At 33.8% G+C, this 72,089-nt stretch overlaps 5 protein-coding genes across 5 annotated transcripts; 4 read left to right on the top strand and 1 right to left on the bottom strand.

Annotated features, from left to right (window-relative positions):
• The first annotated feature begins 12,301 nt into the window (after positions 1–12,301).
• On the top strand, positions 12,302–20,209 carry LOC107935690 (disease resistance protein RUN1). The gene is made up of 8 exons (XM_041104433.1): positions 12,302–12,947; positions 14,979–14,986; positions 15,098–16,199; positions 16,625–16,665; positions 17,258–17,515; positions 17,626–18,715; positions 18,813–19,518; positions 19,620–20,209. The coding sequence occupies exons 1-7, from the start codon at positions 12,432–12,434 to the stop codon at positions 19,512–19,514; spliced, it is 3,717 nt and encodes a 1,238-aa protein (XP_040960367.1). The 5' UTR covers positions 12,302–12,431; the 3' UTR covers positions 19,515–19,518; positions 19,620–20,209.
• A 12,793-nt stretch (positions 20,210–33,002) lies between these two features.
• LOC107935691 (TMV resistance protein N) lies at positions 33,003–37,610 on the top strand. The gene is made up of 6 exons (XM_041104432.1): positions 33,003–33,481; positions 33,771–34,872; positions 35,186–35,226; positions 35,506–35,746; positions 35,859–36,800; positions 36,891–37,610. Exons 1-6 carry the CDS (start codon positions 33,003–33,005, stop codon positions 37,608–37,610), a joined length of 3,525 nt encoding a protein of 1,174 aa, XP_040960366.1.
• Positions 37,611–49,699: 12,089 nt separating this feature from the next.
• On the top strand, positions 49,700–50,557 carry LOC121223279 (disease resistance protein RPV1-like). Its single transcript, XM_041104431.1, has 2 exons — positions 49,700–50,262; positions 50,524–50,557. Exons 1-2 carry the CDS (start codon positions 49,775–49,777, stop codon positions 50,555–50,557), a joined length of 522 nt encoding a protein of 173 aa, XP_040960365.1. The 5' UTR covers positions 49,700–49,774.
• A 136-nt stretch (positions 50,558–50,693) lies between these two features.
• LOC107935692 (TMV resistance protein N-like) lies at positions 50,694–60,066 on the top strand. Its single transcript, XM_041104430.1, has 7 exons — positions 50,694–50,760; positions 50,900–51,642; positions 52,674–52,778; positions 52,913–53,015; positions 58,263–58,600; positions 58,669–59,241; positions 59,332–60,066. The coding sequence occupies exons 1-7, from the start codon at positions 50,694–50,696 to the stop codon at positions 60,064–60,066; spliced, it is 2,664 nt and encodes an 887-aa protein (XP_040960364.1).
• A 10,879-nt stretch (positions 60,067–70,945) lies between these two features.
• Positions 70,946–71,799, bottom strand: LOC107935712 (T-complex protein 1 subunit theta). Its single transcript, XM_016868333.2, has 3 exons — positions 71,648–71,799; positions 71,485–71,542; positions 70,946–71,310 (listed from the first exon to the last, which is right to left on the bottom strand). Exons 1-3 carry the CDS (start codon positions 71,785–71,787, stop codon positions 71,242–71,244), a joined length of 267 nt encoding a protein of 88 aa, XP_016723822.2. The 5' UTR covers positions 71,788–71,799; the 3' UTR covers positions 70,946–71,241.
• Between the last annotated feature and the right edge of the window lie 290 nt (positions 71,800–72,089).

The following is a 72,089-nucleotide window of genomic DNA, read 5'->3' as shown; positions in this document are numbered from 1 at the left end:
TGGACAAGACCGACAATTGCAAATGCAAGATTGGCCGTGGAGATCTTTGATGGCACGGGCCATTTTGGTATGTGGCAAAGTGAGGTTCTAGATGCCCTTTTTCAGCAGGGTCTAGACATTGCCATTGATGAAGAGAAACCAGATGATGTACAGGAGAAAGATTGGAAGGCGATCAATCGGTTGGCATGTGGCACAATTCGATCATGCCTTTCTTGAGAGCAGAGGTATGCTTTTTCAAAGGAGACTTCTGCAAATAAGTTGTGGGTGGCACTTGAAGAAAATTTTTTGAAGAAAAACAGTCAAAATAAGCTCCACTTGAAGAAAAGACTGTTTCGCTTCACATACGTCCCAAGTACCATAATGAATGATCACATCACCAAATTTAATCAGTTAGTCACTGATTTGCTGAATATGGATGAGACATTCAAAGATGAAGATTTGGCTTTGATGCTGTTGGGGTCACTTCCTGAGGAGTTTGAGTTCCTAGAAACTACTCTACTTCATGGCAGGAGTGATATATCTCTGAGCGAAGTCTGTGCAGCCTTATACAGTTATGAACAGAGAAAGAAGGACAAATAGAAAAACTCAATCAGAGATACAGAAGCTTTAGTAGTTCGATGTCGTTCATACACTCGGAAGAAAACTCAAAAGGGGAGATCAAAGTCAAAGTCTAGACTCGGGAAAGATGAATGTGCTTTTTGTCATGAGAAAGGCCACTGGAAGAAAAATTGTCCAAAGCTGAAGAATAAGGGAAAAGCTGCTGTCGATGCTTGTGTTGCAAAGCATGATACCAGTGACTCTGAACTATCACTGGTTGCATCATCATCGTCGTTCCATTCAGATGAGTGGATATTGGATTCGGGTTGTACCTATCATATGTCCCCTAACCGGGAGTGGTTCTTTGATTTAGTAGAACTAAATGGAGGAGTTGTTTATATGGGCAATGACAATGCCTGTAAAACTGTTGGGATAGGTTCAATCCAATTAAAGAATAAAGATGGATCAACCAGAGTTCTGACTGATGTTCGATACGTGCCCAGTTTGAAGAAAAATCTCATCTCATTGGGAGCCCTGGAATCCAATGGTTCAGTTGTTACTATGAGAGATGGGGTTTTGAAAGTGACATCTGGCGCACTTGTGATATTGAAGGGCATCAGGAAAAATAACTTGTATTACTACGAAGGTAGTACAGTTATTGGAGCAGTCGCTGCAGCTTCCGGCAACAAAGAATTGGACTCAATACAGTTGTGGCATATGAAGTTGGGACATGCCAGCGAAAAATCCTTGCAAATTCTGGCAAAGCAAGGATTGTTGAAAGGTGCAAAGGCTTGCAAATTAAAATTTTGCGAGCATCGTGTTCTGGGAAAGCAAAAGAGAGTGAAATTCGGTACTGCTATCCATAATACAAAAGGTATTTTGGAATATGTTCACTCAGATGTGTGGGGGCCTTCCAAGACACCTTCATTGGGAGGAAAACACTACTTTGTTACTTTTGTTGATGACTTTTCCAGAAGAGTTTGGGTGTATACCATGAGAACTAAGGATGAAGTGCTTAGAGTTTTTCTTAAATGCAAAACTATGATCGAAAACCAGACTGGCAAGAAAATCAAGCGGCTTAGGACGGACAACGGAGGGGAATATAAAAGTGATCCGTTCTTCGATGTGTGCCAAGAGTATGGTATTGTTCGACACTTCACAGTTAGGGATACACCACAACAGAATGGAGTGGCAGAGCGTATGAATCGAACATTGCTGGAGAAAGTTCGATGTATGTTGTCCAATGCTGGGTTGGGCAAGCAATTTTGGGCTGAGGCTGTGACATACGCTGGCCATCTTGTTAATCGTTTGTCATCATCTGCATTAGAAAGAAAAACTCCTATGGAGGTATGGTCTGGAAAACCGGCTACAGATTATGATTCCTTACATGTGTTTGGATCCACTGCATATTACCATGTGCAGGAGTCAAAGTTAGATCCGAGGGCAAAGAAAGCTCTCTTTATGGGAATCACTTCTGGAGTGAAGGGATTTCGTCTTTGGTGCTTAAGCACAAAGAAAATGATCTGTAGTAGAGATGTTACCTTTGATGAATCTGCCACATTGAAAAAGGTAGCAGATAAAGATATTCAGACGAGCAATACTCCACAGCAGGTGGAGTGTACTCCAAAACAGGTGGAGTTTGAGCAGATGGGGATTTGCCCAGTTAATAAGTCTAATTCTCCAGCCACAATGGAGGAGTTAGAGGTTGAAGAGGTTCTGACCCAAGAACCACTAAGTACACCAGAACCAGTTGCAGTTGCAAGGCCACGGAGAGAAATTCGTGAACCTGCTCGATTTACTGATATGGTGGCCTACGCCCTTCCCGTTGTTGATGATATTCCTATCACTTATCAAGAAGCAATGCAAAGCTTAGAAAGTGATAAATGGAAAAGCGCCATGGATGAAGAAATGCAGTCTCTCCTGAAGAATAATACTTGGGAGTTGGCGCAATTACCGAAAGGTAAAAGGGCAATCGGATGCAAGTGGGTATTCGCAAAGAAAGATGGATCTCCTAGCAAGAAGGATATTCGCTACAAGGCAAGATTGGTAGCTAAAGGCTACGCTCAGAAGGAGGGAATTGACTACAATGATGTATTTTCCCCTGTTGTGAAGCATTCCTCCATTAGAATTTTGTTGGCCTTGGTAGCACAGTTGAATTTGGAGCTAGCTCAACTTGATGTTAAGACGGCTTTCTTGCATGGTGAATTAGAAGAGGAGATCTATATGACTCAGCCCGAAGGATACACAGATGCTGGTGGTAGAAATTGGGTTTGTAAGCTGAACAAATCGCTATATGGATTGAAGCAATCCCCGAGGCAGTGGTACAAGCGATTTGATAGCTTTATGAGAAGGCAGAAGTACACAAGAAGCAAATATGACAATTGTGTGTATTTGTAGAAGCTGCATGACGGATCTTTCATTTATCTACTCTTGTATGTTGATGATATGTTAATCGCTTCGAGGAGCCAAAAAGAGATTGATAAGCTGAAGGCTCAGTTGAATCAAGAGTTCGAGATGAAAGATCTAGGTGAGGCCAAGAAGATTCTCGGCATGGAGATAAGTAGAGATAGACAGAGAGGCAAGCTTTGTTTGAATCAGAAGCAATATCTGAAAAAGGTATTACAATGTTTTGGTGTAAATGAAAACACAAAACATGTAAGTACCCCACTTGCTTCTCATTTGAAACTTAGTTCTCAATTATCTCCGAAAACTGAAGAAGAAAGAGAATATATGGCGAAAGTCCCATATGCTAATGCAGTTGGGAGTTTGATGTATGCGATGGTGTGTACGAGGCCTGACATTTCACAAGCTGTTGGAGTTGTGAGCAGGTATATGCATGATCCTGGAAAAGGACATTGGCAAGCTGTGAAATGGATTCTACGGTATCTTCGAAAAACCGTAGATGTTGGTTTAATTTTTGAACAGGATGAAGCACTTGGTCAGTTTGTAGTTGGATATGTTGATTCCGACTTTGCTGGTGATTTAGATAAACGTCGTTCAACTACGGGGTATTTGTTTACTCTTGCGAAAGCCCCAGTGAGTTGGAAGTCTACCTTACAGTCTACAGTAGCTGTGTCTACTACAGAGGCAGAATATATGGCAGTTACAGAAGCTGTTAAGGAGGCTATTTGGCTTAATGGATTGTTGAAAGACTTAGGAGTTGTTCAAAGTCACATAAGTTTATATTGTGACAGTCAGAGCGCTATTCATTTAGCGAAAAATCAAGTCTATCATTCAAGAACCAAGCATATCGACGTAAGATATCACTTTGTGCGGGAAGTCTTTGAAAAAGGAAAAATTCTACTTCAGAAGATTCCGACAGCAGATAATCCCGCAGATATGATGACCAAGGTGGTAACAACAATCAAGTTTAATCATTGTTTGAACTTGATTAACATCCTGAGAATTTGAGCACCTTCAGGTGTATGGCGCTCGAGAGCGCATTTGTAGGCACTACAAAAGATAGCTTTATCGAATTTGGGGAGTTGAAGGAAGTGTGTGAAGATGTGATTATCCTAATCAAATCTTCAAGGTGGAGATTGTTAACATTAATGGAAGACAATTAATAATGGTTGCCATTAACATTAATGGGAGACAATCAATACAGACAACCACCAACTTTGGAAAAGTGGCAAGGGATAATTTTTTTTGGTCCTTGAGATAATGGGCTATTTATTGTTTGGTCCTTGAACCTCAACTATAAATAGGCCTTCTCATTTCTCATTTCAATTCATCCCAACCAATCTTTCTCTCTTAGTTTTCTCTCTTCTCCCATTTGAGAATTCTTAAGGAATTCTATTTGTTTGTAATATTTTGGAGATAGTAAAGTTATCATCTGGTGTTAGTGCCCGAGGACGTAGGTATAATTTACCGAACCTCGTTAAAACTCTTATGTTCTTTTTGTCCTATTTTTCTTTCAATATTTGAGGGTATAATAGTAGTATTTAATTATGCTATTAAATTACTATAGAAGGGATATTCTGACTAAGGAAAGACTTGGTATTTAAGAGATCCATGTGATCCACCTCTCTTCCCTGGGAATTGAACTTTGTGTGATTTTTTAGTACAATAATTTACACGCTTCCGACCCTATTGGAACAACAACAATTTCATCAGCATACCTGCATCTCTTACTGGAATCCCGAAGCTTGGGTATCTTGACTTGTCAAATTGCAACATGTGCACTCTTGGTGAAGCAGAAATTCATAGTTATATTTCTGGTCTATCCTCTTTGGTACATCTTGGTCTTAGTGGTAACAATTTCATCAGCATACCTGCATCTCTTACTGGACTATCCAAGCTTCAGTTTCTTGGATTGTCATATTGCAAGATGCTTAAATCGTTGCCTGAGATGTCGGCAAGGTTAAGACAAGTTTGGCTAGATGGTTGTTCTTCACTTGAAGTATGCAATTTAGTGGATTCGGCTGCCTTTAGAGCCATTAACTGCTTCAAATTGGCCGAGAATATGAATGCATTAACACTGCTGAAAGAACGGCTTAAGGTCGATTAATCTCTATTTTCTCCCTTACAAAATCTCATACTTGAGAATTTATGGTTTTAGTTACCAAACGACTTGTGTTTTATTTTGCAGGCATTTGCAAATTCAAGATTAATGTTTGATATTATTATGCCCGGAAGTGAAATCCCAGAATGGTTTAGCCAACAAACAAGTGACTCTTCAATTAACATACCCCTGCCTATCAGCCTTCAGAAAGATAGTCAATGGATTGGAGTTGCTTGCTGCTGCATTTTTGTCAATAATGATGCTTCAAGGGATGACGAATATATCGATTGTGGAGCATATATCTATTGTAGAAATTCTGAACATGCCAGCTGTAATGGATCTATTTTTCGAGGTAGAAATTATCGACGGATTGATGAGAGAGGCTGGGGGCTGCGTGAACCAATAATGAAAGATCATCTTTTACTTCGTTATTGGTCGCGTGATAAATTATATCCTTCCTTGGAGTATACATATGACGACTGTGAAACCACTAATTTATGGACAACACATTGCTTAGATAAAAAATGCGGTGTCTTTCATGGGATGTGTTAAGGTGAAGAAGTGTGGTGTTAGAATAGTGTATGAGAAAGATTTGGAAGAGATAAAAGAGTTGCAGTGCCATACCACTCAATATTCTCCAAATTTAGAACACATCCACCAACACTCTGCTCACAACCATGGATCAGTAGGTAGCACTTCTCACACAAAATAGAAACCAAATATCTACGATGAAGCGGAGGAAGAAGGGCCGCAACCAAAACGGATGCAACTTTTTTTCAATTTTTCATAATTGGCCAATCCGGAGAGACGCATTAGCTATGGTAAATTACTTAACCAACCTTGTCCTACTAAATTTTTTTACTCATTTACCTTGTTTACATCTTTTATTTCATTTAAAGTAATCATTCTAGACTTATTTGCATATGAGATATGATCATTTTATTATGTACTATTTTTTTTTTAAAAAAGTACCATTTAAAATTTTATTCACTTAATTCATTTCTTTTTACATAATTGAAATGTGTACATTTTGATTGGTTTTTTTATTAAAATTTTATTCTCATTATATATATTCACTTACATCTATATTTTATTTTTAGGTTGAAGTAAATATAATCAATTGAGATAGAAATTTGGAGAAAAGTAGATAGCTTTGACGATGATACAGGTAATAATAAGGTGAAAATCCTTTAATGAGGATTAGATCATAATTTCGGCTGAGTTAAAAACCATTTTATTTTTATTTGAAACCAATTTATGTGTTTAATTTAATCAGTCAAAATTATTTTTTATACATTTAAAAGATTAAATATAAATCTTTAATAGTACTTAAATAGGTTTAATTCCTTCTAACAAAAGAACCATTTAAATTTCATGGCTTGAAGTATAAATAATATTATTCCAACTCTTCAATTTATATTTTTCACAAAGTTTTTTAAGTTTAGACATTTATTTTTAACATTTGTTTAAATATAAAAATAAAGTACGCTCTTTTAATTATTTGGAAAATCTTTTTCGTGTTAGAGACATTTTCATATCCAATTTTTTTTTCAAAATTCTATAATTTCATTTTTGTTATTGTCTAATGTTGTTGTTTAGAGAAATAAAAATATGATTTTTGGTCGATATGAGTAAGATTTTCAATGATTGTATTTATGTGATATCAACAAAAATTTCTCAATTTGAGGTAAGTTAATATAGATGATCTCAATGCAACAAAAATAGTGATGGTGTTTTATGTTTGTCCCCTAGACCAATGGAAGCATGAAAGTCTGCTCAAAGGATCATGCAAGTGGGGGACCAACAAAAGTCATCAAGTTGGAATGGAAGCGGACACTTTAGCAATTATAGGCTCCGACGAATTTAGGGAATTAGCAAAATATAATTAGTTGTTTTTATCATGTAATGTAATGTAAATTATACATATTGAAATGAATGTTGTTTTTAAAATGCAAATTCAAATAGTAATTTAATTGTAATGTAAATAAAACCTTTAAAATTAGGCAAAATGATAAAAAAAAAAGATTCTTAGTGTTTATAAAATTTGACAAGTTGACCCGTATTCATTTCTTTTTAGTAATATGGCTCTCAACATTTTATTAAGTCAAATTATGAATTTTTTAACGCAAAATGCTGATTGAACCATTAATTTAACAGTGTTGACATGACATAATAGTGAATTCATTTCAATTCATCATTAAACTTTTCAAGTGTATCTCAATTGGACCATCTTTTCCTCCAACTCAAAGACACGATAAAATTGAAGAAAATTGCATTTGATTAGTGCACAATTTTCTTCTGACTTCTTTCATAATTGATGCACAATTATGATTGTTTCAAATGAATGAAGTATTCAACTTAAAAACCAATAGAATGAAATTATCAAATGTTAAACTACTTGTGGTAAACGACTTGACTAGCCTTTTCAAGATTTTTTCTTCTATTTAATTAAGTTTCTCTTTTTCCCTGTTTTTGTTTAATCGTACAAATAGATTCTTATTTACCATAATTAAGTATTCTTAATGTATATTCGTGTCCATAATACGAGCATGAAAGTTCAATACTAGGATATCATTTGGAAGTAAAATAAAATCCTAAATATAATTTCAACTTTTCAAACCTTTGATTGAGATGCAAAAAATCATGTCCATAGAGTTCGGGAATGTGCAAAAAGATTGTCCTCTCAGCAATCAACATTTACCAAAGAGAAAAGAATGGTGGGAATCTGTTTTTTACAAAAACATGGAAAGGAAGACAGGAACAGTGATATGTAATGGATAAAAAGTAAAAATATCCCATTTTCACAAAACAATTATTTAGTATTTAATAACACTGCCTTCCAACTCCACCATTGCTTCATGTCAACCTTGTGTATCTAAACTCCAAATCTCAGTCACTAGATATCATCAAAAGCTCTGTCCTCTCTAATTTACCTATCAAACTTCTTTTAATAATTGTATACAATTCCTTAACACCTCACTATTCATTTAATAACTTTTTTTCTGAAAAGTAGATTTTGAAGGCTAAATTTATTATTAAATTAATAAACTGTAATTAACGGAAAAGTGATCATAATATTTTATTTCAAAAAATTTAGTGATTAAATAAAAAATTAATAATTTAATGATCATTTTATAATTTACTTAATTGATTTGAAATAACAATAGATAATAATTACATGTGAATATAAAATATCAATTACAAAAATAGAGTTAAGAAAGCATGCAAAATTATGTTAGTCTTACATGTCATCCTTCCCCTTATTATATATATCTAAAGTAAAAAGAACTTATCATGTGATAATTTATAATATATATATATATAGATAACAAAATTTAAGACTTTTATATATTGACCTTTTTCCTAAAATTAAAATTTTTTAAGGCTACAAATAAATTAATAGTTGCCTTGCTATGGAGCGAAAAGGAAATAAGATCCTAGAGACTTACACAAGGTTTATTTGGATGAATGGTGAAATTATTTCTAAAGAGATTAAATATACAGTTAAGGTAGTAATAAAATTAAATACTATAGCAGTGAGATAAAATTAATGATGAGATATGTTATTGAAGGTAAACTCACTTATGATGGTTCAATAACTCACTTATGATGGTGAGATGATATGTAATAAAAATGCAAAATGATCATTAAGGACAACAAATTTATATATATTAATAGATATTTTAATTATATATATATATATATATATATACATTAATTTACAACTTCTATTTGCTCATGGGATTTTACAATAGTCGTGAACCTTTGTCATGTCTATAAACCACTAGTGATTTACATGGCAATTGACACTTGAAACACAAAAAATATATATCAGATGTTGACTGATGTGTGGTGGTGGGCTACTGATTTTTATAATTTTAACAATTTTTTATTTTTAAAATTTTGAAGTTTTTTTTTTATATTTTTATGTATCTCTCATCATTTTTTTAATTTTTTATATAATTTTTTTGAATTCTTACTTATTTTTATATATTTTTTTGAATTTTTTATTGTTTTAATTTTTTTATAACTTTTATATATAATCATGTCCAAATTGATAGAATATATCAACATTAAGAGCTAAATTTATTATTATGACAATTAAAAAATGTCATATTATTATTTTGTTACTCAACTATCGGTTGGGTGACAAAAGAAACAAAACAATGTAAAAACCTTGGGGGACCATATGATTAAGGATTTAAAAATAACCATTTACATAATTAATACCATGTTATCATTTTGTTACTTGGGGACAAAATGAAAACTAAAAGTGCAGTTTATCCTTGTTTTAAATATTAAAGATAATATGTTGTTAAAAGAAGAGAATAATTATAAGCTTTTCCCTCGGCGATGAACGAACTGGGATCTTGCAAAGTATCAACTTTCTCTTGCATTTCTTTGATCTCATTCTCAACTTCCCAGCTTGGTGTAGCTCTGATCTGGAAACGTCAGACCATTTATTGTTTAGTTGTTCCTTGATGCGTAATTTTTGGTACTGTACTTTGTCGTTGTGGGGGGATTGAAGGCTGTCTATCACCATCAATCCTTGTTTTTTTTGTTGAATGCAATGGCTGGATGTTTAATGGTGATATTAAACAGTGGTGGCTCCTCTGCTGTGCAGCGGGGTTATGGTCGATATGACTGCCGCGTAACGATTTTACTTTTAATGCGAAACTTGTTCTGGTTGAAGAGACTCTCTTTCTTGCCAAGCTTAGAGCTCTTTTTTGGGTGAGAGCCTTATCAGGTGTTGAAATCCAAGAGGATAATTAGTGGAATTGGCTTTTACAGTGTATCTCATTCTCTGCCAAATAGTAACCTTTGAGGCTATTTTGTCTGTGAATTCACCCAAAATCACCACTGATCAACCTGCCATTCTAGAACTGAATTCTCATATAACTCATGATCCTTACAACCTCTTAATAATCAAATTGGTCTACTTCTACCTCTATTTATAACCGAATTGGTCTCACATACGGATCCAGACACCACAAAATCACCACTCTAAATTTATCAAGCATGAATATCGCAGGCACCATTTCATCTCAATTGGAAAATCTATCTTTCCTTGCGTGGCTCTAAATTCATGAAAACAGTTCCCATAGTTCTTTCCCTATTGCGTTAACAAATTTGTATCGACTGAAATTTTTGAAGTTTGGGGTTAACGACTTCAATGGAGAAATTCCATTGTCGTTTGGTCACATCGCTGAACTTCAAGTCTTATAGTTGCACATTAACAACTTCACTGGTCTTATCCATCTATTTGGGAAATTTGTCAAAACTAGAAAAGTTAAAATTGAGTGAGAATCAAATTTTTAATAGAATTCCAAATAGCTTATTCAAGTGCAAAAAGTTGAAGCTTTTATCCTTGTATATCAACAATTTAGAGGGAAGTATATATACCTACAGAAATCGAAATTTTAACTATGCTCAACACTTGGTATCTCGATGATAACAATCTCAAATGTAAGCAATTCATGGCTATTGTTTTATTCGTTCATTCTTATTCAATTTCTATGAACAATTGTTTAAATATTGAAGCATGACTTTAAAACAATAACCATTAAGTTTAGCTCTAGCAAAGTTAAGAGTAAATATTTTTTTTCTATTTATGACAATTGAGCCATCTACCAATTAATTGATGTCAATTAAGCCAACTTCTTAGATAAGCTAATTGGAATAACCTGCTTTAATAATATTCCTAAAAAATGTAAGATTTTCAATGCAACTCTTAATTGGTGTAAAAAACTCATAGTCACCTCCATAATCCCATAGTTGGCGAATAGTAGAGTTAGATATCTCCTCATCCTTAATTTCTTTGTGAGATGTACGAATGAGCTAAAACTAAAGTGTTGGTTTATATATTTTTTAGTGCCACTGAAATTGTTAATGTGCAACTGTAAGACTCGAAACTCAGCAAAGTGACCAAACCATGATGGAATTTCTCTATTGAAGTTGTTGCCACCAAAGTTGAAAATTTTCAGCCAATGCAAATTTGTTAAGGCAATGGGTAAAGAGCCTTGGAAACTATTTTAATGAATGTTGAACCAATCAAGAAAAGATAGAAACTTTTTTCTGGAGGGCTTTGTCCAATATTTGGGAAGATGTAGTGGATGGTGTCTATTGGGCACTAGGAAATGGGAGAACGGTGAATTTCTCCGAAACTCAAGCTGCTTTTTCTGTGAATGGGGTAATCTTTTTGCTATGGCCCGCTGGAGACTTTTGACCAATAGAAATGCCTTTGTTTTCAATAGTGGCGTCGTGGGAACTATGGTATTAAGGAATGAGTGCTTTTCGTGGTCTCCGCGTATTATGGAGGTAAAGTTAAAGCAGATTTGAACAGCACTAATCAAGCGGAGTTGAATAATTTGGCACTTGTTAATTTATTAGAAAGGAAGATGAGTGCGTAATTTGTATATATATATATAACAAGGAGTTTGAAATAATTTTGAAAATAACCTCTATTTTTTTATATTACTAATTCATATTTAAAAATAAATTATAATTTAATAGGAATTTTGATTTTGAATTGACGAGAATACCATTTGTTTTCGTTCATATTATTAAATTTATATTTAAAAATAATTATAATATTTAATTTAGAATTATTGGTTAAAGAAAGTTGAAACAAAATAAAACTTTTGATAATTATACATTTAAAAAAATTATAATTGCTGACTGAGTTTAACTCGGTTGACATCGATATTATTGCTAATGCAAGAGGATGTATGTTCAAGCATGTTGAAGTGCATTTATAAGGGTTGGGGAAGCGTTATGGATAATTTTAGGCATTTTATCAAAATAAAATAAGTATAATTTAATAGAAGTTGTGATAATTACCCATCTAAAAATAATTACAATTATTAATTTAAAAAACTTGTACTAATGTTAAAATTGAGTTATAACTTCAATAGAACCTTAAGAATAAAATATAGGGAAAAAAATTTGTGATAATTATAATTATAATTTATCATTATTAAATTTTTTTTTTGACATAAACAAAAGTTATGTTAATTTTATTGATATAAAATAGAATTATTTTTTTAATAGAATTTTAAGTATATTAATTATCACTTAATAAATATTAGTTAATTAGTTATTATTTTGAATAATAAAGTAAAACGTCAAATTTACAATAGAATTTCCAACACTTCACTTTATAATAATTGTAGGCTCCACACCTATAACCCCGAATTTCCACACCTACTCCCTTTCATAGCTATTATTATACTGATAGATTCATTTGGCAAAGTACACAGAAATTCCTTACGAAGTCCTCTGTTTTTCCCTCATATACTTACTGTTTCTACTTTGTTTCTGAGGTATTGAGCCATCTGTTTTCTGATTTTGAACATTACATTCACATATATTTTTCTTCTCATACATCCTCATGTCGTCATTACTTTCGACTTCCTCATCCATTTCTAGAAAGAAATACGATGTTTTCTTGAGTTTTAGAGGTGAAGATACTCGCAAGAACTTTACAGATCATCTCTACGATGCTCTAAATAGAAATGGGATTGTCACTTTTAGAGATGATCCAAAGTTGGAAGCTGGTGAAGAGATCGCACCGGAACTCTTCAACGCAATTCAGCAATCATGGTGCTCGGTAATCGTTTTTTCGGAAACCTATGCCTTTTCAGGTTGGTGCTTGGAGGAGCTTGCCGAGATTGTTAAACAAAAAAATGACAAGGGTCATAAAGTATTTCCAATTTTCTACGATGTGGATCCCTCTGATTTAAGAAAACAAAAAGGAAAAGTTGAAGAAGCCTTCTCCAAACACGAAGAAAGATGCAAAGAAAATAAAGACAAGATCCAAAAGTGGCGAAATGCTTTGACTGAAGTGGCTAACATCAAGGGATGGCATTTACATAATAGGTATTTCTTTCTTTTCTTCTCTATTTCCTAGTTTTAATGACTAAAAAAATTATTATTATTATTATTTTGGATTGCATGTTATTTTTTATAACTTTGTTTTTAATTGAGAATTATCATATTTTAGTTGTAACACTCTAAACTTGGTCTAAACGTTATGGTTAGATCCGGAGATATTACTGTAAATTATATAAAAACCCTGAGTACATTAGTTTTACAAAACGTCGTTAACTTTCGTTACATAAAAATCTGATTTGTTTGTAAGCTTATCTTTCTTATCTGATTATTAAAATCGTCGTTTATACATAAGTATATTTTTAAAACATTTGAGTTTGCAGGGGAAAAATCTTATTTAAGTACAGTTTTTAAAACACAGTTTAATATTTTTAAATCAACATTTCGCATAACATATTATAATCCCACCAAAAACAATAAAACAATTAAAATCATAAAGTAAAGTCCAATAATTTAAACAGTCCCAAAATGACCAAAGACAGACCAAATTTTTTAAAACACGTAAATTCCAAATTTTAAGTAAGTTAGAAGAAATCAAAATATTATAACCAAGCTTCAATCGCACTAGTCCGCCTAAGTCTGAGGGTTACTTGAAAGTGACAGTCAAACAGAGAGTGAGTTTTCGAAACCCAATGTGTAACATCACATACAGAAATCATTTAGACATACATATATTAGAAACAGAGCTTATTAGAACATAATAGATGCAAATTTATAGTTCTACCCCCACCCGCTACACATCATCTCCGATCATCCCAAGGCACCATATATGACATTATATACTCATCCATCCCTACACACCATTTAGCGTCGGTATGACACTTTTCAAATTATTTGTAGTTGAGTTGCCAGTTTATTAAGCGATTTATCGCCGTTTACATAAATATGTATGGTTGTGCCACCAAATACGGTAGAAATATATCTGTTCACACTTCCTCCATATACACAATCCCATCCCCAAATGCACAAACATATAGTAATCATAGATGTCGAAAATGTATATGTCATACATGCTTAATATCAAACTCAAGTCATGCTTACCGTATATCAGATCATACATAGCATATTATAGATTTTACTTAATTTATAACATACGTTCGACCCAAATGATGTTTATGGCACTAGGGAAAATTCAAAATATTGGGCCCATACAGTCTCACACACGACCGTGTGGGCAACACGGGTCCAAATGGCCCAGACTTTGTGGCTACATAATTTCTCACAGGGCCATGTGGCGTCGACAGTGCAGTTTTTCAACTTTTGTCATTTGTTGTTTTTCGGGTCATTACACATCCGAATACGATTCCAAAAATGAGTAATCCCCCACCTAAATTGACAATTAACACAACCAATTTTAATAATGATTTGCGAAATCTAACAAAGAATTGACCACAACCGAGCTTATACAACCCTCCAAAAATACATCCACATACTTACCATTAAACGAACAGCTTCTATGCAAATCCTAAGTCGCTGGAGGAACACAAAACGCATCTTGAACTTCTCCTAAAACATAGCGGATTAATTAGATAACACAAAAAAATACAAATTTCGCACCATACAAACAAAATTCCGAAATCCCCAAATGCCCAACGAACAATTTCACAAAAGAACACAGTAAAAGATGATAGAACCTTACCGCTAAGGATTGGGGCCAACCAAATAGAAGCTACACCATAAAGAAGTAACAAAAGAACCGAAACAAGAAGGTAAAGAAGCCAACAACCTAAAATAAAAAGAATAAAAGAATAAAAATAAGAACAAAATCCCTCTCAAATCTAATCCAACAACCTGCTAACTTACCATCGTTTTTTAAGAGTTTAAAACAAAACCCAATCCCACACCACCAACCAAAACAATTAACCTAGGTCTAACAAAAATAATTTAATTCCCCAAAATAAAAACATGACTTAAACCCAAGACCTCACAAACAACACTAAGACACTAAACCACTAATACAAATACTGATTGATGACAAAATTTAACAAATCTGAAGTGGGCGTTAGATCAACTAACGAGCAAGTTGTGTATTTTGATGCTATAACAGATCTTGCTGTCTTATTCTTGTTTTTGTTTGCTTCCAACTACATTATATTTCATGATTCACTTACCTAAAAATGAAAAAGTTCATTTGAAAGATAACATCAGAATTTAATTTCTTTGTAGGCATGAATCAAAGTTTATCGGAGACGTTGTTAAGAAGATTTCAGCAAAACTATGTCAGACATATCTGATTGTTCATGATGAGTTGGTTGGAATTAGTTTACCTTTGGAGGAGTTGCATTCGAAAATAAACATTGGGGAAGACGATGTCCGCATTATAGGAATTTGCGGAATGGGTGGCATCGGTAAAACAACTCTTGCAAAAGTTGCTTACACTCAAATGTTACCTCATTTCGAAGGTAAATGCTTTCTTGCTGATGTTCGAGAAGTTTCAAACAAACATGGACTTGTTTCTTTACAGAAACAACTCCTTTCTCAAATCTTTCCAGACGAATGCTTCAATTTTTTCAATGTTCATGAAGGGAATGCCATAATTAGCCATAGGTTGTCTAGAAATAAGGTTCTTGTTGTTCTTGATGATGTTGATAACGTACAACACTTGAAATGCTTGGTTGGAAGGCGTGATTGGTTCAGTTTAGGGAGTAGGATCATTGTAACAACAAGAGATGAACATTTGCTCAGATCTTATCGAATCGATGATGTGTATAAGCCTACAACACTGAATCCCAACGATGCACTTAGGCTTTTCAATTTGAAAGCTTTTGATAGTGATACAACGCCGAAATATGACTTCATTGAGCTTTCTAAACAAGTTGTACATTATGCTGATGGTCTGCCCTTAGCTCTTGAAGTTTTGGGTTCATTTTTGTGCGGTAGAGATATAATTCAATGGAGAAGTGCAATCGAAAGACTTAATCAAGATTCTAACAAAGAAATTCTTGACACACTAAGAATTAGCTTTGATGGATTGGAAGAAAGGGAGAAGAATATATTTCTAGATATAGCATGCTTTTTCAATGGGGAGGAGAAAGATTTGGTAATGAAAGTATTGGATGGTTGTGAGTGTTTTCCAGATATTGGAATCGATGTTCTCATTAAGAAATCTCTCATAAAAGTCGGTGATGACAACCAATATTTGCGGATGCATGCCTTGTTGCAAGAAATGGGAAGAAAAATTGTTGAAGAAAAATGTGTTGATGAACCTGGAAAACGTTGTAGATTGTGGAAGGAAAGGGATGTCCATCATGTCCTAACAAAAAATACGGTAAATCATTCAACAAAAATTACATATAAAGTTTTCTTTTTATCAATATATGATGTAAATCCAAAGCTTAGTTTAATTGGTTTACATATCAATCCTTAAGTGACATTGAGTAGCTTTAAGATAATTTCCATTTGTTGAATATAAATATTAATAAGGATTTATAAAATAAGTGTTTAATTTGATTGATTTACTCTCATTAGAAAATGTTTTACTTTATTTCTGGAATAAAATGGAGTAAGGCTTAGTACAGTTGATTAATATAGCAGTCCATAAAAAAGTGACGTTCAATAGCATTGAGATGAATTCCTTTTGTTGATGGTAACTGTTAATAAGGATTTGAAAAAATAAGTAATTAATTCCATCCTCTCATTGGAAATGTTTTACTTTAATTAAAATAATTTAGTCTCTATTCTTACTTTTTTTAGGTTACGGAAATAATTGAAGGCATAATCATCGACAATCAAGGGTAAGAAAATATATATATACATTTATGATGTGTATTATTAATATTGTTATTGGTTTTTTTTTAGTAAAAGTATCCAATAAAAATCAATGAAAATACCTTTAATGCTTAATATTTAATATTATTTTTATGAAATTTATCTAGCAACGCATTAATCTTTCAAAAGAAACACGATAGAGATATATCATTGCTAATATTAAGTGCTTATATTTAATGTACGGATAGTATATCACAGAGAGTAAGATTTTAATATGTCATCAAAGTTTTTAAAAATAGAATTACGCATTATCATTGCACTAATATAATTCAAGATTTATTTATAGTTTCTAAAGCTTTAAGTAATTCGAAGTCAAAAGTGAGTGTTTGATATATATATATATGTCTAAATTGGGTATGTATGATTTTTTTAAAAGTCCTTTTCATGTATTTAAAGAGTTCTTGAAGGATCATATATCAATGCTTATATTTGGACACATGTTAGATATAAGTATCGGATAAAAGTCCTTGAAAAATAGTATTGGAGAAACATAGCTTTTAGGTATTGAATGTTTTTGTATATTTTAATGCTCATTTTCTGTTTGCCCGTGGTTTTTAGGGAATCAAGCAGGATGCTCAATTTGAGTGACGATGTCTTCTCGAAGATGAAAAGATTGAGATTGCTCAGAGTGCTTTGCCTCTCAAATTGTGATGATCTCAAATATCTTTCTGATGAGCTACGACTTTTAGATTGGACAAAATATCCTTTAAGATCATTGCCTTCAAGCTTTCAACCGGACAACCTTGTCGCACTTCTCTTACCATATAGTCGCATTGAACAACTGTGGAAGGGAAATAGAGTAAGAATTAAATTCATCTAATCCTTATGTTTTAGCTTATTTTAATATAACCAATTAATTTGTTTAATATTATAAACGATTAAAATCTGAACTAGATAATAATAATAATAATAATAATAATAATGAGGTTAATTATGTTGTTTTCTCTTTTCTCTCTAATCTATTATTGTTTTCCACAGCCCTTGTATAAGTTGAAAATAATCAACCTTAAAGGGTCCCAAAATCTCATCAAGACAACAAACTTCACAACAGCCCCATATCTCGAAGTTTTAATTATGGAAGGTTGTACTAGATTAGTAGATGTTCATCCATCACTTGGAGTGCTTAAGAGACTTAAACTTTTGAATATAAGAGATTGCAAAAGTCTTAGGAGTCTTCCAACCAAAATTGGAATGGAATCCCTTGAAACTTTAATTCTTTCGGGTTGCTCAAATCTTGCAAGGTTTCCAGAGATTGATGGGAAAATGGAACATCTAAAAACTCTTCATCTTTATGATTGTTATAAAGTTGAATATTTGCCGGAGAGTTTGCATCAAGCAGAATCTTTGGAAGGGCTTGACTTGAGTAAAACAGCCATAAAAGAACCACCATCCTTCATTTCTCAATTGAAAAATCTTAAAGTTCTATATTTCGATGGATGCAAGGGTCCGTGCAAGTTAAAAAGAAATCTCCTTTCTCTTTTCAAGGTAAGCCAAAGAGGAAGGATGAATTCCATAGCTTCAATGCTAGCTTCATTATCCGGTTTGAGTTCATTAACAAAGTTGGCAGTAAGGGGCTGCAATCTTGGTGAAGGAGATATTCCTAGTGCTATTTCTTGTCTATCCTCTTTGGCATTTCTTGATCTTAGAGATAACAATTTCAACAGAATACCGGCATCTCTGACCGGACTCTCCAAGCTTGAAGAACTTAGTTTGTCAAGTTGCGGCCTGTGCAATATGGGTGAAGGAGATATTCCTAGTGATATTTCTGGTCTATCCTCATTGAAAGTTCTGTATCTTAATGGTAACAATTTCACCAGCATAGCTGCGTCTCTTGCTCGTCTTTCCAATCTTCAATATCTTGGAGTGTGTAATTGCAGAGAGCTTGAATCGTTGCCTGTGCTTCTAACACGGAAGACAAGTGATTGGAAACATAATTGGTCTTACTTTTTAGCCATTAACAGCAACAGATTGGCTGAGAACATGAGTGCAATAACATTGCTGAAAACACATATTAAGGTTGATTGATTGATCTATTCTTTTTCATGGTTTTAGTTACAAAACCACCGATATTTTATTTTGCAAATTCAAGAACGACTGATGTTTTAATTTGCAGGCATTTGCGAAATCAAGAGAAAGATTTGATGTTATTATACCTGGAAATGAAATCCCAGAATGGTTCAGCCAACAGAGAGGCGGCTCTGTAATCGAAATACCTTTGCCTCTCAATATTCAGAATGACAGTCGATGGATTGGAGTTGCTTTCTGCTGCATTTTCGGCGATGATAAAGGTTCCGAGATAAAGGTTATCGGTGGTCCAACTTATATCCATTCTAGATATTCTGGACAATCTAGTAGTAATGGATCTGTTTTTCAAGTTAAAAATAGTCGAAAGGTCGATTTCAGTTTCCTTAATTTTGTTGGACGATGCATAACGAAGGACCACCTTTATCTTCGTTATTTCTCGGCATTATCCTTAAAGGATAAATGTGAAACCAATAATTTATCGCTTGAGATGTCTTTCCAATCTTCTCCAAAAGGGTATCCTTCTGTTAAGGTGAAGAAGTGTGGTGTTAGAATAATGTATGAGAAAGATTTGGAAGAAATAGAAGAGCTGCAGTGCCATGCCATTCAATCTTCTCCAAACTTGGAACATATCCATCATCACTCTACTGAAAACGATGGATCCGCAGGCAGCACTTCCCTTGTAAAACGAAAACGTGATATCGACGTGGAAACAGAGGAAGAAGGGCCGCACCCTAAAAGGATGCAAAACATTTTCAATTTTATAACGGACCGATCAGGGAAGAAGCAATAATTGTGTAAACTACTTCACTAGCCCTTTCGTACAAATTGATTTTTTCTCCTATTTAGTTAAGTTTCTCTGTTATTGTTTGATTAATGGTTGAAATATTTTATACAGCGACTTTTACAATTGAGGATTCCAACTCCAACAAGAACAGGGGGGCTTCGAGGGCTTATGCGAAACACTCTATGGCGGATATGGCAGGTGATGGTGGAAGATGATAGACCAGAGGAGTCACCAGTCTACGGACCAAGGATGCTTGTGGAGAGAAAGTTAAGGCGTAATTTTAGGGATCCTTGGAAGCCAGGCAACGCTAATTCGGGGGTTTTGATTGGGGATTCCAGATTTAAAGTTCTTGATTCTGTCAATGATATTGGGGAATGATGGGAGGAAATAAGGGAGATAATTCTGGAAGCTAATAAAAAAGGAAAGGGTGTCTTCGTTGAGGCTGGAGGTAGTGGGGAAGGTCGGACCACTGACCCAATTCGTTTGAAGCAGGGGTCTGTAGCTAAAGTGGGCCAAGGGAGTGGTAAAGGGGTTATTGTTTATATTAAAATAATACACCAAAAATATATAAGAATTTAGAATAGCGGTGTTTGCAAATGCACGGGTCAAAGTATAATAAAGTTAGTACAATAAAATATTTGGAAGTATTTTGAGGACCGTACCTAAGAGGATGGAATAAATTTACGGAAACTTTTTTACAATAATAAGTCTAAGTAGTAGTAATTAATCTCTATATTAAGATAAACCATAAAATAGATTAATGGGAGAATTTAAATAAGAAAAATAACAATCCACTAAAATTAATAAACCAATCAGGAAGATTAACTCGCTTCAAGATTTGTAATAAACTTCAGATTAGGGTTTTAGGATAGATTAGCTACTAATTAGTCAATTATTACCTCCCGACCTCTAATTAAGTAATCGATTGGTTTATACTCGCTTATCTCCTGACCTCGTCTAGCCTATGATAACTTCCTAGGGTCGTCAAACCTAGTCGTTTAAGAACACGTGGGTTTGAGTCCTAACTCGATTGGCATCAATATTGTTACTAGTGCAGGAGGACGTGAGTTTGAGTATGCTGAAGCGCGTTATCCTCCTATTTAAGGGTGAGAGAGGGACTACGGATAGTTCTAGGCATTATATAAAAAAGAACGAAGATGATAAGAACGTATAACAATGTTTTAAAATAATAATAATAATAATAATAATAATAATAATAATAATAATTAGAAAACAAATTCCAGATATTAAGACGACATGAAACCGATTTGACATGTAACAAATATTATTATAATATTAAATGAGCCATTTTTTCCTACTCCAAATCTATTATTCAAACTCTTTTTCGAACATGACATGAAACAAAAGAATGGTACAAAATTTCTAAAAATAAAAGTATATTAAAATAATTAAAATGTTACTACCATTAATAATAGCCCCATATCTCGAAGTTCTGATTATGGAAGGTTGTATCAGATTAGTAGATGCTCATCCGTCGCTTGGACTACTTAAGAGACTTAAACTTTTGGATTTAAGAGTCTTCCAACCAAAATTGCAGTGGAATCCCTTGAAACTTTAATTCTTTCCAGTTGCTCAAATCTTGCCAAGGTTCCAGAGATTGATGGGAAAATGGAACATCTAAAAACTCTTAATCTTTTTGGTTGTTATAAAGTTGAACATTTGCCAGAGAATTTGCAGCAGGCAGAATCTTCGAAAGAGCTTGACTTGAGTGAAACAGCCATAAAAGAACCACCACCCTTCATTTCTCAATTGAAAAATCTTAAAGTTTTTTCTTTCGATGGATGCAAGGGTCTGTCTATGTTAAAAAGAAATCACCTTTCTTCTTTCAAGGTAAGCCGAAGAAGAAGGATGAATTCCATAGCTCCAATGCAACCTTCATTATCTAGTTTGAGTTCATTAACGAACTTGAAACTAAAGGACTACAATCTTGGTGAAGCAGATATTCCTAGTACTATTTCTTTTCTATCCTCTTTTGGAAGATCTTGATCTTAGCGGTAATAATTTCAACAGCATATTGGCATCTCTTACTCAACTCTTCAAGCTTAAAGATAGGTTGTCAAATTGCAGCCTCTGCAATATGGGTGAAGGAGATATTCCTAGCGATATTTCTGGTCCATCCTCATTGAGATATCTTGTTCTTAGTGGTAGCAATTTCACCAGCATACTTGCGTCTTTTACTCGTCTTTCCAATCTTCAATATCTTGGAGTGTCAAATCGCAGTGAGCTTGAATTGTTGCCTGTGCTTCTAACAAGGATGACAACAGATTGGAAACATAATTGGGCTTACTTTATGGCCGGTAATAGCTACAGATTGACCAAGAACATTAGTGCAATAACATTGTTGAAAACAATATTAAAGTAGATTGATCTCTCTCTCTTTTTTCATGGTTTTAGTTACAGAACTGCCGATATTGTTGAAAGTTGGCAACGATACAGCAGCATGCAAATGTCCATGGTGTATTTCGGTCATTGAACTTTTGTAACATGTGACTTATGTTTGATTTAATTGTAACTTTTTGTTTTGTTGAGGTTCAGCCATGTACTTAGCAGATTTAGTAGGTTTTAGATTATCATTAAGCTAATTTTACAGCTTGGTTACTTGCACAAGCAATGTTTATTTTCTTCTAATATAATAGAACTATTTATTTATATGTTATGTTACTTATTCAAGTAATGAGATAAGTCATCTTCTTCTCTCAATCCAACATATGATTTTTACTTTTCTTTTTCATCTCTCAAACACGAATTCTTTGTTTTGATTCTTGTTTAATGATTTAAACTCAACAAATGGTATCAAGAGCCTATCATCTTTGAGGGCATTTTGCTATAAGCTATCCCTTGAGTGACTCATGCTTGAAAGAAAAGAAACAAAAGTTGTTTTTGTTGGCTTATTTTAGTTGCTGTAGAAGAATGAGTTTCTCACCACCACCACCACCTATCTTTGCTGGTGAAAACTGCAACATTTAGGCTGTGAAAATGAAGATATATCTGCAGGCTCATGATTTGTGGAGCGTTGTTCTAGCTGACATAGAGCCACCAGCTTTGAGTGCTAATCCAACCATAGCTCAAATTAGGCAGCACAATGAGGACTGTGCCAAAAAGTATAAGGCTATGTCATGCCTTCAAAATGGAGTTTTAGATGTGATCTTCATAAGGATAATGGCTTTTGACACTCCAAAGTAGGCTTGGGACAGACTCAAGGAAGAGTTTCAAGGGTCAGATAAGACCAGGCAGTAGCAGTTGATAAACCTGAGAAGGGACTTCGAGAATCTGAAGATGAAAGAGTCAGAAACCATCAACTAGTATTCTGACAGGATTATGGCTACAGTAAAAAACATAAGGCTTCTTGAGGATTAGTTCAGTGACAAAAGGATAGTTGAAAAAGTCATTACAACTCTTCCAGAGAAGTATGAGTCAAAAATCTCTTCTTTGGAGGACTCTAGGGACCTATCAGCTATACCCTTGACAAAGCTGATAAATGTTCTCTATGCACAAGAGCAAAGAAGAGCAAATAGAATGGAGGAGAATTCTGAAGGAGCCTTTCAAGATAGAAGCAGAGAAAGCTCAAGCTCGAGCTCAAGCAACAAGGGCAAGAGGCCTTGGTCAGAAAAGAAAGAAAAAAGAAAGAAGGATGCTACTAAAAGGAAGTTTCCACCATGCACTCACTGCGAAAAGTCAACTCACTAAGAAAAGTACTGTTGGCACAGGCCTAACATTCAATGTAGAAGTTGCAAGCAACTTGGCCACATTGAAAAAAGTTTGCAGGAACAAAGCAAAAACACAACCACAGCAACAGAATCAAGCTCAAGCTACTGAGGATATTCAAGCTCAAGAGGAGTATGTTTTCACTGCCTCTTGTTTTGCAAGTTCAAGCAAAGTTAGGAAGAATTGGTTAATTGACAGTGGCTACACTCATCACATAGCTTCAGATAAAGGCATTTCAGGGAGCTAGACACCAGTTTTGTGTCCAAAGTCAAAATTAAAAATGGTGAGTTTATCGAGGCCAAAGGTAAAGGCAAGGCTGTGATCTGCACTCAGTCAGGTAACAAAACTATTTTAGAAGTTCTTTTTGTACCTGATATTAACTAGAATCTACTTAATGTTGGTCAGTTGTTAGAGAAGGGTTATTCCCTTATTTTTGAAGAAAAGACTTGTCTGATTAAGGATGCTTTTGATCAAGTGCTAGTGACAGTAGCTATGCATTGTGAATCAGTTAAAAGCAAAGGCACATATAGCTCTAACTGATGAATCATGTTTGTGGCACAAGAGGCCGAGGCATGCGAACTATAATTCACTAAGTTTACTGCACAAGATGAGCCTAGTTGAAGACATGTCCAAGATCGAGCCTAGAAATGATGTGTGTGAAGTCTGCCAGTTTGGCAAGCAGACCAGACTACCTTTTCCTTTTAATAGAGCTTGGGGAGCTTAAGAAAGGCTCTAATTGGTCCATACAGACATTTGTAGACCTATGAAGACCTCCTCTTTGAATAACAGCAGGTATTTTGCATTGTTCATTGATGATTGCATCAAATTTTGTTGGGTAAGCTTTCTAAAACAAAAGTCAAATGTGGTTGATTTCTTTTGCAAGTTCAAGGCATTGGCTGAGAATCAAGCCAGTTGCAAGTTAAAGATATTGAGGTCTAATAATGAGACTGAATATGTATCTCAAAGGTTCCAGAAGATTTGTGATAAAGCTGGAATTCAGCACCAATTAATCATTATTTACACACCACAACATAATGGTGTTTGTGAGAGAAAGAACATGACTGTTCTCGATATGGCCAGGGTCTATTGTTTGAAGGCAAAATGCCTAACAATTTTTAGGCCGAGGCAGTAAATACATTTGTGTATTTGCTAAATAGGCTGCCAACTAATGCAGTCAAAGGTAAAACTTCATTTGAAGTTTGGTTTGGACATAAGCCAATTGTCTCACACTTGAAAGTGTTTGGCTGCATATGCTACACATTGGTGCCAGTTGAGAAGAGAACCAAGCTAGAAAAAAGGTCCATACCTGGAGTCTTTGTTGGCTATAGTAGCATAAAAAAAGGTACAGGGTCTTTGATCCATCCACCAAGAAGATTATTATAAGCAGAGATGTGAAATTCAATGAGGGCAACTGTTGGAAATGGGATGGAGCAAATGCAAGCTTGTTTGAGCAAGACCAGCATGATCTTGATTTGTAGCATGCTAAGACTGAAGCTAAAATTGAGGATGATTATGATGATGTACCTGTTAGAGGTACAATGACTATTATGGACATCTACGATAGGTGTGATATGACCATTGTTGAGCCTTCTAACTTTGATAAGGCTGCAAAGGAAGGCTGTTGAAAAGAAGCAATAGAGGCAAAAATGAAAATGATTCACAAAAATGACACATGGGAGCTGGTTAACATGCAAGTAAATAGAAAAGTTATTGGTGTAAAATGGGTGTTCAGGACCAAGAACAATGCAGATGGGTCACTGAACAAGCACAAGGCAAGACTAGTTGTGAAAGGGATAGTCAACAGTATGGCACCGATTTCTCTAAAACATTTGCACCAGTTGCAAGGCTAGACACCATAAGGTTGTTGTTTGCCTTAGCTGCTCAGAAGCAGTGGAAAATGCACCAGCTGGATGTTAAATCAGTTTTCTGAATAGATTTCTCAATGAGGAGATCTTTGTTGAGTAACCTGATAGATTCAAGGTTCTTGGTGAAGAGCACAAGGTTTACAAGCTCAAGAAGGCCTTGTATGGCCTAAAACAGGCTCCAAGGGCCTAGTATGACAGGATTGATGCTTACCTGTCAAGGCTGGGGTTCGAGAAGAGAACTAATGAGCCTACACTCTATGTAAAGAAGGTTGAGAAAGAAACCTTGTTGATTGTGTCTCTGTATGTGGATGACTTGTTGGTTACTGGTTGTAGAAGTGAGTTGATTGAAGAATTCAAGAAGCAAATGCAAGATGTTTTCAAGATGACTAATCTAGGATTGATGACCTACTTCCTTGGTATGGAAGTGAAATAGAATGAACATGGCATCTTCATAAGCCAACAGTCTTTTGCTTCAAAAAATTTAAGCAAGATTTGCATGACAAATAGCAAACCTGCTAACACTCCTGTGGCACAAGGAGAAAAACTCTCCAGCAACAGTGACCATGCTCGAGTTGATGAGAAGAGCAATAGAAGTCTAGTTGGTTGTCTGCTCTATTTCACAACAAGGCTAGACACCATATATGCAGTTAGCCATTTATCGAGGTTCATGCATTATTGTAATTTTGCTCATTTCAAGGCTGCCAAAAGGGTCCTAAGGTATGTCAAAGGAACCTTAAGCTATGGAGTGAAGTTTGTGAAAGCTGAAGAACTGAAACTAGTTGGCTATTCAAACAATGACTGGGCTAGTTCAGTTGATGACATGAAGAGTACATCAGGCTACTTTTTCACTCTAGGCTCAGCAGTTTTTAGTTAGAGTTCTAAGAAATACCAGACAGTAACTCAATCCACTGCAGAGGCAAAGTATGTTATAGCTGCTACTGCTGTTAATTAAGCAATTTGACTTAGAAAGCTTTTAAGTGACTTGAATGTTGATCAAGTGGAAGCAACAGATATCAAAGTAGATAATCAGTCAACTGTTGCCGTTGCCAAGAATCTTGTATTTCATGGCAAGATCAAGTATCATTTTGTAAGGGAGGCAGAATTGTTAAAGGAAGTCAACTTGATTCATTGCTGCTCGGAGGTTCAGCTCGCAGACATTTTGACCAAGCCATTAGCTGCCACAAGGTTTGAGTATCTGAGGAAGGAAATTGGAGTCTACTACTTTGTAGCCAAGGAGGAGTGTTGAAAGTTGGCAACAATGCAGCAGCATGCAAGTGTCCAAGCAACAATGCAGCAACATGCAAATCTCCATGCTGTATTTCGGTCATTGAACTTTTTTAACATGTGACTTATGTTTGATTTGATTGTAACTTTTTGTTTTGCTGAGGTTCAGCCATGTACTTAGCAGATTTAATAGGCTTTATGTTATCATTAAGCTGATTTTACAGCTTGCTTACTTGCACAAGCAATGTTTATTTTCTTCCAATGCAATAGAACTATTTATGTATATGTTATGTTACTTATTCAAGTAATGAGATAAGTCATCTTCTTCTCTCAATCCAACATACGGTTTTTGCTTCTATTTTTCATCTTTCAAAATTCTTGTTTAATGACTTAAATGTGACAGATATTTTATTTAGCAAATTCAAGAACGACTGATGTTTTAATTTGCAGGCATTTGCGAATTCAAGAAAAAGATTTGATGTTGTTATACCTGGAAATGTAATCCCAGAATGGTTCAGCCAGCAGAGAGGCGGCTCTGTAATTGAAATACCTTTGCCTCTAAATATTCAGAATGACAGTCAATAGATTGGAGTTGCTTTCTGCTGCATTTTCGGCGATGATGGTGATTCCAAGAGAAAAGTTATCGGTGGTCCAACTTATATCCATTCTAGAAATTCTGGACAACATAGTAGTAATGGATCTGTTTTTCAAGTTAAAAATCCTCAAGAGGTCGATTCCAGTTTCCTTAATTTTGATCGACGACCCATAAGAAAGGACCACCTTTTTCTTCGTTATTTCTCGCGTTAATTATTATATCCATTATCCTTGAAGGATAAATGTCGATTCCAGTTTCCTTAATTTTGATCGACGACCCATAACAAAGGACCACCTTTTTCTTCGTTATTTCTCGCGTTAATTATTATATCCATTATCCTTGAAGGATAAATGTGAAACCAAGAATTTATGGACAATGGATTGCTGATCATGAATGCGATGAGCTTGAGATGTCTTTCCAAGACTCAAAAAGGTCTTCTTCTCTTAAGGTGAAGAACTGTGGTGTTAGAATAATGTACAACAAAAGATTTGGAAGAAATAAAATAGGTGCAGTGCCATACCACTCAATCTTCTCCAAACGTTGAACATATCCATCATCACTATTGAAAATGATGGATCCGCAAGCAGCACTTCCCTTGTAAAACGAAAACGTGATATCCACGAGGAAACAGAAGAAGACGGGCCGCAGCCTAAAGGGATGCAAAAAATGTTCAATTCTATAACGGCCGGCCGATAAGGGAAGAAGCAATAATTGTGTAAACTACTTCACTAGCCATTTCGTACAAATATATCGGTGTTCATAATACCAACATGAAATTGATATAGTTGATGATCAAAGAACGCAAAATGCATTTAGAATGGATGAATTTCACAAACATGAAATTGATATAGAGAGTACTAAATCAAAGAAGGCAAAATGCATTTTGAAATTAAAAGTTTAAAATAAAACCCTTGATATAAATACGACAATCCTTGATATAAATACGACACATTTAATAAATAAAAAATGATAAGATTAACTTTTCAAACCTTCGATTCAGATGCAAAAAATCAATTCCCTGAAAAACAAGTTTTTGATTAATGGTTGAAATATTTGATACAGTGCCTGTTACAAATGAGGATTCCAACTCCAACAAGAACATGGGGGCTTCCAGGGCTTATGCAACACTTTATACAATTGTTGTAAATTTACAACAACTTTGGCCTTTGAAGCTGCAGTACGCTCTATCACCAAATATTTTGAATTTGGATCACAAATCCTTAAAAAAAAATATTTGTATGATGAATAAGACACAAGCGACTCTGTAGTTGGAGGAATGGCGCGACCATAAGACACAAACTTCTTTCCCAACCTCCCATCGACAGCGGCCAGAATATCTCCTTTATCCTAACAATCCATTATCCAGTCAGCGAGAAAGGTTTCATCTACCAGCGCTCTGGCTTCGATCGGCCTTCTACCACAAGCAACTTCGATTGCCTTCCAAGTGCCTTCCAAGTCGAGCATTGCTTGAGTGCAAAGGAAGGCATCCCATGAATGGATGACTTTGGTCGAGTAAAGCGTGAATGCTTTTAGAATAAATGAATCAAGGAATCTAATAGTAATTAAATTACAATGCATGAATGTTTCAAATTAAAACTCATCACTATCTATTTTTACTAGATGTGACCAGTCACCCATAAAATCAAATTTTATAAAGAAATTTTAAAATGCCTTTAAGAACAATTTTAAGATCCGTGTTTAAATCTAGAGAAAAATTAGGTTGGAGAATCAGTTATGGGTAGGAAAGGTTATAGTACTCCTACGACGCCCAAAATTGATAATTTATTAATTTTCAAAACGGGATCATAGTTAAATATTAGATTTCTTATTTTTAAATTTCAATTTTAACTATTCACATATAATAAAACAAATCTTTGTTGGCCATGTGTAATCCGCCATCTATAAAATCACATTTTATAAACCCCTTTCAATTTTTATAAATTAAAGGTTATAGCATCCTTACAATGCTCAAAATTGATAACTCATTAATTTCAAAATTCCATCAAATATTTCAAAATTTATTTTTGAAATTTAGTAAAATTTTATGTCTCAAGATTTTAACGGAATCTCCACTACAAATTCCACTGGATCCGTAGTTGGCGCTTTTTTTTCTTTGTATAATACCATAATTAATGTATAGTGAATGACGAAGGGAAGAAAAGAAGAAAGATGCAGATGAGAAGAAAGAAGAAGATCAAGGCAAAGGAGATGGATGGAGACGATGGCAAGAAGATGAGTGACATATGGAACGAAGTGAATATTACCCATCCAAGTACTACTCCGAGTTTGCTTATCCTCAAATTTTTAGCGACGAAAACCCAAATGCTTGCTCTCTCATGTACGATCCATCTATTTTTCCAGCTCTACCTGCTACTTCTCTAATTACCCATATATGCAATTTTCCACCTACTTGTTATCTACTACTGTTGATGACAACGTATGATCCGTACAATTTAAGTGATCTTGAATTGTTTGGCTTTCCTGAATATGTACTTTCTTGAAAGTTAACCACAACTGCAGCAGGAAGCATAGACTAAATTTAAATCCATATTTTGAATCTAAGTTCATGAGCACAACCTGAGTAAATTAAATTTACATAAGAAGACTAGAGAAAAAAGAGCTTTAGTCCCTCCATACTTAAATTGATTTTTAAGACATGATTGATGAATTAACGACATTATTAATCCAGTAGTAAATAGACGGCATGAAGGGACAACGCATGCAACGTACGTAAGTCAATGGGAGTGAAAGAAAGAACCATATTAGTGAAAGGCATCGTGTCGCAACATAAGTATGCATGCATTGCATGATTTATTTACGTCCTACATAAACCCAAACATTCTTCCATCAAATTCATATAATTAATTAATAAACGACTGAAAACAACAAATAACCGTGTATTATTGGCGGTTAATATCCCGAGCAAAGCATATTATCATCAGATACGACTGAATAGAAGAGAATAATAATTCTGGAAAGCAAATGAAATCTCCATGGATCATCATTTGGAGGCAAGAGAGAGGTAGATGAAAAGGAAGAGCAAGACGAAAGCGAAGATGAGGAAAATGTAAGCGGGAGGAGGCTGCAATGGTGGCATTCCGAGCGGAGCCAAAAACAGCAGAGCAACCACCAACAGCATCATGGCTATCGAACTGATACCGCGCCGGTAATCTTCCATCTTCACTGATATGCCTTACCTCTTGCTAATGTAACCAGAAAATTTTATTTCCTCGAATATGCAAATGATAAGAGACGTTGATGATCTATATATAGAGTAGTGGCACTGTATGGATTGATGCACCTTTGGCAAAGAGTTGCGAAGATTGGTTCAGCGACATATCTATGCAGCAACCGACGTGATTTTTGCCCTCTAAAACATATATTAGTTTTCTATTAAATTTTAGTGTTTTGAAATTCGTTATAATGAGTTCATTTAGGAGTTATTTACAGGTGGTTTTTTTTATTATTTCTTGGGTTTTTAGGCGTTATGAGTGTATATGTAACCTCACTAGCTTTACGCTAGTTCTTAGTCAAAAACTTTGATCTGGTGATGATTCTGTGCTTGTATGTTTGGGTCAGAGGCATATAAGAGGGGATCTATAAGATTTTTCCAATTTCAAGCTTATTAATTCGTCGGCCGGTAAGAATAGTGTTCTAACAAGGGGATTCAGTGTATTTCGCTGACTTTGCAAAAAATAAAAAAAACAAGAGGATTCAGCTTAAAATAAAAGTTATAGGATAACCTGATAATAGTGCCCACTCTATCGCACATTCAACATGTTGCTGCTAATGATTTTCTTCTGTGATACGTTGGATGCTGTATTGTATAGTACTACTAGAGTAGAGGTAGGCTGCATGCTTATGTAATTGGGCTGATTGAGGAATTAATTGGATTGAATTCTTACTTTCTTAGACACTTAAATGGAGGATTAATCACGGGATATCCATGCACCAAGAATATGTTTTTTACTTATCTCTTGTTCGAAGGTTTACCTTCATATTTTAGACCTGCAATATATTTATGCCTGAATTAATAAATAGATAGTTAAAGAGATTCTGTAATCTTCCTTGTACTATATTTACTCTTTCATTTCCCCCACATTAGGTGGCAATGTCTATGCCAATGGCTGAAACAGCTTATTTATTAACTTCATTTTTATTCTTCTCTACACTACACATAGCAAGAAGAAAATTGCCATTAGTGATTAATTTTAACAGGAGGTTCCACTGGGTTGGGGGGGGGGGTTGTTCTTTTTCATGACATAACTTTGGTTTTTTCTCTTAGATCTTTTATTGCATATTGTTGTCTTTCATCATGTCAATGTAGAGGTATGAGTTTGCATGATGAAGGGGTGGTGGAATTGTGGGATTTATCCAGCAATTTTGTGTTTACCGAGAGTGATGTTGGTAAAAACAGGGCCCTTGCCTCTGTTTAGAAGTTGCAGGAGTTTAACAATGCTGTGATCAATTTCCACCTTAACAACAGCATTAACCAGGGAACAACTGTCTACAATTTCTTACCTTGTTCCTTTTTAATGAATTCAGAAGTTCCATACTTTTTGTAACAATCCTTGAGAAATCATGCTGAAATTCGATTATCATCACCTCAAATTCCACTATTTATATCCGAAGAAAACTAAGTTGTACTTCTTTCAAGCTGGGGAAAGATGTGATATGGTGGAGATTTTCTGAAAGTGTATTTACAACTCACAAACAGCTCGAAACATGTTGAATCAACAGTTAAATTGATTTTTACTATTATGTAATATTTTAATATTTATAATTTTTAATAATTTAATTAATTAAATCGAATGAAGTAATAAAAAACCAATGAGTTAATTAATTCAATCACCAATCTGATTCTGAAAACTTTCAAAATATGAGATTAATGTCACAATGTTTATATCCCATTTAATTTGCTATAAGGCCGGTGTGCTATCAAGAAGTCCCAAAGCGAGGCTTGGGAATGCCCAAGTACTCCAAGTTTCCAACAATCAAAAGCAAAAAGAAAAGAATGATGAAAAGAAATTAAGATAAAATAAAATAATAGTAACTTAAAAATGAAAACTGAAATGGAGATGGTATGGGCCCAAATCACAACTTATTCGTTTGACTTCATAACCCCAATACATGCTACTGAACATCTGTCCACGAATATCTCTTAATTTGTGAAGAACTGTATGGGAAATATAGAAAATTATTATTCAATAGAATCTTAGAATAAATTAAAAATAGAACAAAACCAAAAAATGTTAGATTATTACGTGTTTCTTCAATGTTTCTTAAAACTAAATTAGTAATATCTTCAAGTTAAGTTTTATGTCCTTGAAGAACATCTAGAATTAATATTACAGAGGCTTAAGAAATAGACTCTAATGCCATTTTCTAGAAAAAAAAACAAATTATACCATAAAATTTTTATTTTGCAGACTCGATTCAAAATTTTAATTATTTTTTATAAATTTAAATAGTAAAAACAAATTAAATTTTAAATTTTCTAGAACCATGAAACAAAAGAGGTAAAAAAAAATAGAACCAATAATTTGAGAGAAATTTTGGAAGGTTTATAAACAGTTTTCGCTCACTTTCTCATTTATCTATTTTTGAAATTTTTATTTACTTTTATTTTAATTTAAAATTTTAGAGTTCTCTAATTTTTTTTTTAAAATGAATTTCAATTTTTATTATTTTATATAAAATTAGGGTCAAATTGACAAAAAAGTATAAAAATTGAGGATTAAATTTGTTATTATACTAACTAAAAAAGTGTCACTTAATAGTTGGGTGACAAAAAAACAATTTTGAAAAGTTCAATGATCAAATTAAAACTTTTTTAATCTATAAAAACTTACCCATAGTATAGGGACTAAAATTTAAATTTATAAAAAAGTACAGGGACTTGTGGCAAATTTTAACAAAAAACTCTGAAAATCTATAAGAAAATCTAACTCATCTATGGCCCACGAATTTATTGGACAAGTAAAAGGTGGGAAACATATACAGAATTTTTTAAGAAAAGTCGTCTGTTGCTCCCTGTAAATTTCATCTGTTTTTCTCCTTTCACATATATTTATCTTCTCATACATGGTCATGTCATCGTTACTTTCGACTTCCTCATCCATTTCCAGAAAGAAATACGATGTTTTCTTGAGTTTTAGAGGTGAAGATACCCGCAAGAACTTCGCGGATCATCTCTACGATGCTCTAAAGAGGAGTGGTATCATCACTTTTAGGGATGATCCAAAGCTGGAGGCTGGCGAAGAGATCGCACCGGAACTCTTCAAAGCGATCCAGCAGTCGTGGTGCTCGGTAATCATTTTCTCGGAATCATATGCCTTTTCAGGATGGTGCTTGGAGGAACTTGCTGAGATTGTTCAACAAAAAATTGTTAACGGACATAAAGTATTTCCAATTTTCTACGATGTGGATCCATCCGATTTAAGAAAACAAAATGAAAAAGTTGAAGAAGCCTTCGCCAAACACGAAGAAAGATACAAGGAAGATAAAGACAAGATCCAAAAGTGGCGAAATGCTTTGACTCAAGTAGCTAAAATCAAAGGATGGCATTTACATAATAAGTATTTCTTCCTTTTCTTCTCCATTTCCTAATTTTAATGACTAAAAAATTGTATATTTTCTTGGATTGCATGTTATTTTTTGCAACTTTGTGTTTAATTGAGAATTCTCATATTTCAAGTAATGAGCAAGTTGTGTATTTTGATGCTATAACAGATCTTGCTGTCTTATTCTAGCTTTTGGTTTGCTTCCAATTATATTATATTTCATGATTCGCTGAATTAAAAATGTAAAAGTGCATTTGAAAGATAGCAGCGATTTTTTATTTCATTGTAGGCACGAATCAGCGTTTATCGGAGACATTGTTAAGAAGATATCAGCAAAATTATGTCAGACATATCCAATTGTCCATGACGAGTTGGTTGGAATTAGCTTACATTTGGAGGAGTTGTATTCGAAAATAAACATTGGGGAAGACGATGTCCGCATTATTGGAATTTGCGGAATGGGTGGCATCGGTAAAACAACTCTTGCAAGGGTTGTTTACACTCAAATGTCGCCTTATTTTGAAGGTAAAAGCTTTCTTGCTGATATTCGAGAAGTTTCAAATAAATGTGGACTTGTCTCTTTACAGAAACAACTTCTTTCTCAAATCTTGCCAGATGAATGCTTCAACTTTTTCAATGTTTATGAATGGAATGCCATAATTAGCCATAGGTTGTTTAGCAAAAAGGTTCTTGTTGTTCTTGATGATGTTGATAATATACAACACTTGAAATGCTTAGTTGGAAGGCAAGATTGGTTCAGTTTAGGAAGTAGGATCATCGTAACAACCAGAGATGAACATTTGCTCAGATCTTATCGAATCGATGATGTGTATAAACCTACAACATTGAATCCCAACGATGCACTTAGGCTTTTCAATTTGAAAGCTTTTGACAGTGACACAATGCTAAAAGATGATTTCAGTGAGCTTTCTGAACATGTTGTAAATTACACTGGTGGTCTCCCCTTAGCTCTTGAAGTCTTGGGTTCTTTTTTGTGTGGTAGAAATTTAGCTCAGTGGAGAAGTGCAATCGAAAGACTTAAACGAGATTCCAACAAAGAAATTCTTGACACACTAAGAATCAGCTTTGATGGATTGGAAGAAAGGGAGAAGAATATATTTTTAGATATAGCATGCTTTTTCAATAGGGAGAAGAAAGATTTGGTAATGAAAGTATTGGATGGTTGTGAGTTTTTCTCAGATATTGGAATTGATGTTCTCATTAAGAAATCTCTCATAAAAGTCGATGGTGACAACCAATATTTGTGGATGCATGCCTTGTTGCAAGAAATGGGAAGAAAAATTGTCGTAGAAAAATGTGTTGATGAGCCTAGAAAACGTTGTAGATTGTGGAACGAAAGAGATGTCCATCATGTCCTAACAAAAAACACGGTAAATCATTCAACAAAAATTACATGCAATTTTTTTTATCAATATATGATGTAAATCCAAAGCTTAGTCTAATTGATTTATATATTGATCCTTAAGTGACATTGAGTAGCTTTAAGATGATTTTCATTTGTTGATCATAAATATTAATAAGAATTTGTAATATAAGCATTTAATTTTATTGAATTACTCTCATTAGAAAATGTTTTACTTTGTTCAAAATATTTTATTTGCCATATTTCCACCAAAAGATTGTGTATGTAAATTTTCAAAAGTTTTATCAGTCTTCTTATTGTCTATTATTGATTACTTATAGGCTACCGAAGTGATTGAAGGCATGATTATCGACAATAAAAGGTAAAAAAACTTATAAATTTATCAATATGTACTATTAATATTAATTCTAGTTTTTTTAGGCTTAGGTAATTAAAAGTCGAATGCAAGTGTTAGATAGAGTATTGTCTATCATGGGTATGCTCAAACATATCTCAAAACCATATTCGGATATTCATTAGATATAATTATTGGGTATGGGTGCTTTAAAAAACAATATCGATGCAACATAGCTTGTAGGTATTGAATATTTTTGTATCTTCTGAAACTCTTCCTTTTTCTTTTTTTGCTCGTGGTTATTAGGGAATCGAGTAAGATGCTCAACTTGAGTGTCGATGCCTTTTCAAAGATGAAAAAATTGAGATTGCTCAAAGTGTTTTGCCTCTCAAATTGTGATGATCTCAAATATCTTTCTAATGAACTACGGCTTTTAGATTGGAAAGGATGCCCTTTAAGATCATTGCCTTCAAGCTTTCAACCGGACAACCTTGTTGCACTTCTCTTACCATACAGTTGCATTGAACAACTATGGAAGGGAAATAGAGTAAGAGTTAATTCATCTGATCCTTGTGTTTTAGCTTATTTTAATATAAATAATTAAACTTTGATTAAGATAAAAAAAGAGCATTATTATAATTTGTTATTGTTTTCAACAGCCCTTGTATACGTTGAAAATGATGAACCTCAAAGGGTCCCAAAACCTGATCAAGACACCAGACTTCACAACAGCATCAAATCTTGAAGTTTTGATTTTGGAAGGTTGTACCAAATTAGTGGATGTTCATCCATCCATCGGAGTGCTTAAGTGCCTTAAACTTTTGGATTTAAGAGATTGCAAAAGTCTTAGGAGTCTTCCGACCAAAATTGGAATGGAATCCCTTGAAACATTAATTCTTTCGGGTTGCTCAAGTCTTGTTAGGTTTCCGGAGATTGATGGGATAATGGAATGTCTAAAAACTCTAGATCTTTCCGGTTGTTATAGAGTTGAAAATTTATCGGAGAATTTGCAGCAAGCAAAGTTTTTGGAAGAGCTCGACTTGAGTGAATCAGCCATAACAAAACCACCATCCTTCATTTGTCAATTTAAAAATCTTAAAGTTTTGTCTTTCAATGGGAGAAAGGGACCATCATCTAAGTTACTACCAAACCTACCTTCTCTTTTCAATGTAATCCAAAGAGGAAGGACGCATTTCATGGCTCCAATGTTGCCTTTGTTTTCAGGTTTGACTTCATTAAGAGAGTTGAATCTAAGGGACCGCAGTCTTTGTGAAGGAGATATTCCTAGTGATATTTCTGGTCTATCCTCTTTGAGACGTCTTAATCTTAAGGGTAACAATTTCAGCAGCATACCTGCAACTATTATTCGACTTTCCAAGCTTTATTCTATTAGATTGTCAGATTGCAAGATGCTCAAATCGTTGCCTGAGCTACCAACAAGTATAGAAGATGTGTGGATAGATGGTTGTTCTTCACTTGAAGTAGTTGCAAGTCCATCAAAAGTATGCAATTTAGTGGATTCTGCTTTCATTAGTGCCCTTAACTGCGTCAAATTGGCTGAGAATATCAATGCATTAACACTGCTGAAAAAACTTCTTAAGGTCGATTAATCTCTTTTTTCTCCCTTACAAAATCTCATACTTGAGAATTTATGGTTTTAGTTACCAAACGACTTGTGTTTTGTTTTGCAGGCATTTGCAAATTCAAGAAAAATCTTTGATATTATCATGCCCGGAAGTGAAATCCCAGAATGGTTTAGCCAACAAACAAGTGACTCTTCAATTAAAATATCGCTGCCTATCAACCTTCAGCAATATAGTCAATGGATTGGAGTTGCTAGCTGCTGCATTTTTGTCAATAATGATGCTTCAAGGGATGAGGAATATATCGGTTGTGGAGCATATATCTATTGTAGAAATTCTGAACAAGCCAGCGGTAATGGATCTATTTTTAGAGGTAGAAATCCTCGACGGATTGATTGGAGAAGCTGGTTGTTGGGTAAACGATTTAACCAGCCCATACTAAAAGATCACATTTTTCTTCGTTATTGGTCGCGTGATAAATTATATCCATTTTCCTTGGAGGATAAATTTTGTGACTGTGAAACCAATAAGTTATGGGCAACAGATTGCTTAGATAAAATATGCGATGAGCTTGAGGTGTCTTTCGTAGATCGATTTGGACACCGTGCTAATGTGAAGAAGTGTGGTGTTAGAATAGTGTATGAGAAAGATTTGGAAGAAATAAAAGAGTTGCAGTGCCATAGCGCTCAAACTTCTCCAAATTTTGAACACATCCACCAACACTCTGCTCACGACGATGGATCAGTAGGTAACACTTCTCACATAAAACGAAAACGTATTGTCTACGAGGAAGCGGAGGAAGAAGAGCTGCAACCAGAACAGATGTAAAAAGTTTTCAATTTTATAATTGGCCAGTCGTGGAAGAAGCATTAACTATAGTAATCTATTTAACCACCTTTGTCCTATTAATTCCTTTTCTTTTACACATTTACGTTGTTTACATAAAATAATTATTTTCGATATCTTTACTCATAATATGAGTATGAAATATCATCCTTCAAATATATATATTTGTACGGTTAATAGTATTGTTTAAGATAACGACTGAATAAAAGAGAATAATAATACTGGAAAGCAAATGAAATCGCCATGGATCATCATTTGGAGGCATGAGAGAGGTAGATGAAAAGGAAGAGGAAGACGAAAGCGAAGATGAGGAAAATGTAAGCGGGAGGAGGCCGCAACGGTGGCATTCCAAGTGGACCCAAAAACGGCAGAGCAACCACCAACAGCATCATGGCTATCGAACTGATACCGCACCCGTAATCTTCCATCTTCACTGATAAGCCTTACCTCTTGCTAATGTAACCAGAAAAATTAACTTCCTCGAATATGCAAATGATAAGAGACGCTGATGAGCTATCTATAGAGTAGTGGCACTGTATGGATTGATGCACATTTGGCAAAGAGTTGCGACGATTGGTTCAGCGACATATCTATGCAGCAACCGACTTGATTTTTGCCCACTACAACATATATTAGTTTTAAGGGCACTTTATTTTTACTCTTTCATTTCCCCCACATTAGGTGGCAATGTTTATTCTTCATTTTTATTAACTGCTCTACACTACACATAGCGAAGAAGCAAATTGCCATTACTGATCAATTTTTATTCTTCATTGTGCAGCAAAGAATCTCATTCTAGCTGGTGTCAAACCAATAAGTTTGCATGATGAAGGGGTGGTGGAATTGTGGGATTTATCCAGCAATTTTGTGTTTTCCGAGAGTGATGTTGGTACAAACAGGGCCCTTGCCTCCGTTTAGAAGTTGCAAGAGCTTAACAATGCTGTGATCATTTCCACCTTAACAACAGAATTAACCAAGGAACAACTGTCTATAATTGCTTACCTTGTTCTTTTTTAACGAATTCAGAAGCTCCATATTTTTTGTAATAATCCTTGAGAAATCATGCTGAAATTCGATTATCATCACCTCAAATTCCACTATTTATATTTGAAGAAAACTAAGTTCAACTTCTTTTAAGCTGGGGAAAGATATGATATGATGGAGCTAAAATATTGCACAAGTGTTTTCAGGATTATCTTTTAAATAAGCATTTTCCATTCGCGTATCGGGAATTTGAGACATTGTATTTTAACTTACAGGATATGATTCTCTTTCTCGATTAACGTGAAATATGCTTCTTTTCCCAAATTTTTATTTAATACAAGGATCGTATTTTTAATTTTTCCAAGTTCTCGATTTTCGACATCAAGACATTAACTAATCAACTAGGTACCAATTTTGGGCGTTACGAGGGTGCTAATCCTTCCTCGTACGTAACCGACTCTCGAACCCGTTTTCTGAATTTCGTAGACCAAACTCGTTGTTTTAATAAAATTAAATTGTTTATTAAAAACAACCGCTTTTAAAGGTGACCCGATCACACCTCATCAAAAAAGATTAGTGGCGACTCCTACTTTCGTTTTCATTTTTCAAAACCCAAGTCGACCCTGTTTTTATCCAAAAAAAATGGTGTCAACAGTTTGGCGACTCCGCTGGGGACTTTTTCAAAATAAGTGAGTCGAGCCACGAGTTGATTACCTTTTGTTTTTTTTTGTCGAAAATTGAAAACTTGATTTAAATATACGATCCTTTCATTGCATTTCACTCGTTTTATCACAATTCTCATCGGTGTAATTGTTGTATTGATTTAAATTTTGGTATCTTGCTGCATATTGCATTGCATGACCTTTGGTCACACCTTTTTAAGTGGGAGTGAGAAACTACGCCTTCGTGAGGTTTTCACCTCCGCATGGGATAGTGAATCGCTTCCGGGATACATCCGTACCTATGTCTTCGTGAGATTTTCATCTCCGTGCAGCCATAGGGAAATGTATTCCCCTGAACCGAACTAGGTCTATATGAGCCTATAATGGGTGAAGATCGAGGAATCTACTAGTTCGGGTACCCTTACTTTAGAGCCAAACCTCATGTAGTGAACCTTAGGAGCCCACCATAGGTAGAACCACTTCGAACCCCTAGTATTCACCCAAATAGGTGTTCTATTTATTCTTGCTTGCTCTTGCTTTGTACTAACCTGTTTTTTTTTGTTATGATTGCATTGCATTTTCATCATAAAAAGAGGTGTTGATTCACGTTCGGTTGTTAAATAGAGAGCTTGTCATAAGGAAATGGGTTTCTTGATAAAGTGGATAATAATACGATTGTCCGAATATGGTCTAAGAAAACGTGATAAGAGAAGGATGATAGTTTAATGGAGGACTACACGACCATTGCTCCGTTGCCCGAGAATTCAAGATGACAAAGATTATTCGAGAGCCGCTGAACTTTCTTAAAGAGAAGCCATGAGCATCACGAAGATAAGCGAGCAACGAGTCATAGCCCAGATCAAGCAAAAGGGAGATAGAGGATACGTCTATTTTGAAGAGTTCGTGAGATTAATCTTAACGCACGAATGAAGAAAAGGATCGTTGTCTTAGAATGACGGCAAAGCCGTATATATATCCGCTTTATGTAAAGAGATTTGTTTTCTAGTAAAGTTGTTCCAATAAGAATTGAACCAAGAATCAACGTCTCTTTCTGCATTCATTTCATGCATTTGCATTACATAACATCATGTGCATTAAGAACCATTAAAAGACCCTAATTGAATAAAATTATTTTAGTTAACCTGGAAAATCGACACCCTTACGGAACTCGAGCGAAATCAAAGAACATGGATCAGAGATTAGAAAAGCTTGAACAGCTCCAAAAAGATATGCAAGATCAGATACAAGAGTGGCTGGAAAGAATTCAGTAAAAGATGACAGAAAAGATGCGAGAGTCCCAGAATGACATGATGGCAAAGTTAACGCAGCTATTGAGAGAAGGAAATGACAAGGGAAAGGACCCTATAGTTGATGTTGAAGAGGGAAATAATGATGAACCCCTTTACCCTCCAGGCTTTACCCCTCCGCACGCGCATACTCAAGCTAAGCTTTACCCACAAAAATCCTCTATTACAATCAGATCCCAGCAGTTTCAGACGGGTCTTTCAATGCCAATGAACTTTCAAATCGGAGTAGGTAATAATCCCAGAGAGAATCGTACCAATCTCATGGTTCTTGATCCCGATGACGTGGCAGAAGTGGAAAAATCAAAAGTGGATCTGTCAAAGCAATTAGAGGACCGGTGTAAATGGCTAGAGGAGAAGTTTAAAGCCATGGAAAATGCTGATTACCACCGAGGAATGGACGCTAAAGATTTGAGCTTGGTACCCAATTTGGTTCTCCCTCCCAAATTTAAAATGTCAGAATTTGAGAAGTATAACGGAACAAGTTGTCCCGAAGCTCATATCACTATGTTTTGTCGAAGGATGGCCAGATACATCAACAATGATCAGTAACTGATTCACTACTTCCAGGACAGTTTGATCGGGTCAGCGGCTAGATGGTACAATCAATTGAGTTGGGCTAACATCCACTCGTGAAAAGATTTGGCGCAAGCCTTTATAAAGCAGTACAAACATGTGATGGATATAGCACCAGATCAAATTGTATTGCAAAACATGGAAAAGAAGCCTAATGAGAGCTTCCGACAGTATGCTCAGAGATGGAGGGAGGTGGCAGCGCAAGTTCAACCACCACTTTTAGAGAAAGAGATAACCATGCTTTTTATCAATACTTTGAAAGCTCCATTTCTCAATCACATGTTGGGCAGTGCCACTAAAAGCTTTTCAAACATAGTGATGTCTGGGGAAATGATAGAGAACGCCATAAGATGCGACAAGATAGAAGCAGAAGAAAGTGCCCAGAGGTCGACTCCAAGGAAGAAAGAGCACGAGATAAACAATGCAAGTGTGTTTAACAAGGGCTATTCTAAATCAATCACGGTGGGACAAGCAAGAGCAGTAACCACTAACCATCAAGGTTCTTCAAGGCAGGAAACTAATCCAAGGCCAAATGAAGAAAGACCCAAATTCACACTTATCCCAATGACATATAGAGAGCTGTACCAGAACTTATATGACGCACATATGGTATCTCCCTCTTATCTAAAACCCATGCAACCTCCATATCCTAAATGGTACGACGCGAATGCCCAATGCGAGTATCATGCGGTAATTACGGAGCACTCGATTGAAAATTGTACTACTTTCAAGAAGTTGGTTGAGAGATTTATTAATATGGGGATCGTAAAATTTTGGCGAGCCATCAAGAACAAACGTAGCAGGGGATCTGCTACCCAATCATGATTGATAATGGAGTGATTACAATGCATGAAGAAGTTGGGGAATGTTCACATCTGTTATCTGAAGAAGGGACTGTGGAAGAAATCCCTGTAGTATTTAGAGCCTACTTAGAGTAATATTCAGAACACACTTGTTGCTTTTAACCTAGAGGCAATAAGAACTCTTTTGTGAAATAGGCTTATGTCTAAACGTCATTATTTTAATGGAATGCATCTTTGCGATCTTTTTTAACCAATATTCTTTCATTTCTTATGAATGATTATTTTTATTCTTTTATTCTTTCTTCTAAATCATTATTGCATTCATAATCATATTGTACATAACTTCATATATTCTTTGTATATTCTTTTGTACTTACAATAGGTCCCTGAATATCAATGACATGAATGACACTGCTACAGACTCAAAATTTCCTTTTGAGCGAGACATGTGTTTAGAGGGATCTCACAACTTTGAAAATGACATAGATTGTAGCCTATTTCCGGACTTATTGAGGATGGTAGAATAATACGGAAAATAGATCCTACCCTATAAAGAATCATTGGAATCCACGACTTCTCCCTATGTGGGGCATGAAGGTCGTTGAGCCAATCTTGCCAAAAGTTTCTGGCAGTCAACAATTCATCTTTGCAGCCGTCGATTACTTCACTAAGTGGGTGGAAGCTACTTTATATGCCAATGTCACAAAGTCAACAGTAAATTTTTGGAAAAAATCATGTCAGTATGAAATACTGAAAAGGATTATATCTGACAGTGCACTAAATTTGAACAAGAGCACGATATCAGAAGTTTGTAGTCTGTTCAAGATTAACACCATATCGTCAAAAAAAATCTCTACCGGGGCAATATCTTTCTCTTTAGCTTATTACAGTTTTACCTGTTAAAGATAAGAGTCTTTCTCTCTGAGTTTTTGGATCCAATCCTGATTGAAGAGGAATGTTCAAAGTTATCCATCATGGTCAAATGCGCCAAAAGCAAATGATGCAAGCACAAAAAAAGAGGGAAAAAGAAGAAGTTTGCCCTAGAGGACTCCATGAGAGGACCTGGTATTGAAGAAGATCCTTTCCATACAAAAAGAACTTCATACCAAGCTGGGAAGAACCTTGTGTGGATGGCCTTATCTGGAAAAGCGTCAATTTTGATCAGAAGGGATAACGAGGACATGTCTAATACTATGAGTTCAGATTCAATAAAAAAAATTTTTAAAAAGAAAGAAAATAAAAAGAGAGAAAAAAAAGAAAAAGAAAAAGAAGAAAAAAGAAAAGGAAAAAGGAGAGGCCAAGGTGAAAACCCGCAAAGGGCGCCTTGAGACCAAAGGGGATTTTGAGTTGAAAACTCGAAAATGGCGGCTCAAATTTTGGAACAAAATGGGGCATGAGGTAATCAGAGTAGCTCAAATTTTGATCAAATTGGGGCATGTGGTGATCTTGCTATACCTGAATCAACAGGAAAGGGTAGGCAACATATTGGAGCATCGACAAAGTCCTGTAGATCTTCTAAACACATGTCAAACTCAGAAAGGTCTTCAAAAAGTTTGTACAGAGAAGTTCAAGCTGTGATACCCGAGGCACCTGACATTCATTTATATATTGAATTTGTTGTTCTTGGAATACTTCATTCTTTTTCAAGATACATGTTCCAATCAATTCCTCTTTTATTCTTGATAATTTATTCATTTCGAGCTATGCTCCCAAATCAATTCTATGTTCATCCATTGTTATGATCTTTTTCAAGCATGTTGCATTGGAATAATGATTAATGAACTAATAATACTTTCACAATGGAAGTTTTGCATATTACTCTAGAAGTCTCTAAATAATATAGGAACCTGAAACATGATTATTGTTTAGAACACACCAAGTTTAAAGGTTGAAATATCTAAGAAGGAAGAGTCTAAATTAAGACCGTCCTTTTGGATTTTGTCGTCAAAACATTGATTGAACAAAATGACAAGATGTTGTTTTGGTGACAAAGCTTCAATGAACAAACAAGCAATGATCACCAAGTCATAAGAAAAGGTTTTCTCGTAGAAGAAAATTTTGCAATTGTGCATGAGCATTTGGTATGACACCTTGGGAATGGGGTAAAGGACCAAAGAGCTTCACATTCTGTATCCTTGAATTGCGATAAGAGAAGATTGTGAAAAACCATATCTTTCTACCCTTGGGTTATAGTGGGAGATTGATGGTAAAAATTTTATGTCCTAGTGGATTGAACTTTGACGTTCACAGTGGGGGACAATCAGATTAAGTATGCCAGCCGAGCAAGAAGGTGTTGTAGCACGTCAGTGATAAACCCTTAATAAGCTTTTGCGTGATGATAACCTAAGCATTAAGGAATCATCTTCATGACATTTTGCATTCATTCAAATGTCATTCATACACATCTAGTTAGGAACATTTGATTCATTCTGATCATGTCATCCTAATCACTAGGCACAATTAGGTTCATAAAACAGATTATACAGGTCATGTTCCCCAGAGAACATATCAGTGAAGATAGCAAATCTTGCTTTTCTGTACTGATGGCGAAGCAGATCGAAGACACCATAGTTTGTAACAAAGCAGATTAAAGATAGCAAGTCCTGTAGTGGAATAGGTCGAAGATTGTAGATTCTGTCACCCTAAGCAGTAGTGGAGCAGATTGAAGATGGTGAATCTTATCTTCCCAAGACAGTGGAGAAGCAGATTTAAGCCATTAGTCCTATCCCCCTAAGCAGTAGTGGAATAGGTCGAAGATTGCAGATTCTATCACCCTAAGCAGTAATGGAGCAGATTGAAGATGGTGAATCTTATCTTCCCAAGACAGTGGAGAAGTAAATTTAAGCCATTAGTCTTATCCCCCTAAGCAGTAGTGGAATAGGTCGAAGATTACAGATTCTGCCACCCTAAGCAGTAGTGGAGCAGATCGAAGATGGTGAATCTTATCTTCCCAAGACAATGGAGAAGTAGATTTAAGCCATTAGTCCTATCCCCCTAAGCAGTAGTCAAAACACATAGACTTTATATTGACAGAAAAGTATAAAAATTGATAACTAAAATTGTTATTATACCAATAAAAAAAAGTGTTACGTAATAATTGGGTGATAAAAAATAATTTCAAAAAATTCTATAACCAAATTATAACTTTCTTTAGTTAAGTGACCAATACAAAAACTTATTATAATTTAGTGGCTAATAATGTAGGGACTAAATTTTAAATTTATAATAAGTACAGGGACTTGTGAAAAAATTTAACCAAAAAATCTTAATTAATTGTTACCGACTCCCTTTCTTATGTATTATAATCAAGATAGATTCATTTGGAAATGTAAAAGGTGGGAAATGTATACAGTAATTTCTTAGAAAAGTCCTTTGTTGTTTCCTGCAAAATTTCTTCTGTTTTTCTCCTTCCTCATTCTCATTTACTTCTTGTTTATGAGGTATTGAAAGACTGATTTTGAACACTACATCCACGTAAATTATACCAACTAAAAAAGTGTCACTTAATAGTTGGGTGACAAAAAAATAATTTTGAAAAGTTTAATGATTTCTTCCGTTTTTCTCCTTCCTCACGTTCATATACTTATTGTTTCTGCTTTGTTTTGAGGTAATGAGCCATCTATTTTCTGATTTTGAACACTATATCCATATATATATATATTGTACAACTCAAATTTTGCCCGGCCCAGCAACCCAATCAATAAAATAGTCCATAAGTCCAAAACAATTGACCCAAATATAAACCCAACTACCCAAACCCAATTCAGCCCAAAATAAACCTAGCCCGTAACCTAAACAAGTGACAGAAACCCTAACCTACCCTAGCCACCAACTGTTCTGCAGCTGCCGCTCCTTCAGCGCCGCAGCTGTCACTTCATCAACACAAAAGACGCCCTCTACCCACCTTCTCCAGCGCAGCCTGCAAGAAAAAAGGAGAAAGGACAACAAAGACCACACAAGAACCGTAGAAAATAATATTAAAAAATGTATGAAATGGCTATATAAGCCATAGAACAAAGTTGTAACAGGGTTTTTTTTTATTTTACGAACATATAAAAAAAAGAGAACGATTTTGAAAGGTGAATATTTTTCTTCAGATTCGGTTTATTTCCTTCTGTTTTTATTTATTTATTTATTTTATATAATGAAATAAGAAATAAAAAGGGGGAAAAGGGAACTCACCAGACGGCCGCGGATGCGCTATCGAAGGGCTTCTCCTCCGTCGCCCGATTCGGGTCAAAAGGGCTCGAGAGTCCCCATTTTTTTCTGATCCTTGTGGGTTGAAAGAGCTCGGCTCTCAAGGACGCTGTACAACGGGGGCCGAAAAGCCCATTTTGCGCAACGCCGACCACTGGCCACGGCGGCGGCACAACAGAGGCTGGAGAAACTCAGAGGCCGGAGGAAAAAGGGGAAGGGCAAAGAGTTTTCCAGTTTTTTTTTCTGAGGAAGGAGAAAAATGAAAGTTTTTAAAAAAAACATTTGCGCCGTTTTGGAACTAGGGGTCAAGTGCCAAAACGACGACGTTTTGACCCTGACCCACGACCCAACCCGTCCACCGTCAGGGTCCGCGTGTTTCTGCACTAAAGTTGATATTTATGCGCCAAGTCCCTTTGCTTTTTCACCGTAGTGCAATCTGGTCGCTCTTGTTTTTTTAATTTGGCCACATGATTTTCTGCGCGTTTCTTTTTAGCCCATGCCAAAACGTTGCGCATAAGGATGGGAATATTTTCCTAATCAGCCCTCGGTTCTTTGAGCGCATCCTATTTTGGTCGCCGGGGACCCCTTTCTTTTTATCTGCAATTTAAACTCCGAATTTTGGACTCGATTTCAATCCCGTCCTTAGTTCTCTTCTTTTTTTAGATTTTTTTAAAAAAATGGCTCTTTTATTATTGTTATATCTTTTAAGTGTTATATATTATTTATTTTAAAATGTTTTATCTAATATCTACTCTTATTTTTTGTTTGTTTGTTATTTTTGACTTAATTATTATAATAATTATAGTTTCTTTTATATTTACTTGTTCATTACTATTATATTATAGTAATTTGATGTTATTATTATTATTATTATTATTATTATTATTATTATTATTCTATCTATGTTTACTTATCTAAAATTTTAAGATTTTGGTTTTTATCATATATTATTTCTTTTTAGATTAATTCACTATTCTGTTAATAATTATCTTATTTTTTTATTTATTTAGACCCTTTTATAATTCCAAACATTATTATTTTTGTTATTATTAATATTATCATTTTCTTTTAGCTGTTTTACGTACCATTTATTTACATATTTGTTTATCTTTTTATCTAATTTTAGTTTTTTTATTATTATTTATCATCATCTCATTTATGTATTTTATTTTTGCTTTTGTTTATGTTATTGCGTATATGATTCTATGCACCTTAGCATCGTGTTTTATTCTTACATTTTCCTATAAAGTCACATTACATTAGTTTTACCCGAGGTATAAATCATGTCTTTAAAACTAGTAAACTTTGTATTTTGAGATTGTATTTTTGATTCGATAAGATTGTGTCCTGATTTACGGGGTTTCAATTTTTTGACAAATCCAAATACACGAATTTTTTTAAGTAAATTTTTTTAATAATACCGGGAATTAATAAAAGATCGTGTTCTAACTTGCTGAATATGATCTTCTTTTTTAAACCGAGATAATCGAATATCTTTCGAATAAGTAAAATTTTCGGCATTTATTCTCGCTTCGGGAATCTAAGACATTGTGTCTTAACTTACGGGATGTAATCCTTTTTCTCGATTAACATGAAATATGTCCTGTTCTCGAAAATTTTCAATATTTTAACAAAAAGATCCTATTTTTAAATCTCTTCAAAATTTTCAATTTTCGACACCAAGACATTAATTAATTAACTGGTACCAATTTGGGCGTTATGAGGGTGCTAATCATTCCTCATACGTAATTGACTCCCGAACTCGTCTTTTGAATTCTGTGGACCAAAATCATTGTTTTAATAAATCAAATCCTTTGTTAAAATAATTATTTTTAGAGGTGACCCGATCACATCCCATTAAAAAGGATTGGTGGCGACTCTCATATTCGTTTTTTTTTTCAAAATCCAAATCGACCCCTTTTTAGCAAAAAATGGTTTCGACATATATTTTTCTTCTCATAAATCGTCACTTCAACGTCAGTTTCGAATTCCTCATCCATGTCTAGAAAGAAATATTATATTTTTTTTTGAGTTTTAGAGGTGAAGATACCTGCAAAAATTTATCCACAATTTAGTGATTAATGATATAGGAATTAAATTTTAATTTTATAAAAAAATGCAGGGACTTCTGGCACATTTTAACTAAGAAAAACTCTATAAATATTAGTTGTTATTAAAGTAGGCACCAATTGTCAACTCTCACATTCTTGGAGTCTTCTCGGAAAGAACATCTAAGGCTCATCTATGGCCCCCCCATGTGGATCCATCCGACTTAAGAAAAACAAAGAAAAAGTTGAAGAAGCCTTCACCAAGCACGACGAAACGTACAAGGAAGATAACAGATAAGATCCAATGGTGGTGAAATGCTTTGGCACGTAAAACACAATTTTAATACTTAATTTGTAATATAAATATATATATATAACAACGAGTTTGAAAAAGATATTTATTATTTTATGCTACTAAATTTAAAATTATCATTATAATTATAATTATCGCTTAATTGTTATTAGAGTTTATTGGGTTCAGTATTCTTTTATATATTTGAATGAGGGAAATGGAGTTGCTTAGGATTGAACCCAAGCTCTCATACCTACAAAATCCAGTTTTTGTAAATAGGCCTTGTTAACAATTATGTTAAGTAGTTATTATCATTTTGAATAATATTACTTTGCATTAGATACATAAAAGAAAACTATATTATATGTTGAATATGTTTAAAATTATTTAATTATTATTTAAAAATTTTCTATTATAATATTTGTTTGAATTGATAAATTGATACATTTTACATATATTCAATAATTAAAATAAAAATATTATTTTATACTAATTACTTCAATTAAAAGTATAATATTTAAGAAAATTTAATCAAATATTAAATGCGTAAAATCACATATGTAACATAAGCTACTGATTATAAAGTAGATATGATAATATAAATAAATAAAAAAAGTAAAACACAAACTGTCCAACACGTTACTTGATAATACTTGTAGGATCTATTTTAGTGCTGTTAAGTTTTATATATTTTTTCCATTATTTAATAAGTATATTTATGTATATAATCTTAATTTTATAAGTGATTTTAGGGATGATTTTGTTGTCGTCCTCTCTAGTTTGGTGAATGTTCGATTCTTTTGTCAATTTTTGCTCGTTGCTTTGGATCATCCGAGGTTGATTTCCTTATCATATTAAGTGTTTGCAATTACTCCAAATATGTCGCACTTGAGTTGTGACAAATTCAATTGTTAACGTGTCATGATGTTCTATTGATGTTAAGACTAAAACTTTTATTGTGTTGATAGAGTCTACCCTTCATCATCTACAACGAGTATTTATTATTTTCTTACAACGAGTATTTATTATTTTCTTACTGCTGAATTAATGAATTTAATTTTCAAAAAAATTGTAGGCTGCATTTTGTGAAGTCTCACCTTCTTGGAGTCTTCCCGGAAAGAGCATGTATGACCCGAATTTCCACACCTACTCCCTTTGTTCTTCCCTCGAAATTTCATCTGTTTTTCTCCTTCCTTATGCTCATATACTTACTGTTTCTGAGGTATTGAGCGACTGATTTTGAACACTACATCCACATATTTTTCTTCTCATACATCCTCATGTCGTCGTTACTTTCGACTTCCTCATCCATTTCTAGAAAGAACTACGATGTGTTCTTGAGTTTTAGAGGTGAAGATACTCGCAAGAACTTTACGGATCATCTCTACGATGCTCTAAATAGAACTGGGATCGTCACTTTTAGAGATGATCCAAAGTTGGAAACTGGTGAAGAGATCGCACCGGAACTCTTCAACGCAATTCAGCAATCATGGTGCTCGGTAATCGTTTTTTCCGAGACCTATGCCTTTTCAGGTTGGTGCTTGGAGGAGCTTGCGGAGATTGTTAAACAAAAAAATGACAAGGGTCATAAAGTATTTCCAATTTTCTACCACGTTGATCCATCCGATTTAAGAAAACAAAAAGAAAAAGTTGAAGAAGCCTTCGCCAAACACGAAGAAAGATACAAGGAAGATAAAGACAAGATCCAAAAGTGGCGAAATGCTTTGACTGAAGTGGCTAACATCAAGGGATGGCATTTAAATAATAGGTATTTCTTTCTTATCTTCTCTATCTCCTAATTTTAATGACTAAAAAATTGTTTTTTTATTGGATTGCATGTTATTTTTTATAATTTTGCGTTTTATTGAGAATTCCCATATTTCAACTAACGAGCAAGTTGTGTATTTTGATGCTATAATATATCTTACTGTCTTATTCATACTTTTTGTTTGCTTCCAACCATATTATACTTCATGATTCACTAAACTAAAAATGAAAAAGTGCATATCGGATTTTAATTTCATTGTAGGCACGAATCAGAGTTTATTAGAGAACGTTGTTAAGAAGATATCAGCAAAACTATGTCAGACATATCCAGTTGTTCATGATGAGTTGATTGGAATTAGTTTACATTTGGAGGAGTTGTATTCGAAAATAAATATTGGGGAAGACGATGTCCGCATTATAGGAATTTGCGGAATGGGTGGCATCGGTAAAACAACTCTTGCGAGGGTTGCTTACACTCAAATGTTAGCTCATTTTCAGGGTAAATGCTTTCTTGCTGATATTCGAGAAGTTTCAAACAAACATGGACTTGTTTCTTTACAGAAACAACTTCTTTACAGAAACAACTTCTTTCCAAATCTTTCCGGATGAATGCTTCAATTTTTTCAATGTTCATGAAGGGAATGCCATAATTAGCCACAGGTTGTCAGGTAAAAAGGTTCTTGTTGTTCTTGATGATGTTGATAACATACAACACTTGAAATGCTTGGTTGGAAGGCGTGATTGGTTCAATTTAGGGAGTAGGATCATTGTAACAACAAGAGATGAACATTTGCTCAGATCTCATCGAATCGATGATGTGTATAAGCCTACAACACTGAATCCCAACGATGCACTTAGGCTTTTCAATTTGAAAGCTTTTGATAGTGATACAACACCGAAATATGATTTCATTGAGCTTTCTAAACAAGTTGTACATTATGCTGATGGTCTCCCCTTAGCTCTTGAAGTTTTGGGTTCATTTTTGTGCGGTAGAGATATAGTTCAATGGAGAAGTGCAATCGAAAGACTTAAACAAGATTCTAACAAAGAAATTCTTGACACACTAAGAATTAGCTTTGATGGATTGGAAGAAAGGGAGAAGAATATATTTCTAGATATAGCATGCTTTTTCAATGGGGAGGAGAAAGATTTGGTAATGAAAGTATTGGATGGTTGTGGGTTTTTTTCAGATATTGGAGTTGATGTTCTCATTAAGAAATCTCTCATAAAAGTCAGTAATGACAACCAATATTTGCGGATGCATGCCTTGTTGCAAGAAATAGGAAGAAAAATTGTTGAAGAAAAATGTGTTGATGAACTCGGAAAACGTTGTAGATTATGGAAGAAAAGGGATGTCCATCATGTCCTAACAAAAAATACGGTAAATCATTCAACAAAAATTACATACAAAAATTTCTTTTATCAATATATGATGTAACTCCAAAGCTTAGTCTAATTGGTTTATATATTGATCCTTAAGTGACATTGAGTAGCTTTAATTTTATTGAATTACTTTCATTAAAAAATATTTTATTTACTATATTCCAACCAAAATATTGTGATAATGTTGAACATGTGTGTAAAGTTTCAAAAGTTTTATCGTACAATTTAGAGCATTTATTTTATCTTCTTATTGTCTATTCTTGATTACTTCTAGGCTACCGAAATGGTTGAAGGCATGATCATCGGCAATAAATGGTAGGAAAACATACACGTAAATGATCATCTCTTTCTTTCTTTTTTCTCTCATTTTTTTTCTACCAAGCATACTTTATTCTCATATCCCTTCACTTTTTCACCTAACCAAACACTTTTTTAATGCTTAATTTTTCAATCTTATATTTAAGAAATTTATAAAAAAAACACAGTACTCTTTCAAAAGAAATTATAAAAAAAATTAATGTCATTGTCTTTGTTAATATTAATGGTTTATGAACTAGGCCATAACATATCATTAAAAGTTTTCAAAAGTAAATCCAAATAATGCCATCATTTCGCTAGTAATGTATAGAATTACACATCAATGCACTAAACATAAATAAAAATATTAGTTCTAGGTTTTTTAGGCTTAGGTAATTAAAAGTGTGAAATAAGTGTTAGATTAAGTATTGTCTAATATATTCAATTATATCGCAATACCGTATTTATATATGCATTACATATATAAGTATTGAATGTGGGTACATAAAAAAATATCAATGCAACATAGCTTTTAGATATAGAATGTTTTTGTATATTTTGAAGCTCATTTTTATTTTACTCATGATTATTAGGGAATCGAGCAAGATGTTCAATTTGAGCGCCGATACCTTCTCGAAGATGAAAAATTTGAGATTGCTCAAAGTGTTTTGCGTATCAAATTGTGATGATCATCTCAAATATCTTTCTAATGAACTACGGCTTTTAAATTAGATAGAATGTCCTTTAAAATTTTTGCCTTCAAATTTCCACCCAGATAATCTTGTTGCACTTCTTTTACCATATAGTCATATTGAACAACTATGGAAGGGGAATAGAGTAAGAACTAACTCATCTTATCCTTGTGTTTTAGCTTATTTTAATATAAATGATTAAACTTTGATTAAGGTAAAAAAAAAACAAAAAATTAGCATTATTATGTCTTCGGCCTAATTTATTATTGTCTTCAACAGCCCTTGTTTAAGTTGAAAATGATCAACCTCAAAGGGTCCCAAAACCTGATCAAGACACCTGACTTCACAACAGCACCAAAACTTGAAGCTTTGATTATGGAAGGTTGTTGCGCGGAAGCGTGTGAAAGAGTAAAATTATTGTACTGAAAAATCACACTAAGTTCAATTCCCAGGAAAGAGAGGTGGATCACGAGGATCGCTTACATACCAGATCTTTCCTAGCCAGAATATCCCTCTATCGTAATTTAATAGCACAATAAATCACTACAATGACACTTGCAAAATATGCAGAACAAAAATAAAGAATACTAGAATTTTAACGAGGTTCAGCAAATTTTGCCTACGTCCTCGGGCACTACCAAATATATTTCACTCCAAAAATACAAGTGAAAGTTTACAAATAGGGAGAGAGAACAATTGCCTTAAGTAGAGAATGGCAAGTGTGGGATGAAGAAAGTAAGAAATGGTTAGGCCTATTTATAGTTGAGGTTCAAGGATCAACTTGCAATGTCCCTATACAATTAGGGACCAAAATTGCAATTATCCCATGCCAACTTTTAACCCAACTTGCCAACCAATTTTACTTTCTACTTTCGGTGCCCACCCTTTTTGACTTTTCAAACAATGGGTGGGTTCCAATAATCTCCACCTTGAAGATTTGATTAGGATAATCTTATCTTCACACAATTCTTTCTGCCTTTGACAACAATACTTGATAGTGCCTTCTTCAACTGTTAAACTTGCAGGATATTAATCAAGTTCAAACAATGTTCGAACTTGGTTGCTGTTACCACCTTGGTCATCATATCTGCGGGATTATTTGCAGTCTTGATCTTCTGAAGACAAATTTTCCCCTCTTCAATAATTTCCCGCACAAAATGGAATCGTACGTCGATATGTTTTGTACGTGCATGATAGACTTGATTCTTTGCTAAATGAATAGCACTTTGACTATCACAATACACGTTAATATGCTCCTGAACCAACCCCAAGGTTTTAGCCATACCTTGTAACCAAATAGCCTCCTTTACAGCCTCTGTTACAGCCATGTACTCGGCTTCTGTGGTTGACAATGCAACTGTAGACTGTAGTGTAGACTTCCAACTTATTGGTCCTCCAGCAAGTGTAAACACATAACCGGTGGTTGATCTTCGCTTGTCCAAATCACCGGCATAGTCAGAATCAACGTACCCAATAACACCTTTACCAAGTGTATTATCCTGCTTGAACAGTAATCCAACATCCACGGTCTTCTGAATATACCGTAGAATCCATTTCACAGCTTGCCAATGTCCTTTTCCAGGATTATGCATATACCTGCTCACTATACTAACTGCCTGTGAAATGTCGGGTCTTGTACACACCATTGCATACATCAAGCTACCCACTGCATTAGAATACGGAACTTGCAACATGTATTCTCGTTCCGTATTCGTCGAAGGAGATAGTTGTGCAGAAAGCTTGAAATGAGAAGCCAACGGGGTACTTACAGGTTTGGTCTGCTCGTTCATGCCAAACTGCTGTAGTACTTTCTTCAAATACTGCTTCTGAGACAAGCTAACTCTGCCATGAGCTCTATCTCTACATATTTCCATGCCAAGAATCTTCTTAGCTTCACCTAGATCTTTCATCTCAAACTCGAGATTGAGTTGAGTCTTCAATCTCTCAATCTCAACTTTGCTCTTAGATGCTATCAGCATATCATCAACATATAAGAGCAAGTATATGAAAGTTCCTTCTTGTAGCTTCTGAAAATATACGCAATGATCAAATTTACTTCTTGTGTACCTTTGCCCTTTCATGAACTGATCAAATCGCTTGTACCACTGCCTCGGAGATTGTTTCAATCCATAAAGCGACTTTGTCAGTTTGCAAACCCAATTTTCTTTATCAGCAACATTGAATCCATCAGGCTGAGTCATATAGATTTCCTCTTCCAAATCACCGTGTAAAAATGCTGTCTTCACATCAAGCTGAACTAGTTCAAGATCGTATTGCGCAACCAAGGCTAGCAAAATTCGAATAGACGAATGCTTCACAACTGGAGAAAACACTTCATTGTAGTCTATTCCTTCTTTCTGAGCGTAACCCTTTGCTACCAATCTAGCCTTGTATCGAATTTCATTTTTACCAGGAAATCCTTCCTTCTTTGCATATACCCATTTGCATCCAATTGCCTTCTTTCCCTTGGGCAGTCTCACCAACTCCCAAGTCCTATTTTTATGAAGAGACTGCATTTCTTCATTCATAGCTTGCTTCCACTTTACACCATCAGAGTTACTTATTGCTTCTGTGTAAGTGGAAGGAACATCATCATCTGCAATTGGAAGTGCATAGGCCACCATATCGTCAAAGCGAGCAGGCTTACGAATCTCTCTTCTTGGCCTCCTATATGCAATTGAATCTTGTTGCTGTAGAAGTTCTTGGGTCGAAACTTCTTCATCATTTGTTCTTTCAATATTAGCTGGATCATCATTAACCTTTTCAAACTCCACCTGCTGCAAAGTACTACTGGTTTTGTCATCCTTTTGTGAATCCTCGTTCTTCATCATGGTTGATTCATCAAAAGTTACATCTCTACTGAAAACAATCTTCCTTGTATCAGGACACCAGAGACGGTATCCTTTTACACCACCAGTTATACCCATGAATAATGCTTTCTTTGCTCTTGGGTCTAACTTAGATTCTTTTACATGATAATATGCAGTGGAACCAAAAACATGTAAAGAATCATAATCAGTAGCAGGTTTACCAGTCCACATCTCCATAGGAGTTTTTCCATTTATTGCAGCTGATGGCAATCGGTTAATTAGATGGCACGCATATGTAACTGCCTCAGCCCAAAATTCCTTGCCCAATCCAGCATTGGACAACATACATCGAACTTTCTCCAGTATAGTCCGATTCATGCGTTCTGCCACCCCATTCTGCTGTGGTGTATCTCGAACAGTGAAGTGTCGCACAATGCCCTCATCTTGACATACTTGTAGAAATGGATCATTTTTGTACTCAGTACCATTATCTGATCGAAGTCGTTTGACCTTTCGACCTGTCTGAGTCTCCACCATCTTCTTCCACTTCAGAAATGCATCCAAAACTTTATTTTTTCTTTTCATTAGATACACCCATACTTTTCTTGAATAATCATCAAGAAAAGTGACAAAATAGTGCATACCTCCCAAAGAAGTCACTTTGGTAGGTCCCCACACATCACTGTGAACATAGTCCAGAATTCCTTTCGTATTGTGAATTGCTGAACCAAATTTTACCCTCGTCTGCTTGCCCAGAACACAATGTTCACAGAATTCCAATTTGCAAGAATTTGCACCTTTCAACAAGCCTTGCTTCGCCAAAGTCTGCAAAGCTTTTTCACCAGCATGTCCCAATCGCCTATGCCATAACCTGGTAGCCTCTGAATCTGCATCTTTCGCAGAAGCTGTTGATGTTGATCCAATAACTGTACTTCCATTTAAATAGTACAAGTTATTTCTTCTAGTGCCTTTCATCACCGTCAATACCCCAGCTACTACCTTTAGTAATCCATCTCTCAAAGTGATTGTGAGCCCTTTAGATTCTAGGGCCCCTAATGAGATGAGATTTTTCTTCAAGCTGGGTACATAGCGAACATCTGTCAGAACTTGGATTGAGCCATCATGGTTCTTCAATTTGATTGTACCTACACCCATTGTCTTACAGGCACTATCATTGCCCATAAAAACAACTCCACCTTCTAGTTCTTCAAGACTAGAAAACCAGTCCTTATTAGGACACATATGGTAAGTACATCCCGAATCCAATATCCACTCATCCGTTTGACATGCCATTGCCATGCCAACCAAGCTAAAGTCTGACTCCTCATCATGCTCCGCTACACATGCATTAGAAATAGACTTGCCCTTTTGTAACTTAGGACAATTCTTTTTCCAATGCCCTTTCTCACGACAAAAGGCACATTCATCTTTGGCGGGTCTCCTTTTGGACTTACCCCTTCTACCAGGTTTGCTGCTGTGTGAACGACCTCTTACTGTTAAGACTTCTGCAGTTGTATCTCTGTGATCTCTTTTATCTTTCTTTCGAGTCTCAGATCTATACAACGCACTACAGACTGCATCAAATGTGATTGAATCTTTCCCATGAAGCAATGTGGTGGTAAGATGATCATATTCATCAGGAAGGGAATTCAACAACAATAATGCCTTGTCTTCATCTTCAAATTTCTCATCCAAATTTAGCAAGTCTGCTAAAATTTTATTGAATGAGTTCACATGGTCATTCATCGACATACCGGGTGCATACGTGAACCGAAAAAGTTTCTTTTTCATATAAAGCCTATTTTCAAGACTTTTCGTTAGAAACTTTTCTTCCAATGTATCCCACAGCTTCTTCGCTGATGTCTCCCTCATGACGGAGTACTTCTGCTCTTTGGCCAAACATAGGCGGATTGTACCACACGCCTGTCTATTGATCTTGGCCCACTCCTTGTCATCCATCTTGTCAGGTTTTTCTTCAAGGGCTATATCCAGCTCTTGCTGACATAAGACATCCAGGATCTCACACTGCCACATACCAAAATTATTGGTACCGTCAAATTTCTCTACTTCAAATTTTGCATTTGTCACAGTAGTCCTTGCTGATGACGATGCTGCTGCCATTTTTCTCCTCAATCCCAACTACTGTATACGTGAACAGTACCGTATACGTGAATAGTGTCGTATACGTGAATAGTACTGTATACGTGAATAGTGCCGTATACGTGAATAGTACCGTAAACGGTCGTATTCCCCAAGTACGAACCTGGCTCTGGTACCAATTGTTGCGCGGAAGCGTGTGAAAGAGTAAAATTATTGTACTGAAAAATCACACTAAGTTCAATTCCCAGGAAAGAGAGGTGGATCACGAGGATCGCTTACATACCAGATCTTTCCTAGCCAGAATATCCCTCTATCGTAATTTAATAGCACAATAAATCACTACAATGACACTTGCAAAATATGCAGAACAAAAATAAAGAACACTAGAATTTTAACGAGGTTCAGCAAATTTTGCCTACGTCCTCGGGCACTACCAAATATATTTCACTCCAAAAATACAAGTGAAAGTTTACAAATAGGGAGAGAGAACAATTGCCTTAAGTAGAGAATGGCAAGTGTGGGATGAAGAAAGTAAGAAATGGTTAGGCCTATTTATAGTTGAGGTTCAAGGATCAACTTGCAATGTCCCTATACAATTAGGGACCAAAATTGCAATTATCCCATGCCAACTTTTAACCCAACTTGCCAACCAATTTTACTTTCTACTTTCGGTGCCCACCCTTTTTGACTTTTCAAACAATGGGTGGGTTCCAATAAAGGTTGTACCAGATTAGTAGATGTCCATCCATCAATCGGAGTGCTTAAGAGCCTTAAACTTTTAAATTTAAGAGACTGCAAAAGTCTTAGGAGTCTTCCAACCAAAATTGGAATGGAATCTCTTGAAACATTAATTCTTTCAGGTTGCTCAAATCTTGCAAGGTTACCAGATATTGATGGGAAAATGGAACATCTAAAAACTCTTCATCTTTCTGGTTGTTTCAAAGTTGAATATTTACCAGAGAATTTGCAGCAAGCAGAATCTTTGGAAGAGCTTGACTTGAGTGAAACAGCCATAAAAGAACCATCATCCTTCATTTCTCAATTGAAAAATCTTAAAGTTTGTCTTTCAGTGGATGCAAGGGACCATCATATAAGTCACGACCAAATTTGCCTTTTCTTTTCAAGGTAATCCAAGGAAGAAGGACGAATCCCATAGCTCCGATGTTGCCTTTGTTGTCAGGTTTGAGTTCATTAAGAAAGCTAAATCTAAGGGACTGCAATCTTTGTAAAGGAGATATTCCACGTGATATTTCTGGTCTATCCTCTTTGAGAGATCTTGATCTTAGTGGTAACAATTTCATCAGCATACCTGCATGTCTTACTCGGCTCTCGAAGCTTAAGTTTCTTGACTTGTCAAATTGCAACATGTGCACACTTGGTGAAGCAGATATTCATTGTCTATCCTCTTTGAGTCATCTTTATCTTAGGGGTAACAATTTCATCACCATTCCTTTGGCTCTTACTCAACTTAGCAGGCTTTATTTACTGGGATTATCAAATTGCAAGATGCTTAAATCGTTGCCAGAGCTTCTAACAAGTATAGCAGATGTGAGTATAGATGATTGCTCTTCACTTGAAGTAGTTGCAAGTCCATCAAAAGTATGCAATTTAGTGTATTCGGGTTTCATTAAAGCCATTAACTGCTTCAAATTGGCTGAAAATATCAATGCATTAACACTGCTGAAAAAATATCTTAAGGTCGATCAATCTCTTTATTCTCCCTTACAAAATCTCATACTTGAGAATTTATGGTTTTAGTTACCAAACGACTTGTGTTTTATTTTGCAGGCATCTGCAAATTCAATAAAAATGTTTACTATTGTTATGCCCGGAAGTGAAATCCCGGAATGGTTTAGCCAACAAAAAAATGACTCTTCAATTAAGATACCCCTTCGGAAAGATAGTCAATGGATTGGAGTTGCTTCTTGCTGCATTTTTATCAATAATGATGCTTCAAGGGATGACGAGGTTATCAATTGTAGTACATTTATCTGTTGCAGAAATTCTGAACAAGCCAGCTGTGATGGATCTATTTTTCGAGGTAGAAATCGTAGACAGATTGATGGGAGCGGCTGGTTGGTGGGTAAAAGATATAACGAGCCCATAATGAAAGATCACCTTTTTCTTCGTTATTGGTCGCGTGATAAACTATATCCAATTTCCATGGAGGATAAAAATGGTCATTGTGAAACCAATAATTTATGGGCAACAGATTGCTTAGATCAGAAATGGGATGAGCTTGAGGTGTGTTTCACACATCTATTTGAATACAGACCTAAGGTGAAGAAGTGTGGTGTTAGAATAGTGTATGAGAAAGATTTGGAAGAAATAAAAGAGTTGCAGTGCCATACCACTCAATCTTCTCCAAATTTTGAACACATCCATCAACACCCTGCTCACAACGATGGATCAACAGATAGCACTTCTCACATAAAACGAAAAGCTAATATCTACGATGAAGCGAAGAAAGAAGGGCCGCAACCAAAACGGGTGCAGAAATTTTTCAATTTTATGGTGCGCTAATAGGGGAAGAAGCATTAACTGTGGTAAACTACTTAACTGATGAAGTTGGCTAGCATGCTGCATGATGAAATTAGCCAACATGCAGACCATGAAGATCGAGCAAGGAAGGAGCTACAGCAGCAAGCTCAGTTTGTTTGTTCTTGTTCATTTTGTAACTATTAGTTAATGAAATGTAATTTTAGTTCATTTAGAACTATGTTAGGTATATGATTGATGTAATTAGCTTATGTGTGAGCTGTAAACACAGCTTTGTACAAGCTTTCAAGTTTAGATTTCAAGTTTCTATGTAATTAGTGGAGGTAGGTAATGTTTAGGTGATTACTTGCTGTTTTGAACAAGCTTAGTGCTTGATTTATGTATTGGCATTATGCCACTATTAAAAATTATGAATGAATCAGATTTTGTTCATCAAAAAAAATACTCTCCATTTTTCTTCAGTTTTCTTTTTTTCTTTGCTCGAATCCGATTGCCTGCTCAGCAAGCATCGAGGCTTGTTGCACAAGATACAAGCTGAGCTTGTCAGTTTCTGTTCTAACACCAACATTAACCAACCTCCTATTGATTTTTATTTTTTTTACAAATTTGTAGCTTTTATTTCATTCAAAGTAATCATTCTAAATTTATTTACTAACGAGATATGCTCTTTCTATTATATATCAAAAAGTATTAAAATCTTTATTCATACTCATATTGAACATGAGTGCATATTCTATGCATATTGCAAATATTGATAACATAGGTTTTTATACCATTAAAATTTTGTCACTTAATTCATTCGTAATTCATGAAATGTCTACATTCATATTAGTTTCATTTTTTTTATTAAATTTTTATTTTCAGTATATATATATTCACTTACATCTATATTTTATTGGTAAGCTGAAGTAAACATAATCAATTTGTGACAAAAATAGAAAAAATAATATCTTCCATAACAAAGCACGTAATAAAAATGTGAAAATCCTCGAATGAGGATTAGGTTCTAATTTCACTTGAGTTAAAAATCATCATTTTTATTTGAGATCTATTTATGTGTTCAATTTAATATATCAAAATTGTTTTTATATATTTGAAAGATTAAATTTAACTCCTTACTAGTACTTAAATAGATTTAATTCCTTTTAATAAAAGTAGCATTTAAATTTCATGGCTTGAAGTACAAATAATATTATTTCAACTATTTACTTTATATTTATTATAAAGTATCTATGTTTAGACATTTATTTTTAACACATATTCAAATATAAGTATAAAGTATACTCTTTTAAATTAATTGGAAAAATTTTTCTATGTGAGAAACATATTCATATCCAATATATTTTTTAAAATTCAATAGATTCATTTTTTGTTCTTGTTTAACATGAGCAAGATTTTCAAGGATTGTGTTTTCTATGATATTAAGAAAAATTTCTTGATTTGAAGTAAATTAATATACCAGTGATATAGATCATCTCAATGCAACAAAAATAATCTTGGTGTTTTATGTTTATCCCTTAGACCGGTAAAAACATGAAAGTCTGCTCAAAGGATCGTGCAAGCGAAGGACCAACAAAGGTTATCAAGTTGAAATGGAAGCAGACACTTACGCAATTATATGCTCAGATGAATTTTGAGAATTTTTAGGGAAGTTAAAATTAAATAATAATTTTTACGATATTAAAACTATTTTAATAGTCTAAATCTTTATAAATTTTAAATAATTTAATCAAATTTTTATCAATTTTAAGAAAATTAAAGTGTAATTTTATATTTACTAGTTTAAAATTTTAAAAATTAAATAAGTCTAATAAAGTAAATTTTAGGGAGATTATATGCTCGGATGAATTTTGAGAATTAAAATTTGATATAGATTATGTTAATATATAATTAGTTTTTTTTTTACATATAAAGAATGTAAGTTCTATTATTTTAAATGAAATTTTTTCAATTTGTTGCTTTCAAAATGTAAATTCAAATAGTAATCTAATTGTAATGTAAATTCAATTTGTAAGTTCTTAGAGTTTATAAATTTTAACAATTTGACCCTCATTTTTTTCTTTTCAACAATTTAACCCTCAACATTTTATTTTGAGTCAAATTATGGATTTTTTTGTCGCAAATGTTGATTAAATCGATAATTTAATGATATTAACGTGACATGAATAATGAATTCATTTTAATTCAACATTAAACTTTTCAAGTATCATCTCATCTGTACCATCTTTTCCTCCAACTTAAATAAAGGATAGATTGAAGCAAATTCCATTTGGTTGGTGCTCAATTTTCCTCTGACTTTATAATTGGTGCACGATTATGATTAGAATGAAATTATCAAATGTTCACCTCTATTTGACAGCGAGAATGTTATAACCTTACAATCAAAATTCTGAAATAAATGCTCTTAAAGACAAATTGCACGAAATAACTTAATCTCAAGTTTTATTCTGAATTAGATTTATCCATTTAATACATAATAATTGAAGTTATCACTAAATCCTCCCTCACTAGGAATGCATAAAAGTCTATTCAAATCAATTTATCTGACCGAAACTGATGTAATCCCTTTTATAAAGTCTGTTCAAATAAACTTATTCAGTTGAAACTGATGTAATCCCTTTATATACATATCTAGATATGTATCAAACATAACTGTTAAATATAGGTACTTAGAGAAAATGAATGGGTTCGTGTAATATAGCCTATGATATGACCAACATCCATGCAAAATCGAGAAAGATATGAATGAAACAATCTTCTAACTTCCTATCCCAGGCCCTAGTGTAGGTTAGGGTAATACACTAAAAACATAGATCACCACTACTCCCCACTGTAAACACTCTAAAATCACATGCAAAATTCTTTCAAGCTCGTTTTAGCATCCAAAAAGAAAAAATTATAATAATAAAATAGATGCCTAAACCAAGTCCGAATATGAGCGGTGAGATACAAGAGATGGGAAATCAATCATACCATGCAAGATTTAGTCCTCATCCATTCCTGCCGGTTGATCTCTCCTCGCTGGACCTCCAGCTGGTTTCGCCATGATAATCTGCAAACATTGAATCAACGGCATTACTGAGCTTAGTGGAAGAAAATGTTTGGAAAATGAAATACATATGCGATCCTAAGCAACAAATACAGCTTTGCATGAGAATCTAATCCCATCAGCAAACTATTTTAAGTGCGACTTTCATTTTCAAGCTTTCTGCCTCTAGTAAATTACCTGATATACACGCAACACAGTGCAGGCAGCATCTGCAGCATATTTGAGAGCAAAAAACCTGACAAAAAAAGTCAACAATTGTAAATTATAAAAGAATCAGAGGTTAATGAAAGTATGGATTCGAAGAAAGGGAGAAGAATATATTTCTAGATATAGCATGCTTTTTCAATGGGAAGGAGAAAGATTTGGTAATGAAAGTATTGGATGGTTGTGGGTTTTTTCCAGATATTGAAGACGATATTCTCATTAAGAAATCCCTCATAAAAGTCAGTGATGACAACCAATATTTGAGGATGCATGCCTTGTTGCAAGAAATGGGAAGAAAAATTGTTGAAGAAAAATGTGTTGATGAACCCGGAAAACGTAATAAGGTTGAAACGCCTAATTCTAATCAATATCAAATAGATGAAGTGTAATAAGGTTGAAAAACCTTATTTTAAAATAAAAAAAAAAAGTGTAGTTCTATATGAATTTTACTTTTATTTTATTTTACCATAGTATTTCATTTTAATAAGGATTCGAGTCACTAAATTCTAACAAAATATAAACATGACTTTGTTGAAAAGTATCTTACCTATAATAGGAGTTAAAAGTGTCAGGAAAACTTTTGTCGACAAATGTTCATACTTTACGAACTAAATTATAACATGTAAATCAATTTTTAAAAAAATAAATTCTAAGTGATTTCATCCTTCATTATGTGTTTTCATTTGGTTCGCTAACAATGCATAAATTTTATAAAATGCCAGAGCACTAAATATTAATTCTAGTATTTTTAGGCTTAAGTAATTTAAAGTCAGATGTGCATGTTAGATATGAGTACGTATTTGAAATGTGTATGTTGATTGTTTTTTCAAAAGGTTTTTTTTTCATGTATTAAAGAGTTCTTGAAGGATCATGTCTCAATACCCATATTTAGATTTAGCTGCTTCATGTGTTCGAGCTGCTGCTTGTAACAATGCAATTTATTGGATTTAGCTTCCATTAAAGCCATTAACTGCTACAGATTGGCTGAGAACATCAGTGCACTAACATTTTTGATAAAACATCATAAGGTTAACTAATCTCTCTTTCTTTCCCTCCCATACATGGGAATTTATGGTTCTATTTACCAAGAGACTGATGTTATTATACCTGGAAGTGAAATCCCAGAATGGTTTAGCCAACAGAGAGGTGGCTCTACAATTAGGATACCTCTATCTCTCAAAATATTAAATATTTTGTTATATGTAATAAACTTACATCTATATTTTCAATATAGGTTGAAAAAATATAATCCAACTTTGAGACAAAAGTGTGGAGAAAGTTGGATTGCTCCATGAAGAAGCAGGTAATTGGGCGAAATAAAATCATCTTTTATCTTTGTCATCAAACGCCATGGGAACCTGTACTCTGTTTTTGTGTTGCTTAAATGGTATTTAAATAGCTACATTTTGTAGTTTATATAGGTCCTTAACACTACTTAAATGGCTTCAGTTCCTGCTAACAAAAGATCCCATATTGACGAAACCATATTTCTGCTGTTATTCCAGAAAGGTATACCTTCAAAATGTTTTTTTAAGGGATCGAGGTATTCTAACAGTTAAGGTTCTATCAAATGTTGTTGGTGCAATTAAGTTGAAGAGAACTGTGATCATATTTTTCTTTCTTGGAAAGCTTGGGAAGTGATGTTTCAATGGTGGGTGTTATACTTGAAATATAATTAAATTGTTTGATAAATATAAATATTAAATTATAAACAATTTTATTTTATAATTTTTAAACATTGCACATTATTTTAAGCAAAATCATATATTAAATAATGTTATTATAAATATGAAATATTTGTAGTAAATTATAGTATTACATATAAAATATTATAAACATTATGAAAAATAAATATTATACCGAGAATATAAAAAAATGAAGGTTCATGTGTCATAGAAAATTTTGTTGAATAAAACAATAAAACAATAGCTTGGATTCGAATCATGTTAGTTGTACTTGTTTGGATTTTGCCATATTATTGTAATTCACAAAAAAAATGAAGAAAAAAAATTCTATGAAGTGGTTTATATCAGCGGCTATCAAACATATTAAAATAAATAAAACTGTTGAAAATATTCATTTTTTACTTGATTTTTTTTCAACCATTTATCAAATAGGGCCTGAATAAATATTTTGAGTAGATAAAATTAGATAAATATTGAATTTCACTTTACATTTGTTTTTGAATTACACTTTTTTTTAAATTTAAATATTGAAATTTATAATTAAACAATATCTTGTAATAAAATAATTTAATGCATAATTTGGTACTTGAGTTTGACACTTTTTTCTAATGCGGTACTCTTATTTTTTATTTTTATTTTTGGTTCAATTTGTTACATATATTTGACAAAAGTTATATATTTTGGTATTCAAAAGTAATGAGATTAACTTTTTAGTGTTTAGTTCAAGCTTGGGAATTGATTTGATGAAAGTTAATTGCTAATATTATTAACTTTGAATTTTTCATGATTTTTTAATAGAATAAATTTAGTGTCAATTATAGATTTGTTTAATTTTGCATTTAATTTGTCAAATACAGTCCAATGGATGTGATTTAATTCGGGTTTTAGAGTTGATTTGATGAAAATACATAATTAGCAATTAATTTTCATCAAACCAACCCTAAAACTCAAATTAAATACTTAACATCATTAGTTTTGGGTGTCAAAATATATAACTTTTGTCAAATACAAATACTTGATTGGATCAAAAAATAACATAACACCATGTTTAGTTGGGTGTAATGGATTAGCCATTACACCCCTATTCCGTGGGTCCACTTAATCCCGTGTTTGGTTCAATGTATTGCCCTAATACGGGCCTATTAGGTTACGGACGTATTCCTCATTTTCTCTGCTTCAACGACGATTTCTAATCCCTTCCAAAAGCAAGGATTAGCTAATCAGTCTCTGTTTTACCCTCCCCAGCCGAAATCGATCTCCACCCCACCCTCTCCCTCCCAACATCAACAGCAGTTGCCAGCAAACCAAACCTCCACCCGCTCAGATCTTTCGCCGACTTTCATCTTGGCATCTTGGCATCTTTCGCCAACATCAACAGAAGCGGCAAGTATTTCTTCTCTTTTTTTACTTAATTCGGATTTTTATTTTCTTCCTCATGATTGTTTTGTCAACAAAAAACAGATTTGTGTTCTTCAATTATGGTGGGTTTTGTCTGTTGAAATTAGGGTGTTTTTGGGATAAATTTTCAATTCTCCTGCATTATCATTCTATCTTGTATCCTTCAGTTGTTTGTTGAAATAACTCTAGTTTGGAGTAGAAAGTTAAAACTGCGTGGATTAGGCTTTTAGTTTTTTTTTTTCCCTTTATTTCGCCATTCAAACTTCATGTGTGGTCAAGCCATTATATAATGATAAAGTATGATTGAGTTTATAATGTCGTAATTACATGGTGGATTTTAATTTCTAAGCAAGAAGTTTTGTGGCTGAACTTTCTGTTTTGTCGTGGCCAAGCAAGGAGTTTTACTTGTGAAATGGTCTCTGAGGATACTGTCCATGCATTAAAAATGAACTGCTGATTAATAATCTTGACAACTGCAGGGAACTTCTAAACTGTAAAAGGTTAAAATACTATGAGTGGAGTTTTCTTTAGGAATTATTTGTCTTTTGAAGCCTCTGATCTATTGCATTCTCATTTTGCATAAAAACTATGATAATCTATCCTCAACTGAATATGCTTTATGCCATTCAACCCTTGAAGTATGTTAGTTTTTAGCTCATACCAAATATTTGCATCATATTTTATCACCGAATTATCTAGTCCTTATCTTGATGTTGGATTGCCTGCACACCATGTTTCTATGCAATTGTTATTCATGTAATTTTTTGTTTTGAAATCCATAATATTTAAGCTTCTTTCATTCAGGCTTGTTTGCAGTTTTATATTTTATGGGATTATATTAGTTTTTATCATTACCTTCATTCCAAGATTTACTGGGTCTCTTTCTGTCTCTTATTTTACCTAGTGATGGCGAAACTTTTATATCAGCTGGACATGATTTTGCTTATTGGTTCACTTTCTGTTTTGTGGACTTCTGGTTATAAAAGAAAATTTTTGATTTAGGATTGATGATGATCTTAAACATAATTTTCTTTGTGCATCCGATATTATTTAGGTTGATGCAAGTAGTGGAGTGGGATTTATGTTAGTTTATTCTTTTTCTGTATAGTAGGATGGTATCAATTCATACTGAGACTGTATAGATTTGTACCTGTACATGGTTATGAATTTTTTGAGACCAAAGTGAGAAAATGAAACATTTGATAGACTCATATTGACAATTGAACTTGTTGACTTATTTTTTTCTTGGTCTGTAGCTCTTATTTGTTGTGTCTTTGATGTTGTTTAATTTTCCTCTTTTTTTGTGTTCATTGCACAGACTCACACATATTTTCTTTCTTCTTGCCTCTGTTATTTGCTTTCTCCCCAATTAGAGGACATAGATAATGTAGGCAGGTAAACTATGGTGGTGGTCTGTATCATTTTGGTACCAGTTTTACACGTCGGCACTTACAATTTTGATTTTAAATTCATTTCAAACAACATATGGATTTGTTTCTCCAGTTCCTATTAATAGGGGCTTGTGTTGATGTGTATTAGTTTGCCTAGTTGGTTCACCTTTTTTTTAAACGTTTTCTTGTCTTCAATCATTTTTACTTTTTATACTTGCATTAGAAAATAAAATGTAAATTTTAAAGTAAGTTTTTTAACTTAATTAATGATTTTAAAATGTAATATATATTTTATTAAAAATAAAGATAAATTATAAATATGTATATAAAGAATTATTGTAACATACCAATAAAATTTTCAAAATCTTTATCGCAACCAGAGCAAAGCTAGCAATGCTAAAGCAATAAGTTGTTTTCACTATCTTAGGAAAATGATAATCCTTTATTTGTTTAGATTTCTTCACGGTTAATTAATGATTTTTTTTTGTAACATACCAATAACTTGTTGACTTAGCGTTGTGGGCATAACAATTGTGGCTTCAGGCCTTGCAAAATTTGAGATTTCATGCCCGTCTAAATCATTTGTGATTGATTTTAATACTAGTTGAATGCTTACAAGTGTAAATTATTTTGATGCTCGTGATAATATTTCTTCTTCATTTAATGATGCTGCCACTTTATTGGCCGAAAACATGCGGGCCATTGGCGAACAAATTAGTAGGGGTATTGCCTCCGATGTGGTAGTTCAACAGAAGTCAGAAGAATTCCAGATCATCCAACAGAAAGCTACAAATCAATGTTCAAACTTTTTGATGTTGTAAAACTATGTAACATATGGATTATGATGTAGAATTTCATTTTCATCTAACCTTTTGTTAATATAAGTTAATTATGTTTATGCAGAATATAATTCTCAAGTTATATTATGGTTTAGTAAATTCATATAAGAATATTTATTATTAAGAATTTTATGAAATTATATATCATCATTAAATTATATTTAATATTAATTATTTTAAATTATACAAATTCATATAAGAAAATTTATTATCAATAATTTTATGAAATTATATATTGTTAAATTATATTTAATAATAATTATTTTAAATTATAAAAATTCATATAAGAAAATTTATTAGTAATAATTATTTTAAATTTTATTAAATCATATATTTTAATTAAAATATATTTAATAATAATTATTTCAAATTATATTTTATAGTATCATATATTATAATTTTAGTAAATTCATATAAGAATATTGATTATTAAGAATTTTATTAAATCATATATTTTAATTAAAATATATTTAATAATAATTATTTCAAATTATATTTTATAGTATCATATATTATGATTTTAGTAAATTCATATAAGAATATTGATTATTAAGAATTTTATTAAATTATATATTTTAATTAAAATATATTTAATAATAATTATGTTAAAATATGATTAAATTATTTATTATTGATATTAATAATCTTATTAAAATTTAATAACAATAACAATAATCATTTACTTAAACAAATTTCTGCTAAGGGTATTCTAGTCATTTCAGTTTTTTCCCTTATGCTATTACACCTCCATTCCATTCAACCAAACACAAGAATACTATTACGCCTCTATTCCATTACATTCAACCAAACAATTGAATTGCTATTACGCCTCTATTCCATTACAGCGAACCAAACATGCTCTAAGTATCACATTAGAAAAAAGTGTCAAACTCAAGTACTAAATTATGTGTTAAGTCTAATAAAATATTTTAATTATTTTACATTACATAAAATAATATACATTTTTAAATAAATAACCATGTATCTTTAAATAATAATTAAATACACTAATTAATAAAATAAATATATAATTAATGAAATAAAAATAATTAGATGTATGTTACATAAGAAACTAGTTAAGCATGTAAAACACAATTAGTTAATACTTTATAATTATGAAGTAAATATGATAATGTAAAACACAAACGGTCCAACACTTATAATTATTGTAGGCTCAATTTTGTGGACTCTTTCTTGGATTCTTCCTGGAGACAACATCTATCACTCATCTATCATCCCCCAATTTCCACACCTACGCGCTTTCATTTGGAAGAAAAAATGGAAATGTATAGAGAAATTGCTGACAAAAATCTTCGTCGTTCCCTTGAAATTTGATCTGTTTTTCTCCCTCATGTAGGATTGTGGATTAGGTGATACTTATATCATTAAAGGAGACAAGTTTAGTCTTGATTAATGTCTCAACATTGATTTTAAGATTTAAGAAAATGAAAGAAAAATCACTATGCTTCAGAGAATCTAATGTATGCTCAGGTTTATATGTGCAAAAAAATTGCATACATTTTTCAGATATTGGAGAAATTTGAGTATGGATCATGGGAAAGTAGTTAGATGATTGGTACATTATCTTCAAAACTAAAACATTACATGCTCACGTATGATAAGTTAAAAATCATGAGGTTTACAAACTTCAATTTTGTTGGAATATTAATACAAAATTTTGCCATGTGACAATAGATTGCAATACCAATAGTCAAAACACAGACTTTAAATTGATAGAAAAGTTTAAAAATTGATGACTAAAATTGTTATTATACCAATAAAAAAAGTGCTACGTAATAATTGGGGGATAAAAAAATAATTTCGAAAAGTTTAGTGACCAAATTGTAACTTTCTTTAGTTAAGTGACCAAAATGAAAATTTATTATAATTTAGTGGCTAACAATGTAGGGACTAAATTTTAAATTTATAAAAAGTACAGGGACTTGTAAAAAAATTTAACCAAAAAAACTCTTAATTAATTGTAAAAGTAAAAGGTGGGAAAAGTACAGCGAGAATGTTATAACCTTACAATCAAAATTCTGAAATAAATGTTCTTAAAGAGAAATTGCACGAAATAACTAAATCTCAAGTTTTATTCTGAATTAGAGTTGTCCATTTAATACATAATAATTGAAGTTATCACTAAATCCTCCCTCACTAGGAATGCATAAAAGTCTATTCAAATCAATTTATCTGACCCAAATTGATGTAATCCCTTTTATAAAGTCTGTTCAAACAAACTTATTTAATGGAAACTGATATAATCCCTTTATATACATATCTAGATATATATCAAACATAAGTGTTAAATATAGGTACTAAGAGAAAATGAATGGGTTCGTGTAAAATAGGCTATGATATAACCAACATCCATGCAAAATCGAGAAAGATATGAATGAGACGATCTTCTAACTCCCTACCCCAGGCCCTAATATAGGTTAGGGTAATACACTAAAAACATAGATCACCACTACTCCCCACTGTAAACATTCTAAAATCACATGCAAAATTCTTTCAAGCACATTTTAGCATCTAAAAAGAAAAAATAATAATAATAAAATAGATGCCTAAACAAAGTCCGAATATGGGTGGTGAGATACAAGAGATGGGAAATCAATCATACCATGCAAGATTTAGTCCTCATCCATTCCTGCCAGTTGATCTCTCCTCGCTGGACCTCCAGCTGGTTTCGCCATGATAATCTGCAAACATTGAATCAACGGCATTACTGAGCTTAGTGGAAGAAAATGTTTGGAAAATGAAATACATATGCGATCCTAAGCAACAAATACAGCTTTGCATGAGAATCTAATCCCATCAGCAAACTATTTTAAGTGCGATTTTCATTTTCAAGCTTTCTGCCTCTAGTAAATTACCTGATCTACACGCAACACAGTGCAGGCAGCATCTGCAGCATATTTGAGAGCCAAAAACCTGACAAAAAAATCAACAATTGTAAATTATAAAAGAATTTGAGGTTAATTTTCGATGCAAAAGAGAACAGAACTGAGCCAGAAATAATTGTAAATAGCGACTTACTTAGTGACATAAAGGTCCCAAACATTCACGGTTGAGACATCCTTGCAAACACCATCCTCAGGGTCGTCTCTCTTCAAGTCGATGCCCACTTTAGCATTCCCAGATGCATGCTTTTCATACAACTTAGAAATAATATCCATTGGATTGAGTCCAGCATTGTTGGTGCAAGAGGCAATAGCAAGATGGTTTCAGCTTGCTTGCACAGCAAGTGTCGAGCCTTGCTGAATAAACTATTGAAGAAGAAGAAAGAAATTTGCAATGGAGAACAGAAAAGAAAGAGATAAAATTGAATGAAAATGAGCTGAATTTTCATTAACATTTTTAAGGCATAATACCAATACATATATATGAGATAACAACAGCAAAACAAACAAGTTACCACCTAATAACATACCTAACACCACTAAATTGCCTAGTAACTTGGTAAACTTGATTGAAAACA

This window comes from Gossypium hirsutum, chromosome D11, assembly GCF_007990345.1.
Source record: "Gossypium hirsutum isolate 1008001.06 chromosome D11, Gossypium_hirsutum_v2.1, whole genome shotgun sequence".
NCBI lineage: Eukaryota > Viridiplantae > Streptophyta > Magnoliopsida > Malvales > Malvaceae > Gossypium > Gossypium hirsutum.
This window is presented reverse-complemented; position numbering and strand designations above follow the sequence as displayed.

Excerpts from the sequence above, each read along its gene's own strand:
- LOC107935692 (XM_041104430.1), top strand. The coding sequence starts at position 50,694 with ATGGGTGGCATCGGTAAAACAACTCTTGCGAGGGTTGCTTACACTCAA. Across the intron at positions 50,761-50,899 it reads AATGTTAGCTCATTTTCAGG|GGAATGCCATAATTAGCCAC; the intron begins GTAAATGCTTTC and ends ATGTTCATGAAG. Across the intron at positions 53,016-58,262 it reads TGAAGCTTTGATTATGGAAG|GTTGTACCAGATTAGTAGAT; the intron begins GTTGTTGCGCGG and ends GTTCCAATAAAG.
- LOC107935690 (XM_041104433.1), top strand. The coding sequence starts at position 12,432 with ATGTCGTCATTACTTTCGACTTCCTCATCCATTTCTAGAAAGAAATAC. Across the intron at positions 16,200-16,624 it reads ATGTCCTAACAAAAAATACG|GTTACGGAAATAATTGAAGG; the intron begins GTAAATCATTCA and ends TACTTTTTTTAG. Across the intron at positions 18,716-18,812 it reads TGCTGAAAACACATATTAAG|GCATTTGCGAAATCAAGAGA; the intron begins GTTGATTGATTG and ends TTTAATTTGCAG.
- LOC107935712 (XM_016868333.2), bottom strand. The coding sequence starts at position 71,787 with ATGGATATTATTTCTAAGTTGTATGAAAAGCATGCATCTGGGAATGCT. Across the intron at positions 71,543-71,647 it reads TGGGACCTTTATGTCACTAA|GTTTTTGGCTCTCAAATATG; the intron begins GTAAGTCGCTAT and ends TTTTTTTGTCAG. Across the intron at positions 71,311-71,484 it reads CTGTGTTGCGTGTAGATCAG|ATTATCATGGCGAAACCAGC; the intron begins GTAATTTACTAG and ends CAATGTTTGCAG.
- LOC107935691 (XM_041104432.1), top strand. The coding sequence starts at position 33,003 with ATGGTCATGTCATCGTTACTTTCGACTTCCTCATCCATTTCCAGAAAG. Across the intron at positions 34,873-35,185 it reads ATGTCCTAACAAAAAACACG|GCTACCGAAGTGATTGAAGG; the intron begins GTAAATCATTCA and ends GATTACTTATAG. Across the intron at positions 35,747-35,858 it reads AACTATGGAAGGGAAATAGA|CCCTTGTATACGTTGAAAAT; the intron begins GTAAGAGTTAAT and ends TGTTTTCAACAG.
- LOC121223279 (XM_041104431.1), top strand. The coding sequence starts at position 49,775 with ATGTCGTCGTTACTTTCGACTTCCTCATCCATTTCTAGAAAGAACTAC. Across the intron at positions 50,263-50,523 it reads GGATGGCATTTAAATAATAG|GCACGAATCAGAGTTTATTA; the intron begins GTATTTCTTTCT and ends ATTTCATTGTAG.